The sequence below is a fragment of the Leuciscus leuciscus genome (assembly GCF_965113295.1).
Source record: "Leuciscus leuciscus genome assembly, chromosome: 16".
NCBI lineage: Eukaryota > Metazoa > Chordata > Actinopteri > Cypriniformes > Leuciscidae > Leuciscus > Leuciscus leuciscus.
This window is the reverse complement of record NC_138740.1, coordinates 27529176-27598758: the sequence shown is the minus strand read 5'-3', so window position 1 is coordinate 27598758 and position 69583 is coordinate 27529176. Positions and strand designations below refer to the sequence as shown.

General features: G+C 36.5%; 1 protein-coding gene, 1 long non-coding RNA gene and 1 pseudogene across 3 annotated transcripts; all 3 read left to right on the top strand.

Moving 5' to 3' along the window:
- The first annotated feature begins 8606 nt into the window (after positions 1 to 8606).
- LOC309477542 (macrophage mannose receptor 1-like) lies at positions 8607 to 20961 on the top strand (annotated as a pseudogene). The gene is made up of 5 exons (XR_014211685.1): positions 8607 to 8853; positions 18179 to 18482; positions 19075 to 19229; positions 19333 to 19636; positions 20235 to 20961. The product of XR_014211685.1 is annotated as a macrophage mannose receptor 1-like (transcript).
- An 11472-nt stretch (positions 20962 to 32433) lies between these two features.
- LOC309477541 (macrophage mannose receptor 1-like) lies at positions 32434 to 65867 on the top strand (the record flags this gene model as incomplete). The annotated part of the gene is made up of 16 exons (XM_082140819.1): positions 32434 to 32534; positions 32654 to 32680; positions 46061 to 46441; positions 46555 to 46896; positions 46972 to 47346; positions 47425 to 47799; positions 48241 to 48612; positions 48701 to 49045; positions 49654 to 50019; positions 55449 to 55790; positions 55863 to 56237; positions 56333 to 56707; positions 56899 to 57270; positions 57361 to 57705; positions 61238 to 61606; positions 65728 to 65867. Coding segments are annotated over exons 2-16 (4899 nt in total), but the record flags the coding sequence as incomplete, so codon positions are not given.
- An 8-nt stretch (positions 65868 to 65875) lies between these two features.
- On the top strand, positions 65876 to 66968 carry LOC309477130. The gene is made up of 3 exons (XR_014198536.1): positions 65876 to 66293; positions 66437 to 66513; positions 66626 to 66968. It is a non-coding gene; the product is annotated as an uncharacterized lncRNA (long non-coding RNA).
- Positions 66969 to 69583: the final 2615 nt, after the last annotated feature.

The window sequence follows — 69583 nt, the reverse complement described above, 5'->3', positions numbered from 1 at the left end:
ATAAAGCTCATATATTTTTAGTTACAAAAGGAGCTGATCAGACTTGGACTTCCCAACAACGCCACCATGCATTTGAGAGACTATCGTAAGATCAATCCCTGACGTAGGAGGACAGTGCTTTTTATTTTCCAATAAATACAGTTGTGTGCTCAATACTTAATCAATCATAAAATTATACTATAGTCTATAAAGACTTTTACAAATGAATGATCCAGATTTTGTTTTTCCAAAATGTTATGTCATTGGCATGTGTTGTTTAATGGACCTATTAAATCAGTGAAGGGGGTTATATAAAAATACTAACAATGTAGGCCTACTATGTAGCTTGATTTTCAGTCAGATATGGACAATTATAACACAGTACAGTACAATGTACTCATTATACTATTGTTGACACGAATGACTTATGATTTATGGAAATTATGATTTTGAAAACATGATTAAATGAAAACATGATTAAAATGGCAACTTCTTTTCCTCTTTGTTACACAAGGTTAATAGTTTGATCTAATTCTTCTGCTTTTCACATATAGCTATTTTCTAACTAAGAATTCAGATTCAGAATTAAATACATTTTTTCATAACTGGATAATCAAATATTAGGCACCTATCTGTCATTAATCTCTCATTGATTTAATCTACACCAAAGCATCAGCATCAAGAGTTATGCCTTTGGCTCTCGAGTGTCTTGTGACCGATTGCACATGCCAACTTTGATACTGCGAAATTCAAATATTTGAAATGACACTGCTTTTTGACTTCATTCACAATAAAACCGTATTTAATAACAGCCGTGACTCGAAAACTACCCCATTTTCACAGCATATTACATATGTACAGTATTTTACTAAAAACTGCATGAACAAGTAGGCCTAACCGATGTCAATCCCTTTTTTGTTCTCACAGCTGTAAACATCTTATCATTGAGACTGTGACTGAAGTAAATCAAAGATGCTGACATATCGTTAGCCTCATAGCATAATTGCCTAAGTCATATTTCAATGTTTTTGGAAAACAAGAAAAAACTAAATTTTTTGAAATCACATTGTTATTTTTTATTGATATTATAACAGTACATTCAACCAGATGTGTGAACAAGTATGCAAAAAGAAAAAGATCCATCATCAATTGCCTAACAAATAAAAGTGACTTAGGCAGAAAATGCCATGACTTAGGCATTTTTCTCTTACATATAAATACAAACATAACATAACAAAAGTTGTTTTACTTTCCTAAATATAACCAAGATGTGTAAATTGCCAACCTTAACCAAGTTGTTTCTTAATGTATAACCTTAACCACTGTTTTCCTTTTCCACCCTTAATCGAAGTTCCACTCAGGTGCTGTCACGTCTCTGTTTGAGTTTAGTTCTGATTTAGTTTTCCCTTGTCTGTTCCATTAGTTAATCTGTCTCACCTGTGCCCTGTTAATCACCCCATTTATTAGCTCGTTAATTTTGCCCCAGCTGTGTCTTATCTGCCGGATCTGTTTCCCCAGTGTATTTTAGCCATGTGTTTTCTTTGAGTCTTTGTTAACTAAAAAACGCCCCAACCTAAAAAACTAAACAGAGTAAGGGAAGTTGTCTTTGGAGGAGAATGTGGAAAAATTCCTCGTCTACTATCCCTCCTCTCAACTGATCCAGAGCCAGTCGCCTGCGCGGCTGATCCAGAGCCTGACGCCTGCGCGGCTGATCCAGAGCCTGACGCCTGCGCGGCTGATCCAGAGCCTGACGCCTGCGCGGCTGATCCAGAGCCTGACGCCTGCGCGGCTGATCCAGAGCCAGACGCCTGGGCGGCTGATCCAGAGCCTGACGCCTGCGCGGCTGATCCAGAGCCAGACGCCTGAGCGGCTGATCCAGAGCCAGACGCCTGAGCGGCTGATCCAGAGCCAGTCGCCTGCGCGGCTGATCCAGAGCCTGACGCCTGCGCGGCTGATCCAGAGCCTGACGCCTGCGCGGCTGATCCAGAGCCAGACGTCTGCGCGGCTGATCCAGAGCCTGACGCCTGCGCGGCTGATCCAGAGCCAGACGCCTGGGCGGCTGATCCAGAGCCAGACGCCTGGGCGGCTGATGCAGAGCCAGACGCCTGGGCGGCTGATCCAGAGCCAGACGCCTGGGCGGCTGAACCAGAGCCAGACGCCTGCGCGGCTGATCCAGAGCCTGACGCCTGCGCGGCTGATCCAGAGCCAGACGCCTGGGCGGCTGAACCAGAGCCAGACGCCTGCGCGGCTGATCCAGAGCCTGACGCCTGCACGGCTGATCCAGAGCCAGACGCCTGGGCGGCTGATCCAGAGCCAGACGCCTGCGCGGCTGATCCAGAGCCAGACGCCTGCGCGGCTGATCCAGAGCCAGGCCAGTCGCCTGCGCGGCTGATCCAGAGCCTGACGCCTGCGCGGCTGATCCAGAGCCAGACGCCTGCGCAGCTGATCCAGAGCCAGACGCCTGTGCGGCTGATCCAGAGTGGCTAGGCACAGAGTCTAGGCACTTGTCTAGGCACAGAGGCGCGGCCGGTAGTGCGAGGCGCAGAGGCGACAGGGCGAGGACTCCGGGTACGTCCTCCGGATTCTGGCGAGACTGACAGGTCCTCTTCCTCCTACGTCGGCGAAGGGGCGGTCCAGAGCCAGTCGCCTGCGCGGCTGATCCAGAGCCAGTCGCCTGCGCGGCTGATCCAGAGCCAGTCAAGTCACCGCTTCCTACAATGCCCCTTCGCCGACGTAGGAGGAAGAGGACCTGTCAGTCTCGCCAGAATCCGGAGGACGTACCCGGAGTCCTCGCCCTGTCGCCTCTGCGCCTCGCACTACCGGCCGCGCCTCTGTGCCTAGACAAGACAGTGTCATCGATTTCACTAAATCAGGATCTGATTCAGCTCTGGAGGCTTTACTGGCTGTTTCCTCTTCTATCTGTTGCCCCATGTCCACGTCATGACCTTCTTTCTTAGGTCTACTCTTATCTAAATCCTCTAACTCCACTACAAGGGTATCATCTTTATTTCCTGACAATAAAGCAGAAAATGCTGTTGAGTATTTTAACACAGTAAATCATGTTACATTCATAGGTTCACTGCAAAAAAATCTAAATCTTACCAAATACTTATGTCTAGTCAAAATGTCTAATTTCTAAAAAAAATCTATTTGCACTTAAAATAAAAAGTAAATGCTTAATTACTTCACTTGCCTAAAATTGCCTAAATGTCTTTTTATGGTGACGTTTCTTAAGTGTAAAGATTTGTTCTGACCAGAAATGAGGTAATATTTTGCTAGTGTTGGCTAGCTACTTCATCATATCTTCTTGCAAAAAATGTGATTTCAAGTTAAAATACAGTTTATAATCCCTTTCATTAACTGAAATTACATTTAGTATCTAGACAGTTGAAGAAATATGAACTCTTACCAGATGAAAACGAATCAAACAGAAGAGCTAACATCACTTCTGGACATCTGTCTTCCCATGTTTTCTGCCATTTTGTTTGTATCAAAACTGCCTAAGTCAAAGAGATGACTAAGGCAGATAGTGTTTTTGGATTCTAATAAGTGTTGTGATTGGCTAAGAACATAGGCAGAAAGGCAGGATGATGCAGCAGTGGTTTGACAGTAAAGGCAGATATCACAATTTGGCCAAAAAATGACTTAGGCAATTATGCTATGAGGCTAACGATATTTAACTTAAACCTGCTTTCAATTTAGTGGAGAACATGGCATTTGAGGTCTATGGCCTGAAAGGTTGACAGAAGAATCGCAGTGAAATAGCAGAAAGCAGCAATAAAGCAGGAGACGAAGTGATAAAAAAATTATCAGGATGTATATGAATGTAGGCCTATATACTGTATATGTAAATGAATGATGAATGTTTTGTAATGAATGATTTAATTATGAATTATCTGGAACATGCTTCTCTTCACAAAATTCCAGCTTTTTACAAAAGATGCATAGCTAATAATTAAAAAAAAAACATTAGTCAATCAAGTAAAAAAATATTAAAGACATTTTTAGATTGAATCTCAACGCCAGGAATATTGGATCCAGTCTCTTTACCAGATCCCGTCAGAAGACATCGGTTTTGTGTGGTATCCGAAACGATCAACATAGTTTTGTCTGATACCCAAAGCCAGTTGAGAGGAAGCCAACGAAAATATATATATATAAATAAGCAGGGTTTCAATTAATAAACTAATAGTAATTTATAGTAATTACTATACTATAGTAAACTAATAGTAATTTATATTGAAAGCTATTAGATTTATTAGATGAATATGGAAATTCAATTATTTTTTATAATATTAAGGCAGTTTCTTTGTGAAAGTGTGTGTAGTTTTAAGATAGGTAAAAACTACACACACTTTCACAAAGAAACTGCCTTAATATTATAAAAAAATAATTGAATTTCCATATTCATCTAATAAATCTAATAGCTTTCAATATAAATTACTATTAGTTTACTATAGTATAGTAATTACTATAAATTACTATTAGTTTATTAGTAATTTATTAGTATAAATTACTAATAAACAAGCTACAGTTAGTCCAAAATGCCGCCGCTAGAGTTCTTACTAGATCACCGATTTTATCATCACTGCATTGGTTACCTATAAAGTTCCGTATTAATTACAAGGTATTGCTACTGACTTATAAAGCCCTAAACGGCTTAGCTCCAGTCTATTTAACGGATCTTCTGTCGCCCTATAATCCATCGCGCTCTTTAAGATCACTAAATTCAAGGCTTTTGGTCATACCTAGGATATCCAGAACCACCAAAGGAGGGAGAGCATTTTCACATTTGGCTCCAAAACTCTGGAATAGTCTTCCTGATACTGTTCGTTGCTCAGACTCGCTCTCCCAGTTTAAAACTAGATTAAAGTCGCATCTCTTCAGCCAGGCATTCATATAATATTTTTAATCTTACAGTTCAAACTACAATCCGGCCTCTAGCTCATAAATGCCAGAGGAGAACTGGCCCCGACTGAGCCTGGGTTCTCCTAAGGTTTTTTTTTCTCCATTAGGTCACCTGATGGAGTTTTAGGACACCATTAGGTCACTTGATGGAGTTTTTCGGTTCCTTGCCACTGTTGCCTTTGGCTTGCTCAGTTGGGGATATTTTGGGGATATTTAATTTAATTTTATCAATCAATAAATTCTACTAGAAACAAACCTTGTTGTATTATTTTAATTTAATACTGTGAAGCTGCTTTGATACAATCTGTATTGTGAAAAGCGCTATACAAATATACTTGACTTGACTTGACTTGACTATATTAATAACATAGTATTCAATACAAATATTTTAAAAATTCTGCCCAAATCATGGTAATACATTACATTCACTACATTCATGGTAAATGCTTTTAAGGGTGGTGATTTGGCGATTTAAAAGTCTTCTAACTTCGTTCATGGGTGTTTCTCTTGTTTTCCTCATCAGACTTGTTGGAAATGTTGAGGCTATTTAATCCGATTTAAATCTAGTTTAACCATCGAGTGATTTGTGGTTTGTAACAGAGAGGTGTGTGTCGAATTGAAACACTTCTCACTAAATGTCATTTGAGCTTGCGTTCCGTTATCCACTGGGACGTGCTGCATAGCTCAAACTAGTGAAACAACTGAAAATGTGTTCTCTGTTTGTTCTCTGGTCTGTTTGTTTTACTGACCAAGAAATTGCTGTAGATGATTCATTGACAGAGCGGTCCGAATGAATCCGAATCATTTCAGACCATTGTTCGTGTTTGGCCATTTCACTGAAAAGAAAGAATCAACTCAAAAGAACGATTAAAGTCCCTGTGAACCGGAAATTGCAAACGACTTTTCTCCAGTGTTGTGACGTATTTCCAAGTAAAACGGAATAGATTTTCCTCCGCTTCCGGCTCATGGGACTTTATTTTGGAAAAAATATGTATGGTAGTCAATGGTGAGAGACAACTTATCTTTTTATTCCGTCTGAACTGTGCCCTGAATTACACATATGATGTTTGTCAATTTAAAAGATAATTATGAAAGTCAAGAAAGTCGCAGTTTGTCATAAAACAGAAGAGTAACATTTAGTTTTATGTGAAAATCACTCAATGAACTACATCTCTCGTCTTGCACTATGTACGTATGTGTGCAGTCTGGTACAGACGTTAGCTTCAGTAAAGTTAGCTTCATTCATTGAGAGAAAAGGTATGACGACACATGTGCGCCTTTTGGGTTTGTAGTCTTTGTAATTACGTATTTTCACAGTCTCCCAGCAAACACATTTTCAACGTCTGTGACACGTTGCATTTCTGCTATGGCAACGTCGCTGTCTACGTGCTCGCAACATTGTAACAACGTGGAATTGTAAGACGTGACAGGGCTGCACTGTAAAAAAAATTGCTGCGATTATTTATCACAACTTAAAATCCAACATTGTTTCAACTTTAAAAAGTGTGTTCATGCTTGACTTAAAATATTAAGTTTAGTTAACTTTAGTTAAGTTGGATATTTAAGTTATCTCAACAAATTTTAAGTTGTTATAACTAAATCGCAGCCACATTTTTTACAGTGTGTAGCAACGTTGTTAGGCGACATTCAGCAACTGAGAGATGACGTTCTGACAATTTTTTGTGTTTATGCTAGATAGGCCTATAGATATCCCCCATTTAGCATTTTATGTTTTGAGGTTAATTTTTAATTAGTCAGATGTTAGATAATTATATAGTTTTAAAAAAATATTGTTTATCCTTATTATTATTTAATGGGGCTATCAGTAAATTAGCCTAATTATAATCAACACCTGCAAGTGTACACTTTGAAGAGTAAATATCACAGAAGGTTATGTTAATTCAACTTTATTAAAACTAACTGCATATATGGTAATCAACTTGCACTTCCAAAAGTCATACATTTGTAAAAAAAAAAAAAAAAAAAAAAAATTATATACAAATTTATTTTAAGTATAATAAATAAAACATAAAAAGCAAAGATCAGAACATTTAATGAACAAACCCGGTTCTGTACATGGCAGACAGTAGTCGAAAGCCGGACGATAAAGTTCGGTAACCGGAATCAGTCCAGGAGACATCCACAAATCCAGAGGAGCAAAGAAACGAATGAGACTAAATAGCAGACAAATGAAATGAATAACTAAACAGTGCAAGCGAGGCTACATTAGTCACATTAGAAAATGAAGTTGTAGGTTGTGTTTGAATAATTACGAAATCTTATTTAGCTGAGGTAAATAAAACGCAATACTCACGTATCCTTGCTCGATGAAGAACGAGACAACACAATGAGCCCAACGGGCGGTTGAAATTTAAAAGGCTGATTTTCGCGCTTCAGGGCAGTGACGAGTACATATGTAGTCCAGTGGTTGTCCAGACACCCTTGGCACAACCTTAAGCAATGGCCCTGAACGGTGGTTTAATGTCAACATTGTGACTACGCTGTAACAACCTTTACCACACAACGTATTTATAGCAACCTTTTGGCCATGTTGATAAAACGTTGTAAGAAGGTTGGGTACGTTGTGCCAACGTTCTGTGTTTGCTGGGCTTATACCTCAACAGTTCTACATCAAACTGCGACTTTCTTGACTTTAAAATGTATCTTTTAAATTGACAAACATCATTATGTGTAATTCAGGGGACAATTCAAACGAGATCAAAATATTTGTTGTCTCTCGCCATTGACTACCATACAATATTTTTCTGAAATAAGGTCCCTTGGTGGTCCACCGGAAGGGGAGGGACTTAGGCTCTGTATAGGCCTTTATCTCATTTCCTGTTTTCGGAACGTTCGAAATCGCCAAGCAGTGTACTCGCACTTCCGGTGGTTACTTAGTTACCTTTAGATGAAAAAGTAGGTCAGTAAACTTAAATGAAATTGCGATATAGAACAGTGTCTGTCAATATTAAACCGCATAAAGACTATTAAAATCATGCATGTTCTGCGTGTCTCTGTGAATGAATGGCACAGACGCGCTCTTTCATTTACCACACACACACTGAGGCACGCATGACGCTCGCGATATTTTCAGCCTATATGAGATCATTAATGCACTTCATCAACACAGCCGCTCTCAGAGTCACTTCAGCAGCATTTTAGCTTAATTTGAGAAAAACTATCGTCATATCATAAAACACAGAGAGACTCAAAGGTCTACACGGCAACCCGTCAAAATAAAAGTTTGGTTTAACCTTTGAAGAAAGTTTTGCTTAAAGGGATAGTTCACTTTGAAATTAATTTTTGGTATGTTTTAGCTTACCTCAAGGGCATCCAAGATGTAGGTGTCTTTTTTTCCGCAGTAGTTTCAATTTTGATATTTTTAGGTCAAACCGTTCTTGTCTGTCAGTCATATAATGCAGGTCTATGGTCACGGTCTCAAAACACAAGCACAGAGTCCAAATTAAAACAATTCCCCGTCGTCCAAATTAAACAATTCCCCATCGTAAGTACACATTGATGGCCCAAGACACGAAACGAGCGGTTTGTACTTACGATGGGGAATCTTCCGTTTGTGAGTCAAAAGAGCCGGCTCTTTTCAGTGAGCTGAGTCAAACGAGCCGGCTCACGAAAATGCCTAAATGCCCATCGCTAATTATTAGGTGACCAGTGTCTCACTTTCCCTCCAATAATATTTTGTTTTAATATCGCGGCGACGTATGTGTGCTTACTGGGAACATAATAAAGACACCTGGACTCGGTCGAGACCAAAAGCCATATTTGGCAAGACCAGTGGCCGAGACCGAGACAAGTCCGAGTCCGAGTCCGAATACCAGCGAGTCCGAGACAAGTCCGAGACCATAGAAAAACGGTCTCGAGTCCGGACTCGAGTCCAAGACCAGACTCGAGTACTACAGCCCTACCGATCGGTGAATGACATCAAAGTACCGCGAGAGCGAATAGAAAGTAGACGGCTCCTTATGCTTTTGAATTGCTCTCACGGTAGTTTGATGTCATAAACCGATCAGTCTGTGCAGCGCCGGTTCAAGTCGAACAAGCCTTACATTGAACAGAGTCTAGATTCTGTAGCAGACTAATGGTTTGAGGGTTAAGCGTTTTCAACCCAAGCCGTCAAACTGACGTCATCAGAAAAGGAACGCCATTCCAGACCGGAAGTAACTTTTCAGATTTTGATTAAAGATTACCACGGCAAAAAAATTTTTTCTGTGTATTATTGTAATAAAAACATTATAAACTCTACGAAACGATACACAATTGTAGTTTAAGTTCGCGCTGAAACTATATTTACCTTTTTTTAAATGATCCATTAAACATGCAGAGAAACGAGGAGCGTGAACTAAAATGATCAGATCCGCGTGCAAGCCCCGGGAAGCTCATGAATATTCATGTAGGCTCCGCCCACTGCCTCTACAGATGCACAACTCACTTTTGCTCCACATTTCACATTGATAAATGGTGCAAAAGGGAGAGTGCGCAAAACTTGTCACTTGTAAGCGAAAAACAGTGTTTGAGATTCGTCGCAGCAGATTCAAGCAGTTGTAGTTATGTACTTGTGTTTGTGCTAGAAAAATATACAAGACATTTGTGAGAAAATATTCTACAAGTGTGCAACTCTCATCAGATGAATTCACATACTGATTTGCGGATGAGCAAAACACATTTTTTGATGCAGGTGTGTAAATGCGTTTTGCACCATATTCACTGCAGCAACTGTAGCAAAAATGTGTGAGCGTACGAGTTTCTTAATTTGTGATTTGTAGAATAGGATTTGTCCACCTGCAATGAATAATTTGAGAAGGTGTTACTGTTGTGTTGTGTTTGTGGAAGAGAAAAAAAAGTCTACAAGTTTGCAACTCTTAAAACATTTCTCTCTGTGACTTCAAATTTACTGACACATGTGTGGCTATTCTCTACAACTACAAATTTATAATTCATAAGTTAGGGACCCAGCTAGCACAGCCATGTGAAGCCCACGTTTGACCTGGGCTATATCTAACCGGCTTATAGCCAGTTTTGTCCCCAGTTTCCATGTAGGCCCCACATGGGTTAGCCCAGATGAAATGAACACTGCTCAGTGTGCACACTACAGGGTGTTAAATGTGACTGAATCAGTGTCGGAGTTAATGAGATGACTGAGCTGAGCATTATTGAAGATGGCTAATGATAACAAGCATAAATGGCCCTGCATACACTGTGAATGACTTTACATATTGATTTACTGACACCGCATAAATCCCCAGTTTCTCAGTGAAAGGTGCCACATGCCCAAAACCTTAAAATTATGTACACCTGCAGACAAACAGGCTGTCCTCTTTGAGTAAGAGATTGGGTTCTAAAAGTGAAATAATCTTGTGATAACATTGCAACTAACGATAATTTATTTTCCCATTGTATAGATACTTTATGGCTTGATATTCATCAAAATTCCTCTTCTTGGAATCTTCTCTTGTAGAAGGACATTGTCTGGACTTGTTATGAACAGCAACAAAGACGATTTTCTGGTTAATAACATCCTTATTCTTGGGAAAGTTATTATATACACAAATGTAAAAATGTGAAAGTGAAACCTAGGTTTTGTGTATTTCATAATGAGTTCTTTCCTATACAAATGCCCTTAAAATTATAAAAAGTAAAAATGCATAATAAAACTAAAAGTTTTGCTATAATAGAAGAATATGATTTGAAAAATCAACCAAATCAACCAAAATCAAGCTTATGTACTGGTATATTCCATTCCAATGCAATAAATGCTAGTCGAAATATTTCACTCCGAGAGTTGTCATTACTGACAACTGACATGACTGATTTATGTAATATTCCAGCATTATTTCAATTAACAAAAATGTTTTTAACAGTTTTAGTTAATTATAATAACCCTACTGTGTCTTTATGTAACAGTTTTGTGGTTTGCATTTTATTAGCATTGTTTGCAATGTAACCATTGCTTGACCTCTGTTTTGTCAGATATATCTGTGACAATCGAAACTGTCACATGCTGTTATATCTCAACTTGTTTAAAAATGTTATCTACATATGTGAAAATATATGTGGAAAATATACGTGAAAACAAATGCAAAGGAAAGTGTTGGGTATGACAGCATGTTTTGTTCAACATCATTTTCTGTATGCAAAACAAATGCAAAAAAAAAAAAGCTTCATTAATATTAATGGGCCAGATATTGCAAATAATAATAAAAATGATTAATTTCATAATGAAATCAATTTTACCGTAAAATGGTTCTTTAGGACGATATGGTAGAACTTACTATGTGTAAAGTACCTTTAAAAAGTCATCTTTTGTATATTTTATCAAGTTGAATTTAAAATCACCATTAAAAAAAGCAGAAAAAATATTTTGTATATAAAGCTAGTGTAGAACTTGAATGGAAAGCTGCTGAACATGAACACGTGAAACGCTAAACATGAATGTGAAAAATGTATTAATGTACAGCTTGTCTACTTTTAGTAAGGTTTGTTGATGTTAAGTTGTGTTTACACAACTTTCCTATCTATATTTTGTACATTTCTGTTAAACAAAATCATACTGGTATCTAATTTAGGCCACTCAGCAGGTTTCGTGACTTAAAAGAAAATAATCACACCCACATTTTGCATTTTGCTGTATATAAAGAGCTGCAATAAAACCAAACAGAAACTGGCGAGCAAGACCCGGGACTTGAAGTCTTGAGATCCTAAATATTTGACAAAACTGGCACTTAATTACTTTTTTTAACAAATGTATAAATTATTTTTTTTTCTCCACAGCAATGTTTTCACAGGCACTATTCTCGAGTGTGGAAAATTTTTGGTTATTTTTATCCTTATCTTGGTTATTAAATGTGGGAGAGGGTCCAAAAGTCAACATATATATATATTCTACAACAAAAAATATAAGTATACAAAAAGAAGATGTTTATTTGGTATTAGGTACTGGCTTTTGGCTGTTGAAAACAATAACTGAACCATCTGAAATTAACGGCAGTTAGCACATTCAATACAATTCAATATATTGCCGGTCAATCGGTGCATCCCTATATTATAATCGATTCAATTATTAATGATCAATTGATCGATCGTTGATTAATCGATAGCATCCCTACTTTGGAGCTCAACTTTCAAGGTGGACTTCAGGAACTGGTATTTCCAAGGACCAGACAATCTTGAAAGAGGACAAAGTCTGTGTGTGTATATGCACAGTGGGGTGTGGTAGCCTACATAGAACTGTACACTCTTAGAAGAGTTAGAACCTTTGGAGTTAAATAAAGAACTTCAAAGTGCAAATATGAACTTCTAAATTTCAAAGTTGAACTTACAGGTTCTATACCTTTGCTGTGGTAACAGGGTTCAATAGCCTAGTGGTCAGTGCCCTGGCGATATTTCTTTTTTAGCCTTGGGTGACCCGAGTTCAAGTCCCGGGTCGTCGAACTATCTTGATACTATACTTTCCTATCATAATAAAAGGCAAAAAAAACCCCAAAAATCTTAAAACTAATGCAAGTTAAGCTCCAATCCACACACAAAATAGAATAAGCATATTTTAAGCCGACACATCAACATCTCTCATCATTGGTGTGGGGGAACGGATTCCGACAGCTGTTTTTTTTTTTTTTTTTGTCGAATTCTGTTCCCCCCATATTTCTGACACACTGAGGTTCTAATATTTATCAAATTGCTGCTGTTTAAGCTCCATCCACACACAGAATAGAATAAGCATATTTTAAGCCATTACATCAACATCTCTCATAATGGGAGTGGGGGAACGGATTTCGACAGCTGAACTATTTGCCGTCGGATTCCGTTCCCCCTATGTTTCTTACACAATAAGGTTCTAATATTTATCAAATTGCAGCAAATTGTTAGCCTCAATAGCTCAGTGGTCAGTCCCCTGACAATTTTTTTTTTTAGCTATGGGCGACCCGAGTTCAAGTCCCGGGTCGTCGAACTTTTTTGATACTATACTTTCCTATCATAATAAAAGGCAAAAAAAAAAAAAAATCTTTAAACTGATACAAGTTAAGCTCCATCCACACACAAAATAGAATCAGCATTTTTCAAGCCATTACATCAACACCTCTCATAATGGGAGTGGGGGAACGGATTCCGACAGCTTTTTTTTGTTTATTTTTTTGGATGCTGTTCCCCCCATATTTCTGACACACTGAGGTTCTAATATTTATCAAATTGATGCTGTTTAAGCTCCATCCACACACAGAATAGAATAAGCATATTTTAAGCCGATACATCAACATGTCTCCTCATTGGGGTGGGGGAACGGATTTCGACAGCTGAACTATTTGTCGTCGGATTCTGTTCCCCCTATGTTTCTTACACAATAAGGTTCTGTTAAGGTTCGTTCATGAACCTTTTCTGTGATGATTGGATTCTACTGCGAGTTCAATTGATACAGTGTGTTTCATCTGTACCCCTGACCACCCCGCACATTTCTATAAATTGCATGATAATCTTGAAGGGCACCATGTTTTTGTCAATTTCTTGAGCACAAATTAAAGATAACAAAAAATAAAGTTCAGTTTTATGTTCATAAATGGACAAGAAGCTGGTCAATGTTAAATGGAGAGGCTAAAGTGAAATTCTTTGCCCTAGAAATAGACTGTGTTCAATACAGTATATTCAGATTAGACAACCGTACATCCTCCTTTAAATGTTCACCAATTGAAGAGGACACTGTGCATTTTAAGAGCAAAAATCATGGGTCAGTTCAGTGTGATGCACAGCCATGTTATTTTATGTTTCAGCTCTCCTTCTGTTCCAACTTTATATAGGTTTGGCCTACTCTTGTATACTATTTTGTTATTATGCCCATGTTTTACTTTTAGATAGGCTACATAGAAATGTTATTAGAAAACGTTTCTTAATTGTGTTAAGGTTTCTTCACGAAGAATTTTTTTCTTTAATTAGTTTATTATTATTATTACTAATTATTAGCTATTATGTGTTGAAATTGCTTGCCTAAACATTTTTACAAAAACGTATATTGACAAATGACTAATAGCTAGCAATTCACAAATCACAAGTACATTATTTTCACTAAAAGTAAACAAGCTGAGCGGAGCGATCCGACCCGGAAACCTAAGGTAAGACAACCTGTCAAAAAACGATGACCTTTTTGAAAAGCTTTGAAAATAACATTTATTTTATGTCATAATAATATTAATGTGTTACATAATGAATAAATGACGACGGGCCTAGCACACACGTCGTGTTAATGCGGCCACAAGATTGTCAATTTAATGGCCTGGAGTAGTGATTCTGCGTGTACCACGGTTACTAAGTTAACTTACACCTTTTCCAAATGTATTATTTCAAGATATTTTTCCGTGTTTAATCCTTACTGTAACGCTATTGTGTGCGTGTGTTTGTGAAAGAGAAAGAGAGAGGGAATGATTTTCAAAGATAATAAAAGTTAATTTTGTACAACAATTCATATTTTATAACACATTGTTTTCCAAATATCAATATTTCTCTGCATATAGATGGAAGAAACTGGAAAATCCAAGATGTGGCTGATTGGTTCATGGCAAACAGTTTCCAGGAGTTCATCACTACATTTCAAGGTTGATCTCACAAAAATGCCCACTCTCGGGTGGTATAATGCCCTTTTTACAAGATGTAAAATAAGTCTCTGATGTCCCCAGGGTGTGTATGCGAAGTTTTAGCTCAAAATACCCCACAGATATTTTTATATAGCATGTTAAAATTGTCACTTTTTGAGGGTGAGCACAAACCCACCGTTTTTGTGTCTGTCCCTTTAAATGCAAATGAGCTGCTGGCACAGAGGGCGGAGCTTCAAAAGCTTGTGTCCTTTTACCTCACACAGACATGCACTGAAAATTTTAAAAACTTTTAGCCTTTTATGTTAAAACCGGAGTCAGACAATGATGGAGAGACTCAAGTAGATGTCACAACATGTAGAATGCAACAGGACGTTTCTGAATGGTTAGTTGATGAATTTATGTAGCTTATGTGTAGTTATCTTCTAGTCATTGATTAGCATATTCTTTCATGATAATCTATCTATCTATTAAGTATTTTGATCAGTACTGTTTGTGTGTGTGTGTGTGTGTGTGTGTGTGTGTGTGTGTGTGTGTGTGTGTGTGTGTGTGTGTGTGTGTGTGTGTGTGTGTGTGTGTGTGTGTGTGTGTGTGTGTGTATGTGTGTGTGTGTGTGTGTGTGTGTGTGTGTGTTTATGTGTATGTATATATACATACGATTGATGGGAGGTGCGCGCGCAGTCTGTGGAGACTCGCGCTGGGGAGCCAGGCGAAAGTATAATCAAGGCTTTAGACAGACTAGAGAGAGATGCACATCAACTTAACTTTAATGTTCTTTGCTGACATCAAACTTGGAGAGGAGAGAACACAAGTCTTCCTGATCGCTGTGCCCGCAATTCACTCTCATGGTGTTTTTTCTCCCTCTCTTTTCGTGACCAGAAGGATAGTTCCGCCTAATTTTCTCATCGATGTTACCAGATAGAGTAATCTTCCATGAGCAAATGCTAGTTTAAATATGGCTACTTTCAGGGCTGGACTGGGACAGAAAATCGGCCCTGGCATTTTGGCCCAGACTGGCCCACTATATATGATCATAAACACCACCCATCTTTGCATGCCCTTGAATATGTTTTTGTTCAACTCCTATTCATTAAAACCACTAATGCCATGTAATGAGTGAGTATAAACGAGTGAGAGTTAACAGATGAAAAAAGTACAAAATTGTAATTTATTGCATTGGCATAGCAATACCAGTGTTTTTCACAGGAATTTTGGTAAAACTGTGGTGGGTGGACCTCAGTCTTTCTAGGGGGGTTTGGGGGCATGCTCCCCCTAAGAAAATTGTGCATTTTAATGTTAAATTCATCAATCTGGTGCAGTTTGAGGGTTCAAAATTAAAAGCTCCAACCCATATTCAGTGTGCAAATATAACAAAGAAAAAATCAAACCTCTTTTAGTAACAGTGTCTGTCTATATTACACTACTACATAATAATAGTTATAATATTAATCTCATGACAGTAGCCTAATAGCCATATATTGTAAAACAAATGCACTGAAAAATAAAGAAAACTTTCATAATTAGTTTTATACTAATTTCTAAACTTGAAAGAGATAAGCACATGATCTTTTATTTTGACGGAAACTGTATCAAGCTTTTATTTTGGCGGAAAACATGGATAAAAACGCGTCTCTTTAAACTTCTAGTAAATTTAAGTAATCGTCAACTATGCAGATGTGGAAATAATGCGTAACTGGGTAATGGGTTCCTACACTCATAGCCAAAGTGTTTTGAAAGTAGTTCTGCTTACCGCGCGCAGACTCTACACTTTCTCATCTCTCTCCTGATCCTCCTCACTATCCGCATCAGCCACTGGAGCTGATGAAGGTCTTGCTGCTGCAGAAAACATATATATTTTGACACATTTTACAGCGTCTGCTATTTCTATTACACGCTATTTATCTGCACATTCCTTGCGTTTCTTCTCCATCTCTCAGACTATTTTGACAGATACACACTTGACACTGCACGCTCACTCAAAGCCCAAAAGGGGGAGGTTTTTAAAGCTGTGATTGGGCCAGCCAAGTGTCAATCAAGAAAACAACCAATGGGGCGCTGATCTACGCGTTTCATGGGCCGGTCTGTCAGTGGAAAAAAAACTAACGCTTACTTTTTTTTTTACCAATGCATTACACTGGCACTAACCCAGCGCCGTCAATTAAACAAAACAAAACGAATGGGCCGCCGATGTACGAATTTTATGGGCCGTAAAAAAAAAAAAAAAAAAAAAAAAAAAAAAATGTATGAGATGTATCAGCCCAAAAAGCACGTCGGCCCACCGGGCATTTGCCCGGTATGCCAGATTACCAGTCCAGCCCTGGCTACTTTCCTTGAGTACTGGTTTAAGTGAGGGGTGCACCAGAAGGTGTGTGTAGCTGTTTGAAATGCATTGAAGTTAACTTGATAACTGAATGAAATGAAATAAACTCTTATTGTATAAAGTATTTTTGGTGTTCTTTTCTGTGTAATGATATTGGATCAACATGCGTCACTCACTGAACATCAAACATTTAATCACATCATTAAACATACAAAACAACGAAACTAACAACTTGAGACAATTGATGGGATGTTACAACAAATCACATTTCATTTCCAGAAAGAATTTATAAGGTGATGTCTTACCGGCAAAACAAATCACATTTAATTTCCAGAAAGAATTTATACGGTGAGGTCTTCCCGGCAACTTTATAATGCATTCCATAAAACCAGTCCATTAAGCAGGATGGACAGCATTCCTGGACGATGGTTTGGTTTTTTTTACACATTGTTTTAGTTTTTTTTGTACTATCACTAAACTTTTAAGTATTATTGACAAAGTATGTCAAGTGAATGTTGCATGTTGTTCTTTCTACGTTTTGATGAATAGGCTTGCAGTGAATTCAGGCATAGGCTCTTTTTTCACGTTCTTCGCCTTGATCAAAACATGAGTTGCAATAAATTATTTAGTCTTGAGTTTTTAGGTATTTAGACATTTAATTTAGTTGGAATGGAAGGAATGGAATGCTTTGACACTGTGTGCAGTTTTATCAAACATTAAAATATATTTCCATAGCTTAGTGTTGCAGTGCATCACAGATTTTGTTGATATATTATGTCCACAAACCAACCAAAACATCTGCACTCACAAGTTCAGAAAGATGGAACAACGGCTGTTTTCAAGCACTAGATTCATGTAACAACAACATGTGGAAGGTTCTCATAGAGACAGTACATCTATTATGGCACCTATGTGCCTCAACAGGTTTCTAAATATTAAGACAGTCGTGTAATCTAAAACAGAAGCAGCAAGAGCAAGAGAAAATAAGAGACTTCAAATCAAAAGGTAAACTGTCGTCCCGACATTCGAATCATTAAAGTAATAAATAGTGAAAATAGAACAAATGATTTGATTGATTGCTTAATTTATCACAGGTTTTATATGTGCTTAATATGTTTCCACAGCTATGTTTCCATTGTTTCTGTTATGAGGTAAGACAAAGATTTCCATAAAATATTTTAGCATCAAAATCGTAAATTTACATTTTTGTATAAGAATGTGATTTAGCATTTTTCTGGTGACTGATAATGCAGTAATTATTATTATTATTATTTTTACCATTTTGAGTTAGAGTACACTATTAGATAATAAAGTCAGAATACAGAATAGAGTATACTGACCCATTTGATCCTTGTTTTCTTAAACTGGTCTTTAACAGGTTTTATCACCTTCACCTTCAGTGTCCCTCAGTATGTCTTTGTGAATGAATCCAAGACTTGGGCAGAAGCTCAGAGATACTGTAGAGATAAATACACTGATCTGGCCTCCATTGAGAATGAACAACAAGACGATCCAGTTATTGGACACAGTGAATGACGATTCCATAGATTTGGCCTGGATTGGACTCTATGATGATCTGAACAGTTGGAAATGGACTCTAGAGGACAGTGATTTCTTCAACGAAGGAAGGAAAGACTTCAGGAACTGGTATAACCAAGCACCAAACAATTATGGAGGACAAAGTTTGTGTGTATATATGTATAGTGGGATATGGTATACAACAAGCTGCTCCAATACACGTCCTTTTATCTGCTATGATGGTGAGCAGTTTCATTAATATGTATGTTGGACAATGAAAAAATGTGATTATGTTTCATTCTGAAATAATCAGCTCTCACTAATGCTCATTGATGTACTTAAATGTTTTAGGAAGACAGAATGCCAGTGCTAGTTATGTTTGGGTTTACATGTACAAAACCTGGACTGAAGCTCAGAGTTACTGCAGAGAACATCACACAGACCTCGTCAGTATCAGGAATGAGACTGAAAACCAAAAGATCAAGTTTTTATTCCAGAATTATTATTATTATTATGATGTTTGGATTGGACTTTACAGAACCAGACTTTGGTCAGATCAGAGCAACTCTTCATTCAGTAACTGGACGACAGGACAGCCAGACACTGCAGGATCCTGCACTGTAGTCTCATTTAGTGACTCTGGGAAATGGGCAGATGAAAACTGCAATTATGTTTTTCTAATTAAGTAGAAATCTGTCCTAATGGCCAGGACTGTCAAAAAAGTTTAATGCTATAAATCTGACAATTTCTCCACAGTGTCATCTTTGACATCATCACGCCAGTATCATTTTGTGTCTGAGACTAAGACCTGGACTGAAGCTCAGAGACACTGCAGACAGAATTACACTGATCTGGCCACCATTGATAACATGGAGGAAATGAACAGTCTGATTAACACAGTCCTGTTGAAAGTTTTTAGAACAATATATTTATGAGACCATGGATATATCACATACACATATATTCCCCGCAGGAAGAGCGAATTCTAGTACAAGTTATGTGTTTGTTTACCAGTACACAAACTGGACTGAAGCTCAGCGTTACTGCAGAGAACATCACACCGACCTCGTCAGTATCAGGAACGAGACTGAAAACCTCAAACTTCAGTCTTTATTTCAGTATTATTCCTCTTTTTGGATTGGACTGTACAGGACCAGATCTTGGTCAGATCAGAGCAACTCTTCATTCAGTAACTGGAGGACAGGACAGCCAGATAATGCTGGAAACAGTGAATACTGCACTGCAGTGTCATTCAGTGACTCTGGGAGCTGGACAGATGAAAACTGCAATACTGCATTACCTTTCATTTGCTACAGTGGTGAGTATTACGTGCACCTCTGTTAAGAAATGCACAAGGTTGACTTTTAAGTGTACACCACTCTCTGGCAGACAGACTTGAATTGATTTAGAAATTATTTAGAAATGTTATTCAACATTGCCAGATTTATTTTTTCATCATATTTTTAAAAAAAAGATTCCATTTGTTAACATTAGTTAACTACATTAGTAAACTTGAACTAACTATGAAAAATACTTCTAAAGCATTTATTAATTTTAGTTAATGTTAATTTCAACATTTATTAAAACAAATATTTTTAATGAACCTGAGCTAGCATTAATGTATTCTATGTTAACGTTAGTTACATTACATATAGTTCTATATGTGACTAACATTAACAAGATCAAGACATTGATGTTAACAAATGTTAGTTAATGAAAACATGACATAACTAATGCCACTTTATTGTAAAGTGTCACCAAAGTATGTAAAAATATATATGTGGATCCTCTTATTTAGTCTACAAACATTCTACAAAAGTTCATTAATTTCAAATCCAAAATGTCCTTACAAATAATCTTAATGATTAATGTAACTTTTTAACTGTTATCCTTACCCTTTTTTCCCACCTTGCCAGCATTAGCGTCACCCCATCAGTATCACTTTGTGAATGAGTCTAAGATCTGGACTGAAGCTCAGAGACACTGCAGACAGAATTACACTGATCTGGCCACCATTGATAACATGGAGGAAATGAACAGTCTGATTAACACAGTTAATGGGAGTTACACTGGTTCAGCCTGGATTGGACTGTATGATGATGCAGGGCCGGAGTGGGGCCACTTTTCAGCCCGGGAGTTTCAGGCCCAAGACCGGCCGTCTTTTTCCATGGTGGAATTCCAAATTAGCACTTTTTCCAAATTGGATAAATGAAGCAACAGTTCAGCTCTTACTATTGTGTAGTTTTTATTAATAACATGGTTCAACAAATAATGTAAAGGTTAAATAATAATTAACATTGAGCTAATTTTTTTTGTAAATTTGGAGTGCTGTCAGTACAGAGAACAACGACAAAAATCGGTGTTGCCTACACCGTGTTATCCTCTTTTTAAAATTTGCATCCTGTTGACTTAAATGGGGCAAGTTTTAAACCTGCTTTTAGCCTCTTAACATCCTTGATGTGTCATTACAAGTGCACAGCCATGTGAGTGATTCCTTCAGAGTGAACACGGTGAATCTGACTGCAGTAGATGTGAAAGATATGAATAAAAGTGATGTTAATTCAGCCAGCGCACATACCTGTATTTACCTCCCGTTTTCGGTCGAAGTCCACAGTAGTCGATTGTTGAGTCTCCACTGTTGCTTAGTTACCTGATCACGCGCGTGAACTCGACAATCGACTTTTTCATTCCTGAAAGATCCTGAAGTATTCAGTATTTTTCTTCCACAATTTAAACCCAAAATTCGTGAGAGAAAAAGGAAACTGAAAAAGACTGTTTTTCATTCTTTGTTTATGCTAATTAGTAATGTTTTTTTGTTTTCAAAATGTATTTTCTTATATAGCTATAAATTTGACAAATAACTTGACTGATTTACATCCACTAAATTGTTTTATCTTAGGTAGAGAAAACGCCTCTCAGAATTATGTTTTGGTATATGAGGGAAGGACCTGGACTGGAGCTCAGAGCTACTGCAGAGAGAATTACACTGACCTGGCCAGTGTGAGAGATGAGACAGAGCGTCAACAGATACTGAATGTTACACGTTATTATTATGGTTCTACTGTATGGATTGGTCTGCACAGAAACAGACTGTGGTCAGATCAGAGCAACTCTTCCTTCACATATTGGCTGCCATATACTCCAGGTGATGTTGCACAACCAGATAATGGTGCAAATGTCCCAGGACAGCAGGGAGCTCAACACTGCACAGCTGTGTCTTTAAAATACTTTGGTCAGTGGACAGATGAAGGATGCTTTGCCAGTTTGCCTTTCTTCTGTTACAGTGGTAAGCAAATGTAGCTTCTGTAATGAAATAAAATAATAAGAATCAGGGGAAAAATCAAGCAAATTTATTACAATAAATTGTTGATGTTAATATGCCATTGTTATTTGTGTAATTCACAAACTTTTATGCTAATGCTGGCTCTGTCTTCTATTTGCTTTCTGGTGAACATGATGATCATCATATTGACCCATCAATTCAGATGTTTATGGTATGTTTGTGGAGATATGTGCTGTTTTCAGTCCAAAATTAGTGTTTTTCAACATACATCAACATTACCGGATTGTATTGTTTGTATTCATGCACTACTGACCAGTGTTCTTTTTTTGTTTTTTTACTGATCAGTGATGGGACTGAGAGTGAAACTTAGAAGTGCGGGAAATCTGGCAGAGTCTCAGATTAAAGAGTTTGTGATTATAAAGGTGAGGATCAGTTCAAAACACTCATAATGCTTTTAGTTTTTGTTGCACAAAAAGAAACAAAAAACACATGCAAAATAAATACATTTATTTAGAACAACTTCACAACAACAGCATAATAATAATCAAGTGTAGCGTCAGTTCTGGCAGGTCACGTTAGTCAAGCTCGCATCAGCTGATCCACGTCTACCTATAGGAATAAGAAGCCTATATATAAGATCCTTTAGTGTTATTGCGATTCTCAGGAGCGAATTACCCTCCTCTATCCCCAGCTCCTCCTCTTGTCCGGTCAGGATTTGGCATTCTGATTCCCCTTTGAATCAGACTAAATTCTCGAATTATGGGTTCTGTTCTGTTTCCCCAAAGGGGGGTTATTGCTGCTCTCCCTGCTCTTATCCATGCTCGGCTGCATGGATGCGCAGGGAGTTCTTGCCCAGAACAGAACCATACTGCCAATCCTAACTGTATGCTAATTGTCAATTTGACGACAGTGGTCCTGACAGAAATAATAATAATAATTATTATTATTATTTACAGATTTTTGTAATATATTTAGCTAAAAAATATCTCACAGAAAATAAATCCCATGTTTCAGCTCCAGGAAGAATTGATCAGACGAGGACTTCCCAGCAACTTCACAATGCATTTGAGAAACTATCTTAAAATCAAACCATGAGAGAAAACAACAGAATTTGTGCACACACGAACATGGTTTTAGGGTTTGTATTTTTGCATTTTGCATGTTCTTTGTCCTATTGATAATAGCAATTTTGAATGTCACATGATTGTCTTGTATTGTATAAAAATGTTTTTTAAACAAATATAAGATATATGTAAACTGCAGGCTTTTTTTTCTTTTTTTCTTTTTTCTTTTTTAACTAAAAAATTATTAATACAAAGTAGGTTGCTTGTACTCATACTATTAGAACTTTTTATATATATAATCAAACTAATCAAACATTTTGTGTCATTTTGTGTTGCAATGATTTGTTAATTTGGCCCGATACACTGGGATAGGCTTCAGCATCCCTGTGACCCTACAGAGAACAATCAATTTGGTGAATAGATGGTTGGATGATTTGTTAATCTGTCTAATGAAATTTACTTGGTAATTTATTAGTCATCAACCAAACATAATGACAAATCTTTTTTTATCAGGGATACAGTTGTATTTGTCTTTGTTGTCAGCACAATACAGTACAGTGGAACGATACAGTACAACAACATACAGTGGAACAACCACATGAAAACAGACATCTGACGTGACTTACACATCATATGACACAACATTTTGTATATAATTTTTGATTGCATGGTAATGTGATATTATTTGGTACTATTTACAGGTTTATTGTACACTACAATAAATAATCACACACACACAAAAAAAATTGTTTCTTTCTCTTCCACTCCAACTGCACTTCTGTAGTTATGGACCTCTAAAGTCCACTGGGGTTGATCAAGGAAAAGTTTACAGTAGTAGAAAATAAAAAAATCTTGTCAGTAAGAATTATAGCATCAGTCAGGATTATGACTTTGTGATTTACACAGAGACCAACCAAATGGAGGGCTATTAATAACCACCCACATTGCAACATTGTTTCGGCCCAGATCCGGCCCACATCTGGCACTTGTGGAATGCGGATCTGGCCCACATGTAGCGTGGAATGACGGCCCTTGGGTGGCCCACTCCTGTTTGCCAGATCTGGGCCACAAGCAGGCCATAGCAATGCCACATGTCAGCCAAGAGCAAAGAAATCAACCAGAACTGGACCTTATCTGAGTCACAAAGTCTGTGTATATTAAATATGGAGTCATTTCAGCCTAAATAAGCCTGTTAACAAGCAGAATCACTGAAGGAAAGAAGAGAACAGAAAAAGAGACGAGCAGAAACACAAGAACTACAACTGACTTCAGCCACAGTCTTAGATTAAATCAACTGAAGAGAAAAGAAGACATTAAATCTGTGAAGATCTCAGCAGAGGAGGATTAAACAACTCCACAAACAGCATTACCAGCTTCACTTATTACTAACCAGACTGACTTTATTTCTGTCAGACGTCTACAAAAGTTTTTATTGAGAATTAACAAAGGTTTAACTCTAATGTGTTTCATTTAAAGTCACCATAACAGTGATTCGTGTTTCCATTAGTTGGGCTCTTAACTCTTATTATATCTTTTGTCTGTTTTGGCCGCTGTGACGTGTGTTTGTCGAACACATTTGCATTAGCAAAGAAAGCTAAAGTGAAATGAGATCAGATGATGATGGTTACCTGTTGATGGATTTATAATCATCATGAAATAACCTTTCACTGATGTCTTTGGAATCTAACAATTGTGTTGAGCTATTAATATCTTCACATCACAAACCCTGTGTTACTAGCAATATTATAACAGTCAGTTTAAATCTTTAAACAAACATGAGATAAAAAAATTCTGCTCATGCTGACACACACAGATATCAACAATCAGCGTATGAATCTCAACAATGGTGACAATCACAAATATTTAGATAAACAGATTAATTCAGAACATCACTGAAAAGCTACTAATTCACAACAAAAAAACAGCAAAAAATAAAAGCAAATATTTAGAATCAAACAAAATAATAGGACAATTCAGCTGCATAATTTATTCATGTTGCAATGCATGCTGGGAGTTTTGTACTATGCTGGTACCCAGCATGCATTGCAGCAAGGTACTTTTGATTGTCACCATTGTTGAGATTCATACGCTGATTATTGATGTCTGTGTGTAACATATTAAACTGACTTTTTCGCGTTCATGTTTGTTAAAATCTTCTGATTGTTATAATATTTCTGGATCTCATGCTGCAGTAACACAGGGTTTGTGATATGAAAATATTAATGGATCAACACAATTGTTAGATTCCAAAGACATCAGTGAACCAATTTATTTCATGATGATTATAAACCCATCAACAGGAAACCATCATCACCTGATCTCATTTCACTTTAGCTTTCTTTGCTGCCGTAAATGTGTTTGACACACACACTGTCACAGCGGCCAAAGAAAGACTAAAGATAAACTAAGAGTTAAGAGACCAACTAATGGAAACACGAATCACTGTTATGGTGACTTTAAATGAAACACAGAGTTAAACCTCTGTTAATTCTCAATAAAAACTTGTGTAGACGTCTGACAGAAATAAAGTCAGTCTGGTTAGTAATAAGTGAAGCTGGTAATGCTGTTTGTGGAGTTGTTTAATCCTCCTCTGCTGAGATCTTCACAGATTTAATGTCTTCTTTTCTCTTCAGTTGATCATCTTAGACTGTGGCTGAAGTCAGTTGTAGTTCTTGTGTTTCTGCTCGTCTTTTTTTCTGTTCTCTTCTTTCCTTCAGTGATTCTGCTTGTTAACAGGCTTATTAAGGCTGAGATGACTCCATATTTAATATACACAGACTTTGTGTCTCAGATAAGGTCCAGTTCTGGTTGATTTCTTTTCTCTTGGCTGACATGTGGCATTGCTATGGCTTGCTTGTGGCCCAGATCTGGCAAACAGGAGTGGGCCACCCAAGTGCCGTCATTCCACGCTGCATGTGGGCCAGATCCGCATTCCACAAGTGCCAGATGTGGGCCGGATCTGGGCCGAAACAATGTTGCTATGTGGGCAGAGTCTATAGTCTGTAAGATAATACTTATTTAAATAAGTGTCCTGTAAATTATACAGCTTGCAGACGAAACGCAATAAACACGGTCTTGTTATCTCTGTTTGGGAACTCAGCCGTATAAGACAGTTCTGAGAGATAGTTAACAGAAAAACTTTGACAACACACTTTGCTCAGGCATTTCAGAATGACCAAAACAACATTTCAGATGCTGAGCAACGACATCGATCCGCGGCTGGTTGGTCCAGTTATGCCGTCCCACTGCAAAGTCACATTTATTTTTTGATGTGCATTGAGGAATTTATTCTGTAAATGTTAGGGATGCACTGAAATAATAAATAAATTATTTATTTGAAGTGTTCAATACTCAGGTTTCACTCTCACTTTAGCCGTCAGTCGCTCAAGGCCCATGTGAACGCTCCACTCATGTACTTGCTCATACTCATTGGAAAAGCAAAGTCCACTAAAACAATGTGCCAACATGAAATGTTGTAGTAATATAGTCTTGTTTCTGTTTGCAATTGCCCTACATGGTGTGGGATAGCTGGCTGTACCCTTTTGTTGAATGATCCACTCCTTGCTACGCTCAGCTCACATGCTCTGATAATACCTATAGCTTTAGCTTTAGCTTTATATTACTATGCATTGTTTGAATAATTGGTCAAAAAATAAATCTTTTAAATCTGATTCTGTTGCATAAAATTTTAATAATATATTGATATTTAATATGAATGAAGCCTATTTTCTGTCCAATTTTATTGTGTTACTTTCATTAAAAGTGTGCTTACTTTATTTTATTGGATTGTATTTTTTTTTTTATTCAGTATGTTTAAAACGACTGAATTTCATTAAAAAGTGTAATATTAATACAATTACACAAAAAAGCTAATTTTTTAAAAGCGCTTTCGGTTTGGGTTTTCGGCCAAGATTTTTCATTTCTGTGCATCCCTAGTAAATGTGTTTCTATTATAGTTTATGCGCATGTTTTCTTATCAGATAAAAAATCTATTCAACTCAGTTGAGCGCAGTTTTTTAATGCGCATTTTTACATTCAACATAATTCAGTAATGAAATATATGATTACTATTGTGAATGAGTTATTGAATCATTTACTCAACCAATTTATTCAAAAACATGAAATCGTTCAGTAGGATCTGGTGCATGTATTTCTGGACTCCCATGCGCATTTGTTAAGCTACATCCACACACAGAATAGAATAAGCATATTTTAAGCCGATACATCAACATCTCTCATCATTGGGGTGGGGGAACGGATTTCGACAGCTGAACTATTTGCCGTCGGATTCTGTTCCCCCTATGTTTCTTACATAATGAGGTTCTAATATTTATCAAATTGCCACTGGTTACTAGATCCAATAGCCTAGTGGTCAGTGCACTGACATTCATTTTTTTTCAGCTTATTGCAACCCGAGTTCAAGTCCCGGGTCTTCAAACTTTCTTGATACTATACTGTCCTATCATAATAAAAGGCAAAAAAATAAATTCTTTAAACTGATGCAAGTTAAGCTCCATCCACACACAAAATAGAATCAGCATTTTTTAAGTCCTTACATCAACACCTCTCATATGGGAGTGGGGGAACGGATTCCGACAGTTGTTTTTTGCCGTCGGATTCTGTTCTGTTCTATTTCTGACACACTGAGGTTCTAATATTTATCAAATTGCAGCAAATTACTAGCCTCAATAGCCTAGTGGTCAGCTGAACTTCAGCTGGATTTCAACAGCTGAACTATTTGCCGTTGGATTCTGTTCCCTCTATGTTGCTTACACGATGAGGTTCTGATATTTATCACATTGCAACTAAATGTTAGACCCAATAGCCTAGTGGTCAGTGCACAGACATTCATTGTTTTTCAGCTTATTGCGACCCGAGTTCAAGTCCCGAGTTGTCAAACTTTCTTGATACTATTCTGAAAAAATATATTCTTTAAACTGATGCAAGTTAACCCCTTAACCCCGAAGTGTCGGGACACGGCGGGACACACCCCCGCGAAAAAAATTAATAATCAATTTACTAAGCAACCACTGAATGGAACAGTAAAAAATAGGTATCAATAGAGACTCAAGAAGATGTCACAACCATAGACTGTAAAAAAAGATGGACGACGCCCCTTCGCTCTCTTCCATTGATGAGAACTGAAGCCGCCGGTGTCCCGATATGGCGCTGACATATTGGAACTTGAGTCTGCGCAGTAGCGATCTCGGGACCAGACCTGCGCAGTAGTGAGCAGGAAGTAAGGCCGCGAAATCAATGCTCCGCCCTCACTCTCGCAGAGTGCATTCTGCACACTTTTTAAAAAATGTATTGCAGTACGACAAGAAGCTTGTTAAAATAAAGTAAATACAGTCTCCTCAGTCCTCCGAAGATCCCGAAAAAAATGTCCGTTGGTGCTTCAGTGACTACTTCGCTCAGAGAACCTGTCAATCACAGCTGTCAATCATGAAGTTACACCACCGCATCACGTAACTAACTAAAAACCAACTTATTTTTGAAACAGACACAGCAAATGAAAGAAACCACCTTTGGAAAACAGATATTTGAAGTGTATTTAATTGTTTAGTTGGTCTCACGTCCCGTTGAATAACACGGGGAGGCGGGGCTTATGACCTATACTAGGACCAGTCACCGGGGGGCGATCGAGATGCTTTGGCTTCACTTTTCAGGGCTTGTGCGGCACGCTTGGTCACAACATGTAGAATGCAACAGGACGTTTCTGAATGGTTAGTTGATGAATTTATAGCTTATGTGTAGTTATCTTCTAGTCATTGATTAGCATATTCTTTCATGATAATCTATAAATCTCATTCCCAGGGGCGGGGTTTATGTAAATTCTAGGGTTCGTGATGTCACTAGTCCTTAAAGGACAAGTTCGGTATTTTACACTTAAAGCCCTGTTTTCAGATCGTTTCTGATGAAATAGAACAGTTAAGATTGAAATTTGGACACATGCTGTTGGCCCGAGAATTTTCAGTTTCTGTGGTAGCACCCCCCCACCTCCACAATGGCTGCATAGGTGCACTGGAACAAAACTCACCGAGTGGTCAGGGGTGTTCACTGATATGCTCACACAAAAATCGCTGCAAAAGATGCTTTCCAACAGGTTTTATCGTAGTTTTTGTCCAACTCCATTGACTTGTATTGGATTACTCCGCCGCCGGAGCACATCCAATACAAGTCAATGGAGTTTGACTCCAATACAAGTCAATGGAGATTTTTGTGTAAGCATATCAGTGAACACCCCTGACCACTCGGTGAGTTTTGTTCCAGTGCACCTATGCAGCCATTGTGGAGGTGGGGGGGTGCTACCACAGAAACCGAAAATTCTCGGGCCAGCAGCATGTGTCCAAATTTCAATCTTAACCGTTCTATTTCATCAGAAACGATCTGAAAACAGGGCTTTAAGTGTAAAATACCGAACTTGTCCTTTAAAAAGCAATTTCTTTAAAAGAAAATATCTACCTTTGCTTTGAACTTTACACACTAACTAAAGTTAGAAAAGTGAAATCATAATCAACCACCCCTTTAACTTCCCCATTGCAGCAAACAGACATTTTCACAAGTAAGCACACCATGCACACACCAATCATGAGTGAGTTTATTACATATACTCTTAATGTTTAAAAAAAAAAAAAAATGTGGACACCTCTATTAATTTTTATTAACCATTTTGATTACTTAATAGTATGTACTGAAGAACTTAGTGACTTTAACATTTTCTCACATTTATGTATTTGGTTGACATTGTTATCCAAAACAATTAAAATTGCTTTAAACGTATATTGCATTTTGGAACGGGATGCCCATCCACTCATGTAGGTGTTATGGTCAGGTTTTGTAATGATTCATGTCTGTGTTCCTCTGTCTTGTCCCGTGTTTAGCAATTCCCTGTTATGTTGATTAGTCTCTCCAGGTGTTTCTGATTAACCACGACCCCCTGTTATCTTGTTTAGATTGTTTGCCCATGTATTTAAGCCCTGTGTCTAGTCTCAGTCTTTGTGAGTTCTTGTTATTGTATGTTGGCTGTTTGGTTCCTGTGTCCTGTTTCCCGAGTCTGAGTTTGTCTAGTTTTGGATTTATTTAATAAAGTTTGCTGCATGTAGATCCTGCTTCCTCCTATCATTCAGCCAGCAACACTACAGGTTTCCACATACTTTTGTCCAAACTATACTGCTATCTTTGCAAATGACTGAGCTGTACTATGCACCTCTCTGTAGTTTTGTTTTCCTGTAGGACTTCATTTGGTATTTCACATGGATCAATCTCAACACAACACATTGCTTGAACATGGTGGCCAGCAATATATCAGCTACCAAAATTCCCAGTGGCAATACAAAAAAAGACTTGAGGAGAGCAGAGATTATTTTCCTTCGACATGCAGGGCGAAGCAAAAATAATTCAAGCTCTGTTTGTTCAGACATGCACATATACATGGTAAGTCCCACAGTGAAGTACAGGTAAGTGCATCATGTTAGAGAAAGATGGAGGTTAAAATCGTTTTTCTCTATTTTCGTGTCCAACAAGTGAACAAGGTGTGCTCAGCCCTTGTTACCAAATACAATAGAACATGGACATGTCAAAACATGTCAAAGAGCCTTGCAGTTTCATATAACCTTTTATAGTTGTTATTTAAAAAATAGTGTCCAATTCCAGGTCCAATTGTCCAACAAGTGAACAATACAACGTGGTGTGCTCAGCCCTTGTTACCAAATACAATAGAACATGAACATGTCAGAACATGTCAAAGAGCCTTGCAGTTTCATATATAACCTTTTATAGTATTTAAAAAATGGTGTGTAGAAAAAATTATTATTTTTTAAGGAGTCATGTCATGAGATGCTTAAAAACAAATTCAAGAAGAAAAGATTACATTTGACGGATGTTGAAAAAAATGAATACATTTTGTAGCAGGTTCACCAAAGTAAGGAAACAGGTTATTTCACCAAGGGCCCAACAGACTAAAACACTAAAAAGATGGCAAGCATTGAAGACGTAAGTATGCCAGATGAAGTGACACCTTTCCACATATATATATTTATATAGGCCGACATACAGTACTGGATACATTACTATTTGTAATGTTTTTGAAAGAAGTCTGTTCTGCTCATCAAGCCTGCATTAATTTGATCAAAAAAAAGTAATATTTTTAGATATATATTATAAATAATTAAAATAATGGTGTCCTATTTGAATATAATTTAAAATATAATTTATTCCTGTGATCAAAGCTGAATTTTCATCAGCCATTACTCCGGTCTTCAGTGTCACATGATCCTTCAGAAATCATTCTAATATGATGATTTGATACTCAGTTATTATCAATGTTGGAAACAGTTTTGCTGCTTAATTATTTTATTTTATTTTTGGAACCTGTGATACTTTTTTCAGGATTTATTGATGAATAAAAAGTTACAAAGAACAGCATTTATTCAAAATATATATTTTTTTCTTCTAACAATACAACTCTTTACTCTTTAAAAAAGAAAGGGAAAAAAATGACTGACCCCAAACTTTTGAATGGTAGTGTGTATTGTTACAAAAGATTACCATTTTGAATAAATGCTGTTCTATTTTAACTTTTTATTTATCAAAGCATAATCAAGGCTTTAGACAGACTAGAGAGAGATGCACATCAACTTAACTTTAATGTTCTTTGCTGACATCAAACTTGGAGAGGAGAGAACACAAGTCTTCCTGATCGCTGTCCCCGCAATTCACTCTCATGGTGTTTTTTCTCCCTCTCTTTTCGTGACCAGAAGGATAGTTCCGCCTAATTTTCTCATCGATGTTACCAGATAGAGTAATCTTCCATGAGCAAATGCTAGTTTAAATATGGCTACTTTCCTTGAGTACTGGTTTGGCAAGTGAGGGGTGCACCATGGTGTGTGTAGCTGTTTGAAATGCATTGAAGTTAACTTGATAACTGAATGAAATGAAATAAACTCTTATTGTATAAAGTATTTTTGGTGTTCTTTTCTGTGTAATGATATTGGATCAACATGCGTCACTGAACATCAAAAATGTAATCACATCATTAAACATACAAAACAATGAAACTAACAACTTGAGACGATTGATGGGCTGTTACAACAAATCACATTTCATCTCCAGAAAGAATTTATAAGGTGAGGTCTTACCGGCAAAACAAATCACATTTAATTTCCAGAAAGAATTTATACGGTTGAGGTCTTCCCGGCAACTTTACAATGCATTCCATAAAACCAGTCCATTAAGCAGGATGGACAGCATTCCTGGACGATGGTTTGGTTTTTGTTACACATTGTTTTAGGTTTTTTTTTGTACTATCACTAAACTTTTAAGTATTGTTGACAAAGTGTGTCAAGTGAATGCTGCATGTTGTCCATTCTACTGTTTGATGAATAGGCTTGCTGTGAATTCAGGCATAGGCTCTTTTTTATGTATTTAGACATATAATTTTGTTCTTTTGCTTTATGGTTTAAAAATGATAATGAGGAATGCTTTGACACTGTGTGCAGTTTTATCAAACATTAAAATATATTTCCATAGCTTAGTGTTGCAGTGCATCACAGATTTTGGTGATATATGTCCACAAACCAACCAAGACATCTGCACTCACAAGTTCAGAAAGATGGAACAACGGTTGTTTTCAAGCACGGTTAACAGTTGTTTTCAAGCACTAGTTTCATGTAACAACAACATGTGGAAGGTTCTTATAGAGTACATCTATAATGGCACCTATGTGCCTCAACAGGTTTCTTTGTGTCACATGAGTTTATAAAAGTGATCCACCCATATTTAGCCAATACTATAAATATTAAGACAGTCAGGTAATCTAAAACAGAAGCAGCAAGAGCAAGAGAAAAGAAGAGACTTCAAATCAAAAGGTAAACTGTCGTCCCGACATTTGAAACATTAAAGTAATACATATTGAAAATAGAACAAATGATTTGATTGATTGTTTAATTTATCACAGGTTTTATATGTGCTTAATATGTTTCCACAGCTATGTTTCCATTGTTTCTGTTATCAGGTAAGACAAAGATTTCCATAAAATATTTTATCATTAAAAATCGTAAATTTACATTTTTGTATAAAAATGTGATTTAGCATTTTTCTGGTGACTGATAATGCAGTAATTATTATTATTTTATTTTATTTATTTTTTACCATTTTGAGTTAGAGTACACTATTAGAGAATACAGTCAGAATACAGAATAGAGTACACTGTTAGACTTTGCCGTAATTTTACAGTTACTTACCGCAAAAAAACACAGTAAAATACCATTTATATTATCTACGGTTAACTACTGTAATATGCACTGCATTGTGGGTATTTTTATGAAATTTACAGTAACTTACTGTATATGGGAATTTGCAGTACTTTACTGTTTACGCAAAAGCAGAAGTGCTACTGTAAATGAAGAAGACAGATTTCTTGAAGTGTGTATATGCATATGTTTTAGGCATATTAAAATATCATATGATAATGTTTTATAGTTTGTTTTATCATATATATCATATATCATATATAGTTTATATGATAATGTTATATAGTCATTTTAAAAAGGATTTAAAATTAGTTCTTTGTGAGAGACCAGAGTAATTTTTATATTAGCATTTTCTCCAATAACAAAATAATAATTATATATATATATATATATATATATATATATATATATATATATATATATACACACACACAAAAATTCACAACTGGTTCCCATACAGGCAATCTTTTTTTTTTTTTATGCCAGGTAAAACAGTATGGTGATATAAATGTATTTTTATTTTATTTTAAATAATATATATATAAACTTTGCTTAGTTACACCTCACAAAATTTAAATTGTTGCTCGAGTACAAAGCCCGCGCAACAACCTGGGTTTGTGTGACGTCACGTGTCGAGTGCGCGCTCATAACGGACGTCCCTGCTGAGAGAGAGTGGATCGCTATGGCTAGACGCCAGCTGGGGTTTTTTCTGAGGTAAGTACTTTTTACTGAACAAATTTATTTTATAAGTTACTTTTACAAAGTAAACCATTACCAATATCAATTAAATATAGCTACATTTATGAAGAAAGTAAATAATAAAATCGAAATAGGCTTTTAATAACAGCTCACAGGACAGTCTAAAGGAACTTTACTTAATTTTACTTTACTTAGTTTTCCTCGAAACTGCCGCTTTCATATCCCATTAAATACCACAAAATTGACTGACTGCCTTTTCCAGTAGATGGACCCAATCTAATATTTACACAAACAATGGTTTTCCGTCTTTTTTACGACCAGTTATGGCATATTTTACTCGTCAGTTAAATGTGTGGCATTTTGAAGTAAGTTAAGTAAGTTAGGCCTAGCTCGTTTTCTCAAAGGCACTCTCTCGCGCTCTCTCTGCCCCAGGCCTGGTTCTATGGGGGTGCTATGCACCCTCAAACGCATAGACAGTATATAAGCGACCCCATAGGTTTCAACGGAGAGAAGTGAAGCAAATTAGAAGCTCTTACTTCCTGATGGCTAAGCGTACTGCGCAGACTTCTCCCTTGACTTTATCGGACTTTATGCCTCCACGTCCCACCGATTGACTGCGAGCTTCTCCTCCTGTCTATACGGTAATTTCCAGAGAGTCGCGTGGTTATGACGCAATCGTTAGCCTACTTTTACAAAAACTGTTTCTACGGGGCCATAATGTAAGATACAAGGTAATGGAGCCTTTTATACAGTGTCGTGTTTCTTTAGAAATAAACAATGGACAAATGGAGTCTTTAAACGCCTCAGATGTGAAGTTATTCGCTGTCAAAGTGACGCCAAAATGAATGGGAGTCAATGGAATGCTAACAGCAGGTGAAGGCTTGTTAGCCAATGGCGGCTCCCGGGGGTGGTACGGAATTCGAGCGCTGGATTGACCCCCTGCTCAAACGCAAGCAAGAGCAGCCTCGATTGATACTGTTTATAATATATTGGCGAAACAGATTTGTCAAACGCTCCAGTGCATATTTGTGCTTATTTGTTTTCGCGCTCTGGAGAACGCAGGAGTTTTTATTCAGTGCCGAATTATGCAGGCTCGCGAAAACTCTCATTAACAAAGTGTAGACAAGATGTAAGAGATGTGACAGCGACATACATAGATGCTGGATTCACTCTGCACAGGACCGAAATATGACATGTTAAAATAGTAATGCATTTAAAGCAATGTAAAGGCAGACTAATTAAAAAATATTCATTGCAAAATATTTTTTTAATTCTATGCCAATTATTGGTAAAACTGTCATCTGATTGTGTAATTGATCAATCTAGCATTCATCCTAGATCTGTGAATTATCATGTTCATAACATATAGGCTAGTCATTAGCCAATAATCATTGATGAAAAATAATGTTTCATCTGTTTCTCTCTTTTCCCTGTCAACAGGAGCTAACTACAGCCGAAAGGCTCTTTTAAGAGCCTCAGCACTGAGCATCTTTGGCTTTGTAACTAAGTATGTTTTAACTAACTATAAGATGCATTATGTGATTAACATATTGTAATGCATAACTTGCAGGGCTCTACACTTACATTTCTTTTTAGGAGCACTTGTGAGAATCAAGAAACATTTCTGATTATTTTCAGTTGTACACTTTTTTTCAGGATTCTTTGAATAGAAAGTTTAAAACAACAGCATTTATCTGAAATAGAAAGCACTACTGTTCAGTCAGTATTTATATTATTTTTTTTTTTTTTTTTTGGGTTGTTGAATGAAATGAATAATTTAATTCAGCAAGGATGCATTAAATTGACCTAAAGTGACAGTAAAAACATTTGTAATGTTACAAAAGCTTTCTATTTCAGATTTAAAGGGATAGTTCACTCAAAAATGAAAATTGTGTCATCACTTACTCAACCTCGTGTTGTTCTAAACCTGTATGGGTTTCTCTGTTCTGTTGAACACAAAAGAAGATATTTTGAAGAATGTCGGTAACCAAACAGTTGATGGACCCCATTGACTTCCGTAGTGGGGAAAAAAAATACTATGGAAGTCAATGGGGTCCATCAACTGTTTGGTTACCGACATTCTTCAAAATATCTTCTTTTGTGTTCAACAGAACAGAGAAACCCATACAGGTTTAGAACAACACGAGGTTGAGTAAGTGATGACACAATTTTCATTTTTGAGTGAACTATCCCTTTACGTTTGAAGGGCCATAAAGTTGCTCAGTGTACCTTTAACGTAATTGTACATTCAGGCCATTAATAGAGTTCCCTAACAAGGGATGTGCAATAAAGCTATACTATTTAAACTAACTCGACTGGTAATAACTGCTGTTGCACAAGTTGTTACCTCGTCTGTCCATGAACAAATTTAGATTAAATAAACTCATGACCATTTCTCACACATTTTCTCTGTTTTTTTTTTCTTTCTTTTTTTCAGATTAGCCATCAGTGGTTTACCGGTATGGAGGCCAGTCTAGACCAACTGGGATGCTTTTTCATGCTTCATGCTTTTTTTGCGTATTGTCATGATCCCTGCTTTGATTTGTTATGAATTCAGTTCTCTTTTTGCATCCTCCTTTTGATTCTAAACTGAACTCAAATGGCACTGCGAATTGGGTAAGAGACAAACATAAATTACTTAATAGGGGAAATTGACAGATGAAATCATGCTGATGACCTCTGTCTGTGGTGAAGTAGTGAGTTTGACGTGTAATTAAACTTGAGGTTCTGTGGGGTGCGGACTGGATCGATTCCATTCCTAGAGCTTCTGGACAAATCTTTGGGGTGCGTGATGGGGCAGTGAACCCAAGGTTACCCCGTGAGTCAGTCCTAGAGTTCCTCATGTACGATTTTAGGGAAAAATCGGGTTTGTTGGATACGTCGATTTCTTAGGCGTGCCGCAAGAACACCACAGACACAGTGTAATCACCATGGAAAAATCTCAGAGTAAAACTGGGAGTTGTGAAAAAATATGATACACCGGTGTATTGCCAGATGAGAAGTTTATCTATGTATCATCTTTTTACTCTTTTAATTAAATTCATTTTATAACTGTACTGTACATCTTTTTTAATTGTTTTTATACATGTTTTAAAGTGCCCCTATTATGCTATTTACTACAACACTTACCTACAACAGGTTTACGTGCATCAAAGGTAAAAAAAAAAAACTGTTTAATTTTCTCATAATGTATTCAGATTTTCAGAATCAGAATCAGAATCAGAAAGAGCTTTATTGCCAAGTATGCTTGCGCATACGAGGAATTTGTCTTGGTGACAGTAGCTTCCAGTACACATACAATATAAAGTGACAAGACAAGTGACAAGTAACATAAGTATAAATAAAAAATAGAAAAAAATAAAAATAAAATAGAAATAAAAGATTATAAATTATAAATATATATAAAGTTATAAGGTGCTATAATGAAATGTCTGAGGGAAGTATTGCACATGTTTGTTCCACAGTAGGGGAACATTTAAGTGTTCATGAGGTAGATGGCCTGGGGAAAGAAACTGTTCCTGTGTCTGGTGGTTTTTGTGCTCGGTGCTCTGTAGCGTCGACCAGACGGTAACAGTTCAAACAGAAAGTGTGCTGGGTGTGACGGGTCCAGAGTGATTTTGCGAGCCCTTTTACTCACTCTGGATGAGTGCAGTACTTTGAGTGTGGGAAGGGTAGTGCCAGTGATTCGCTCAGCAGTCCGAACTATCCGCTGTAGTCTACGGAGGTCGGTTTTGGTAGCAGAGCCGAACCAGACGGTGATGGAAGTGCAGAGGATGGACTGGATGACAGCTGAGTAGAACTGTACGAGCAGCTCCTGTGGCAGGTTGAATTTCCTCAGCTGACGCAGGAAGTACAGTCTCTGTTGGGCTTTCTTCACAATAGAGTCTATGTGAGTGTCCCACTTCAGATCCTGAGAGATGGTGGTGCCCAGGAACCTGAATGACTCTACTGCAGTCACAGTGCTGTCCATGATGGTGAGTGAAGGGAGTGCAGGGGGGTTTCTCCTGAAGTCCACGATCATCTCCACTGTTTTGAGCGTGTTCAGCTCCAGGTTGTTATAACTGCACCAAAGAGCCAGCTGCTCCACCTCCTGTCTGTACGCAGACTCGTCACCGTTCCGGATGAGTCCGATAACAGTAGTGTCGTCCGCAAACTTCAGGAGCTTGACAGAGGTGTCTTTAGAGGTGCAGTCATTTGTGTACAGGGAGAAGAGCAGTGGTGAGAGAACACATCCCTGTGGAGCACCGGTGCTGATGGTGCGGCTGTCGGACGTGATTTTGCCCATTCTGACTAGCTGTTGTCTGTCTGTCAGAAAGCTGGTGATCCATTGACAGATGGAGCTAGGGACAGAGAGCTGGGTCAGTTTGGTCTGGAGCAGTGATGGGACGATGGTGTTGAAGGCAGAACTAAGGTCCACGAACAGAATCCTTGCATAGGTCCCTGGTTTGTCCAGATGTTGTAGGGTGTAATGCAGTCCCATATTGACCACATCATCCACAGACCGGTTTGCTCTGTAGGCAAACTGCAGGGGGTCCAGCAAGGGTCCAGTGATGTCCTTCAGATATGCTAACACCAGTCTTTCGAATGACTTCATGGCCACAGATGTTAAGGCAACAGGTCTGTAGTCATTGAGTCCTGTGATCTTTGGTTTCTTCGGGATTGGGATGATGGTGGAGCGTTTAAAGCAGAAAGGGACTTTGCACTGCTCCAGTGATCTGTTGAAGATCAGTGAGAAGATAGAGGCCAGCTGGTCAGCGCAGGTTTTCAGACAGGCTGGTGAAACACCGTCTGGGCCTGGTGCTTTCCTTCTCTTCTGTTTCCTGAAGATCTGACGCACATTATCCTCACTGATCTGAAGTGCAGGGGGGGAGGGGAGGGGGATGGCTGGAGGTGTTGATGGCTGTGTAGAGAGATGGTCAGGGCGGGTATGGGGTGTCTGATCGGGGGTCTCAAATCTACAGTAAAAGACATTCAGCTCGTTCGCAAGATGCTTGTTGCTGTCGATGCTGGGGGATGGTGTCTTGTAGTTGGTAATGTCTTTCAGGCCTTTCCACACTGATGCAGGGTCGTTGGAGGAAAACTGGTTTTCCAGCTTTTTGGCATAGCTCTTCTTAGCCACTTCAATCTCCTTTGTCAATGTGTTCCTGGCCTGATTATACAAGATCCTATCCCCACTCCTGTAGGCATCTTCTTTGACCTGACGAAGCTGTCTGAGTTTTGGTGTGAACCATGGTTTATCATTGTTGAATGATAAGTAAGTCCTGGTAGGGATGCATAAATCCTCACAGAAACTGATGTATGATGTTACAGTCTCTGTGAGCTCGTCCAGATCGCTGGCAGCAGCTTCAAAAACACTCCAGTCAGTGCATTCAAAACAGGCTTGTAAGACCTGCTCTGTGTCGTTGGTCCATCTCTTTACAGTCCTTATTACTGGCTTAGCAGTTTTAAGTTTTTGCCTGTAAGTTGGTAGAAGATGAACCAGGCAGTGATCGGAAAGTCCTAGAGCTGCTCTGGCGACGGAGCGATATGCATCCTTTGTTGTGGTGTAGCAATGGTCCAAAATATTATTGTCTCTGGTGGGGCATGTAATGTGCTGTTTGAATTTAGGCAGTTCACGTGTGAGTTTTGCCTGATTAAAGTCTCCGAGAATGATAAGAACAGAGTCCGGGTGTTGTTGTTCTGTTTCTGTGATCAGATCAGCCAGCTGTTGCAGCGCCGTACTCACGTGTGCTTGCGGTGGAATGTAAACACTGATGAGAACGAGCGAGGAAAACTCCCGCGGCGAGTAGAACGGCTTACAGTTAATGAAAAGCACTTCCACATCAGGACAGCACATCTTCCTTAACACAGTTACATCAGTACACCACCTTCTGTTGATGTAAAAGCATGTCCCACCTCCGCGCGTTTTCTGAGGCATTAGGCAACGTCTCCGCGGTTTAATGACGAGAGAAACGCTTCTGCAAAGGGATGGATGGTCCGACGAAACGTTGTGTCGTTGTAGGAGAGGAATGTGAACAAACGTTGACACAACATATCAAAGGTTGGCTTGCTCATCCTAAAATTTCGGACCCACTGCTTCTTGTTAAAGCCCGCCACAATATGCTCCCACCAGTCCTGGGGTGCGTTTCCCGAAAGCATCGTTAGCCAACTATGGTCGCAAGTTCCGTCGTTATCAGCATAGTTCAACGATTTGGTGTTTCCCGAAACCATCGTTCAAACGAACGTTCGCAAACAGCATCGCAAACTTGTGTGGTTGGAACGACAGCTCTCGAGCTGTCGTTAGAAGCATAGTTTCTAGTTTACATTAGATGTAGACTGAATAAATCCTTATCTTTAGCAAAATAAGCAAGCTGACATTCAGTACAACCCGTGTTATTTATTTAGAATACATACAAATGTAATTTATGTCTTTTAGTTTGTCAAGAGATTTAAAGCACCGTTTTTGAAGACTGCGCATGTGCGAACGTGCTCTACTATGTAAGAACGAGCCAAATATTGAGTCTGGTAATAAAGCAAAATAACTGAGAAAAATTAGAAATGGTCTTCAGATGCCATGTCTGTAACTTATATGACAAAATCTAGCGTTAATTCGATCTCAAACAGATTAATTAAAATAAGTTATTAGTCCACCACGTGCGAGACGTCATAAACCAACGTGGTTGAGCGATACTTTGCGACAGACGGTTTCGGGAAACAGTCGTAACTAGCAAGTTGATTTCTCCAACGATGCATCGTACTATGGTAGTTAAGCAGCGAGCTATATAGTTGTACGGGAAACGCACCCCTGATCTCTCTCGCACACAATAACTGAAGCAAATGCACAGGCTGAAATGATGGCCCTTTTCATCCTCCTCCGCCTCATAATCATGGTGATGTTTGGCGAACTTTGCATATATCGCAGAGCTAGCATCAATCATATTTTGCGTTCGTCCATCTGTGCAAGATAATTGAACCCTTTAAGCATGCACGATGTTTCAGATAGTATGGCAGCAAGTGTAAACACATGAATCAGATATCATTTTTCATTTATTTCGATTTGGTCATTTACAGATCATTCAAACAAATCATTCGAAACATAAAACACAATAAATGACCAGGTGCAGGCAGAAGCTAAAGCTTATTGTGTCTGCCCTTAACTTTAGAATCATAAATGCAACACATTAATGACAACATCTGTTCATAAAATGAACACATTAGTGGACCATTGTCCACACCAGAAGCAAGCCTATTTAATTCATTTTCATTCTGTTGAATATTTTTCCATTATTATTCTCTTGTAAATATTTTTAAACTGAAAAATAGACGTGGCTTGTTTTAACTCATTACAGCAACTATTCCATAATTTAACTCCTTTATTTGATAAACAGTGTTCTCTTAATGTAGAATGTACTTGTGGTTGATTAAATATACATAGTCCTCTGAGATTATAATTACTTTCTCGCTGAGTAAACAATATTTGCAAACATTTAGGAATTTTATTATGTTTAACTTGGTAAATAAACTTTGCCGTGTACAAATCAACTAAGTCATAAAACTTCAAAATTTTTGATTGAAGAAACAATAAATTACTTGGTGAATTGTAAGGTGCATAATTAATTAATCTGATAACCTTCTTTTGTAATAGGAAAATTGGATTGGTTCTAGTTATGTATTTCCCCATATTTCGATACCATACATTAAGTATGGTGTGACAAGTGAACTATAAAGTAAATGTAATGCATTTTTGTTCAAAATATATTGCAACTTATACAAAATTGCAATCATTTTTGATACTTTCTTTTGAACATTTAAAATATGCGGTTTCCATGTCATTTTACAATCAATAATTACTCCAAGAAATGTTATATGATTTACTCTTTCTATTTCATTTTCGTTAATAGTGATCCTGATCTCATTATTTATCTCTTTATTACTAAATACCATAAATTTCGTTTTATTTAAATTTAGTGACAATTTATTCAAATCAAACCAATTCTTTAGTTTATATAATTCTCTCTCTACCACCAACACAAGCTCTATAAGATTTGGGCCAGAACAATAAATTGTTGTATCATCCGCGAAGAGAATAAAATTAAAAACATCCGATACTTTACAAATATCGTTTATATATAACAAAAATAACTTAGGGCCCAAAACGGAGCCTTGCGGAACGCCACAATTAATTCTCTGTAAGCAGGACGCAACACCATTTAAATTAACATATTGAAAACGGTCTGTTAAATAATTTTCTAACCAAGAATGTACATTTCCCCTAAATCCATATTTTTCCAGTTTATGTAATAATATTCTATGATCGATGGTATCAAAGCTTTCTGTAAATCTAAAAAAACTCCGATTGTATGTAATTTTTTATCTATTGATTGTGATATATTTTCTACCATTTTAACAACTGCCATTGTTGTTGACCTATGAGCTCTGAAACCAAACTGATATTAATTCATTATATTGTTCACTTTAACATAGCTATCTAATCTTTTAACAAATAATTTCTCTAATATTTTTGAAAATTGTGACAACAGAGAAATAGGTCGATAGTTACAAAACAAATGTTTGTCGCCACCTTTGTACAATGGGAGAACTTTTGATACTTTCATTTGATTTGGGAATATACCAGTTTTAAAGGATTGATTACAAATATATGTAAATGGATAAATAACACTTTCAATAATATTTTTAACCATAAACATATCAAACCCATCATTATCAATTGACTTTTTATTCTTGCAGTCTTTCACTATTTTCAATATTTCATCTTTATTGTTTGGGTTTAAAAATAATGAATTTGGACTTTCATATGTAACCCCAATTTCCATTACATTATTTGGAATGGGTACAATTTTCTTTGCTAAATTATAGCCTATATTTACGAAATAATCATTAAACTCTTTAACTATTTCCTCCGTACGACGTATTGTGTAGTTGTCTTTATTAAAGTAATTAACACTATCCGTATTGCTGTGTTTTTTATGTATTAAATCATTAAGTACCTTCCATGTTCCCTGAATATTTTGTCTATGTTGTGTCAACAATTTTGTGTAGTAATCTTTCTTACTATTTCTAATTATATTAACTAGTTTATTCTTATATGTTTTATATTTGCTTTCAGCATCTTGTGTTCTGGAATGTATAAATTTCCTGTATAGTAAATTTTTCTGCTTGCAGGACTTTATAATTCCTTTAGTAAACCACGGTTTCTGCATATTACATTTATATGTTATCGTTTTAAATGGGCAGCATTTGTTATAGATTTCTAGTAATCTCTCCAAAAAAAATACCATAGGCTTCATTTGGATTTTCATAACTATAAATCTCATCCCAGTTACACTTATTTAATTCCATTTACAGTGTTTCAATTGCTTCAGATGTTCTATGTCTCACTGTTCTTGAATATATAGTTGGACCTGATGGTGGTTTAAACACATTTTGAAAACATGCAAAGACAGGCAGGTGGTCACTAATATCGATCATTAAAATACCTCCATCAATTTGACCAATGTCATTTGTAAATATATTATCAATTAATGTTGCTGATACTGTTGTTATTCTTGTTGGCTTTGCTATCACTGGGAATAATGTACTATTATAAAAGGCATTAATAAATTCTGTGGTCTTCTTATATCCACCTGGATTAAGCAGGTCAACATTAAAGTCACCACAGACAATATTTGTCTTATTTCCATTTGAATTGAACATGTTTCCTACAAACTCATTAAAAATATCCAATGATAAACCAGGTGTTCTATATATACAACAAACAATTACATTCTTTTGTTTTTCCATATGAATCTCAACAGTAACACATTCCAATATATTTTCAATAGTGGTTGACATACTAGCCATTATATTACATTGCAGACTTGAGTCCACATAAAGAGCAACTCCACCTCCTCTCTTATCTTTTCTATTCATTACAAACATTTGATATCCCTCTAATTCTACATCTGCTAATTTGTCTTCGTCCAACCATGTTTCAGAAACATCTACAACACTAAATTTTGGAAGCAAGTTAAAAAAGTCTTTGATTTTTGAAAAGTTACTCCACAAACTTCTACTATTTAAATGTATTACAGAAAAGGCATGTTTCATATTCACTCCTCTCTTAAACTTTTTTTCCTTATAATAGTGACAATTTGGCTGACTACACAAATATTTGTCAGGATCAATATCTCTTTCAATGTCATACTTGCTATAATTTGTATCATCTATCTCGACACCTAGATGTAATATATTGTCATCATCAATATTACATACTGCCATTAATAAAAAATAGACTAATGTAACAAAAACAAACAAACTAAACTAAATACTCTACAAGTCCGTACGATAGTCCTCATGTCCATTAACAACAAAAGAAGTAAATCTTCATAAAGTTCATCACCCATTTTTGCAAAGAAAATTGTAATCTTCTTATCCTGAAAAATGGTCTGATCGACGGTATTGAATAGGTATCTCATGCAGTTTACAATTAGAGTTACTTGAACTGTTCCAAATCTTTTGTTTCCCTTACCGTGATCACCTTTGATTCTTCTGGCATCCCATTTGTACGGACAAGAACACGACCATTTCGACCATGTCGCCTGTATCTTCTTTTGTTTCCACAAACTCCTCGCTTGCCTCGCAATATCTGCGTTCTTTCTGGTAAGGTGTTCGTTAATGTACACGCCACTTCCCCTTAGCTTGCGTGAAAGTGAAAGTGAAAGTGATAGTGAAAGTGACACGTGACGGCCAAGTATGGTAACCCATACTTGGAATTTGACCTCTGCATTTAACCCATCCAAGTTAATGCACACACAAGTTACTGCTTGTCGCAGTAAGTCATCCTTGCGCTTTCTGTTCGCAAAGCGAACTACTATCGCCGGATTGGCAGGCTTTTGCTTACTGGGAAGCATGTGACAAGCCGATATATCCTTCGTGTCAATGGTGATGTCCTTTGTTGCAAGAAAAGTTTCCACTTGTTGCTCCAGTGTTTGTAGCTCCTCTGCCGGTGCGTTTTCCCCCTCCATAGCGCGCCCGGTGCCAGCTGCAGCTACTCGGGCGTAACTTCGGTGCTTTGTTTCCAATCCATTAATGATTACTTCATCTAATCGCATGTACTGTTCTAGGTCATCAATTCTTCTCTCTAGCCCATTTATGACCTTGTCCTTCTCCGAAAGAAGTACTTTTAGATTCTTCACTTCATCCAACAGCGTCACTATCTTAGCTTGCTGCTGCGTCAGGGTGAAGATGTCTTTAGACATAGAGTTTAGCGATCTCTTGATTTCTTCCAACTCATGGTTTACTTCCACTTGTGGATCTATTCTCTTAGGCGGCATGTTTGATCCAGTTGAACATCAATAAATGACGATTTTAGATCAGTTTGCAGTTAGATCAGTTTGCTTCTCCAGGTTCACCAGCTTGCAGCGTGCAGCGTGCTTCTGCTTCTATGGGTCACAATTGAAAAAACGTGTAAACGGACGGTCAAAAAAATCGGATATAGGCAACAAATCAGAAATGGGCATCAAGACCTGCAGTGTAAACGAGGCCCATGACAGTCGCATTGGCACATATCTGATTTATATCTGATTTATATCCACATATAAATGAGGCCTGAAACCGATCTCGAAATATCCGAATGCATGCGTTTTTTTCCTGTTTACACGTTCATAGAACACATCCGATCTGTCCGAGCAAAAAATCGGAATTGGGTTACATTTCACTTGTAAACGAGGCCTTAGAGCTGTTACACACTACATGAAAGGTCATTTTCAAAAAACCAATATAGGGGCACTTTAATTTTCCTTGCTTTTGTTTAGTGATTATTTTAATTCCTTACTGTGTAAAGCACTTTTAATTGCCAAAGTGTATGACGTGCTATATAAATAAAACTGCCTTGCCTAATGTTGCATCACAATAAATAAATAAAATGGATGTAATTGATTGTGACAGTGAATAAAGAATATGTTGATGTACATGGATTCAAGTCACTTTTTTGGAATTTATTAAGTTCAATAGCATTCATGTAAAATATAAATAATAAAATAGTGTAAAATGGGCATAATACTGTAAAATGAAATTGCGGTATGGCTATCTAACTGTAAAATTAAATTGCAGTAAGGGCATCTTACTGTAAAATGAAATTGCGGTAAGGGCATCATACTGTAAAATTAAATTGCGGTAAGGGCATCATACTGTAAAATTAAATTGCAGTAAGGGCATCATACTGTAAAATTGAATTGCAGTAAGGGCATCTTACTGTAAAATTGCGGTAAGGGCATCATACTGTAAAATTAAATTGCGGTAAGGGCATCATACCGTAAAACACATTTACATCTACTGTAAAGGGGAACTTACAGTAACTTACTGGCAATAGTGCTGCCAGTAAGTTACCGCAAAAATACAATAAAATGTCTAACAGTGTAGACTGACCCGTTTGGTCCTTGTTTTCTTAAACTGGTCTTTAACAGGTTTTATCACCTTCACCTTCAGTGTCCCTCAGTATGTCTTTGTGAATGAATCCAAGACTTGGGCAGAAGCTCAGAGATACTGTAGAGATAAATACACTGATCTGGCCTCCATTGAGAATGAACAACAGACGGTCCAGTTATTGGACACAGTGAATGACGATTCCATTGATTTGGCCTGGATTGGACTCTATGATGATCTGAACAGTTGGAAATGGACTCTAGAAGGCAGTGATTTCTTCAACGAAGGACGGAAAGACTTCAGGAACTGGTATAACCAAGGACCAAACAATTATGGAGGACAAAGTTTGTGTGTATATATGTATAGTGGGATATGGTATACAACAAGCTGCTCCAATACAAGTCCTTTTATCTGCTATGATGGTGAGCAGTTTCATTAATATGTATGTTGGACAATGAAAAAATCGTGATTATGTTTCATCATTCTGAAATAATCAGCTCTCACTAATGCTCATTGATGTACTTAAATGTTTTAGGAAGACAGAATGCCAGTGCTAGTTATGTTTGGGTTTACATGTACAAAACCTGGACTGAAGCTCAGAGTTACTGCAGAGAACATCACACAGACCTCGTCAGTATCAGGAATGAGACTGAAAACCAGAAGATCCAGTTTTTATTCCAGAATAATTATTATTCTTATGTTTGGATTGGACTGTACAGAACCAGACTTTGGTCAGATCAGAGCAACTCTTCATTCAGTAACTGGACGACAGGACAGCCAGATACTGCAGGATCCTGCACTGTAGTCTCATTTAGTGACTCTGGGAAATGGACAGATGAAAACTGCAATACTTCATTATCTTTCATTTGCTACAGCGGTGAGTAGAAATCTGTCCTAATGGCCAATACTGTCAATTTTTTTTAATGCTATAAATCTGACACTTTCTCCACAGTGTCATCTTTGACATCATCCCACCAGTATCATTTTGTGAATGAGTCCAAGACCTGGACTGAAGCTCAGAGACACTGCAGACAGAATTACACTGATCTGGCCACCATTGATAACATGGAGGAAATGAACAGTCTGATTAACACAGTTAATGGGAGTTACAATGGTTCAGCCTGGATTGGACTGTATGATGATGTGAACAGCTGGAGATGGTCATTGGAGGATAATGATTTTTATCAGGAAGGAGAGCGAGATTTCAGGAACTTCTATCATGAACCGGACAACAGTGGGGGGAACCAGATGTGTGTTTACATGAATTATGATGGCAAATGGTATGATATATCATGTGACTACACTCTGCCATTCGTTTGCTATGATGGTAAGGACATTATTATTATTTTTTTTCTGTGAGTATTTCTGTGCGTCTATGAAATGTGTTGTATATTTCAAATCACAGGTAGAGTGAATGCCACACAGAGATACGTTGGAATCTATAACAGGAAAACCTGGTCAGAGGCTCGTAGATACTGCAGAGATCATTACACAGATCTCGCCAATGTGAGAAATCAGACTGAGAACCAGAGGATCCTTGAGACAGCAGGTGGAGGAGTCTGGATTGGACTGTACAGAAACAGGGTTTGGTCAAACGGTCAGAATACCAAATATGAAGATTGGAGACCACAAATTCCATATTCTTCACAGCAACCAGATAATGGTCAATATGATTATGGCCAATGGTTTTCTCAGCAATGTACTGCAGTATCATTCAGCCATTTAGGCCGATGGACTGATGAGAACTGCTTATCCAGCATGCCTTTCGTCTGCTACAACAGTGAGTTTATTTTTTTCTCTTTTTTTTCTCTTCTTTTTACTCCAGTTAATTTAACTTTTAAACCAAAAATTTAACAGATATTACAAAAAGTGTCATTAGAAGTCAGTATATTTTATTTAAGAGTTTTTCAGAGTATATTTACTCTGAATATTTAATTTTTTAATGTATATTATTTATATTATATAAAGATTTTGAAACAACTTACCACATATAAGTTGAATATTTTAATTTGCATCATGCAAAAGCTGTTTTTCCAGTTAATATAATATAATATAATATAATATATATATATATATATATATATATATATATATATATATATATATATATATAATTACATTTGGAAAGACCTCCACAATAAAACCATTTTAATAGTTTCATGATATATTGGTGATTGTAAAGAATAATCAATGTATTTCTCTGTTTATTTTAAACTTACAGGAACCTGCACACAATCTTCATGCACCCATCAGTATCACTTTGTGAATGAATCCAAGACCTGGACTGAAGCTCAGAGACACTGCAGAGAGAAATACACTGATCTGGCCACCATTGATAACATGGAGGAAATGAACAGGCTCTTTAAAACAGTACGTGGCACTTACTATGGAAAAGCTTGGATTGGACTCTATGATGATCTGAACAGTTGGAAATGGTCTCTGGATAATGCAACATTAGGAGGATTTAAAAGCTGGTTTGTCCAGCAACCAGTGAACTCAGGTGGACAGAGTCTGTGTATGTACATGTCATATTATTGGGGAGTATGGCGTGAAATCTCTTGTTACTATACACTTCCATTTGTTTGCTATGATGGTGAGAACTCCTGTTGACTTTTTAAAGTTTTTAGAACAATATATTTATGATACCATGGATATATCACATACACATATATTCCCCGCAGGAAGAGCGAATGCTAGTACAAGTTACGTGTTTGTTTACCAGTACACAAACTGGACTGAAGCTCAGCGTTACTGCAGAGAACATCACACAGACCTCGTCAGTATCAGGAACGAGACTGAAAACCTCAAACTTCAGTCTTTATTTCAGTATTATTCCTATTTTTGGATTGGACTGTACAGAACCAGATCTTGGTCAGATCAGAGCAACTCTTCATTCAGTAACTGGAGGACAGGACAGCCAGATAATGCTGGAAACAGTGAATACTGCACTGCAGTGTCATTTAGTGACTCTGGGAGCTGGACAGATAAAAACTGCAATACTGCATTACCTTTCATTTGCTACAGTGGTGAGTATTACGTGCACCTCTGTTAAGAAATGCACAAGGCAGACAGACTTGAATTGATTTAGAAATTATTTAAAAATGTTATTCAACATTGCCAGATTTATTTTTTCATCATATTTTTCGAAAATATGTGTAACACTTTACAAAAAGATTCCATTTGTTAACATTAGTTAACTACATTGGTAAAAATTAACTAACTATGAAAAATACTTCTAAAGCATTTATTAATCTTAGTTAATGTTTATTTCAACATTTATTAAAAAAACATATAATTATAAAAAAATAATTAATGAACCTGAGCTAGCATTAATGTATTGATCTATGTTAACGTTAGTTACATATAGTTCTATATGTGACTAACGTTAACAAAGATCAATACATTGATGTTAACAGATGTTACTTACTGCAAACATGACATAACTAATGGCACTTTATTGTAAAGTGTCACCAAAGTATGTAAAAATATATATGTGTATCCTCTTATTTAGTCTACAAACATTCAACAAAAGTTCATTAATTCCAAATTCTAAATGTCCTTACAAGTAATCTTTATGATGCACTTAAAGTAACTTTTTTACTTTTATCCTTACCCTTTTTTCCCACCTTGCCAGCATTAGCGTCATCCCACCAGTATCACTTTGTAAATGAGTCTAAGACCTGGACTGAAGCTCAGAGACACTGCAGACAGAATTACACTGATCTGGCCACCATTGATAACATGGAGGAAATGAACAGTCTGATTAACACAGTTAATGGGAGTTACAATGGCTCAGCCTGGATTGGACTGTATGATGATGTGAACAGCTGGAGATGGTCATTGGAAGACAATGCTTTCTATCAGGAAGGAGAGAGAGATTTCAGGAACTTCTATCATGAACCCAACAATGGAGCGAATGAACTGTGTGTTTACATGGATTATAATGGAAACTGGTTTGATTCATCATGTGAAAATTATTTCAGATTTGTCTGCTACAATGGTAAGACATTACAAGTAAAAAATATGTGTGTGTGTGTGTTTCTTCTTTTGCTTTGAGATTTGTCAAAGAAGGGATTTTCATTCCTGAAATATCTTGAAGTGTTCAATATTTTTCTTCCACATTTAAACCCAAAATTCTTGAGAGAAATAGGAAATTCAGTTTTTCATTTGATTAGGCTAATTAGTAAGTTTTTTTGTTTTCAAAATGTATTTTATTATGTAGCTATAAATTTGACAAATAACAAATAAACTGACTGATTTACATCCACTAAATTGTTTTATCTTAGGTAGAGAAAATGCCTCTCAGAATTATGTTTTGGTATATGAGGGAAGGACCTGGACTGGAGCTCAGAGCTACTGCAGAGAGAAATACACTGACCTGGCCAGTGTGAGAGATGAGACAGAGCGTCAACAGATACTGAATGTTACACATTATTCTGGTTCTACTGTATGGGTTGGTCTGCACAGAAACAGGCTGTGGTCAGATCAGAGCAACTCTTCCTTCACATATTGGCTGCCATATACTCCAGGTGTTCTTGCACAACCAGATAATGGTGCAAATGTCCCAGGACAGCAGGGAGCTCAACACTGCACAGCTGTGTCTTTAAAATACTTTGGTCAGTGGACAGATGAAGGATGCTTTGCCAGTTTGCCTTTCTTCTGTTACAGTGGTAAGCAAATGTAGCTTCTGTAATGAAATAAAATAATAAGAATCAGGGGAAAAATCAAGCAAATTTATTACAATAAATTGTTGATGTTAATATGCCATTGTTATTTGTGTAATTCACAAACTTTTATGCTAATGCTAGCTCTGTCTTCTATTTGCTTTCTGGTGAACATGATGATCATCATATTGATCCATCAATTCAGATGCATATGGTATGTTTGTGGAGATATGTGCTGTTTTCAGTCCAAAATTAGTGTTTTTCAACATACATCAACATTACCGGATTGTATTGTTTGTATTCATGCACTACTGACCAGTGTTCTTTTTTACTGATCAGTGATGGGACTGAGAGTGGAACTTACAAGTCTGGAAAATCTGTCAGAGTCTCAGATTGAAGAGTTTGTGATTATAAAGGTGAGAAACAGTTCAAAACACTCATAATGCTTTTAGTTTTTGTTGCATAAAAAGAAACAAAAAACACATGCAAAATAAATGCATTTATTTAGAACAACTTCACAACAACAGCATAATAATAATCGAGCGTAGCGTCAGTTCTGGCAGGTCACGTTAGTCAAGCTCGCATCAGCTGATCCACGTCTACCTATAGGAATAAGAAGCCTATATATAAGATCCTTTAGTGTTATCAACAGCTATTGCGTTTCTCAGGAGCGAATTACCCTCCTCCATCTCCAGTTCCTCCTCTTGTCCGTTCAGGATTTGGTATTCTGATTCCCCTTTGAATCAGACTAAATTCTCGAATTATGGATTCTGTTCTGTTTCTCCTAAGGGGGGTTATTGCTGCTCTCCCTGCTCTTATCCATACTCGGCTGCATGGATGCACAGGGAGTTCTTGCCCAGAACAGAATCATACCGCCAATCCTAACTGTATGCTAATTGTCAATTTGACGATAGTGGTCCTGACAGAAATAATTATAATAATAATTATTATTATTATTTACAGATCTTTGTAATATATTTAGCTAAAAAATATCTCACAGAAAATAAATCCCATGTTTCAGCTCCAGGAAGAATTGATCAGACGAGGACTTCCCAGCAACTTCACAATGCATTTGAGAAACTATCTTAAAATCAAACCATGAGAGATAACAACAGAATTTGTGCACACACAAACATGGTTTTAGGGTTTGTGTTCCTGCATTTTGCATGTTCTTTGTCTTATTGATAATAGCAATTTTGAATGTCACATGATTGTCTTGTATTGTATTAACATTTTTTTTTTAACAAATATAAAATAGGCTTTATGTAAACTGCAGGCTTTTTTTTTTTTTTTTTTTTTTTTTTTACAAAAACATTATTAATACAAAGTAGGTTGCTTGTACTCATACTATCAGAACTTTATATATATAAAGTGTTTGTATACAAAATGTTTGATTAGTTTGATTATATATATATAATCAAACTAATCAAACTAATCAAACATTTTGTATACAAACACTTTATATATATATATAAAATGTTTGATTAGTTTGATTATATATATATATATATATATATATATATATATATATAATCAAACTAATCAAACATTTTGTGTCATTGTGTCATTGATGATTTGTTAATTTGGCCCGAGACACTGGGATAGGCTTCAGCATCCCTGTGACCCTACAGAGAACAATCAATTTGGAGAATAGATGGTTGGATGATTTGTTAAAGTTTACTTGGTAATTTTTTAGTCATCAACCAAACATAATGACAAATCTTTTTTATCAGGGATACAGTTGTATTTGTCTTTGTTGTCAGCACAATACAGTACAGTGGAATGATACAGTACAACAACATACAGTGGAGCAACCACTTGAAAACAGACATCTGACGTGACTTACACATCATATGACACAACATTTTGTATATATTTTTTGATTACATGGTAATGTGATATTATATGGTAATATTTACAGGTTTATTGTACACTACAATAAGAAAATAAAAAAATGGTTTCTTTCTTTAGTTATGGACCTCTAAAGTCCACTGGGTTTGATCAAGGGAAAGTTTACAGTAGTAGAAAATAAAAAAATCTTGTCAGTAAGAATAATAGCATCAGTCAGGATTATGACTTTGTGATTTACACAGAGACCAACCAAATGGAGGGCTATTAATAACCAGAGTCTATAGTGTGTAAACTATAAACAAGATAATACTTATTTACATAAGTGTCCTGTAAATTATACAGCTTGCAGACGAAACGCAATAAACACGGTCTTGTTATCTCTGTTTGGGAACTCAGCCGTATAAGACAGTTCTGAGAGATAGTTAACAGAAAAACTTTGACAACACACTTTGCTCAGGCATTTCAGAATGACCAAAACAGCATTTCAGATGCTGAGCAACGACATCGATCCGCGGCTGGTTGGTCCAGTTATGCCGTCCCACGCAAAGTCACATTTATTTTTTGATGTGCATTGAGGAATTTATTCTGTAAATGTTAGGGATGCACTGAAATAATAAATAAATTATTTATTTCAGTGTTCAATGCTCAGGTTTCACTCTCGCTTTAGCCGTCAGTCGCTCAAGGCCCATGCGAACGCTCCACTCATGTACTTGCTCATACTCATTGGAAAAGCAAAGTCCACTCAAACAATGTGCCAACATGAAATTTCTATGTAGTAATATAGTCTTGTTTCTGTTTGCAATTGCCCTACATGGTGTGGTATAGCCGTGCTGTACCCTTTTATTGAATGATCCACTCCTTGCTACGCTCAGCTCACATGCTCTGATAATACCTATAGCTTTAGCTTTATATTACTATGCATTGTTTGAATAATTGGTCAAAAAATAAATCTTTTAAATCTGATTCTGTTGCATAACATTTTAATAATATATTGATATTTAATATGAATGAAGCCTATTTTGTGTAAAATTTTATTGTGTTACTTTCATTAAAAGTGTGGTTACTTTATTTTATTGGATTGTATTTTTTTTTAATTCAGGATTTTTTAAACTACTTAATTTCATTAAAAAGTCTAATATTACTACCATTATACAAAAAAGCAAATTTTTTAAAAGCGTTTTCGGCCAAGATTTTTCATTTCTGTGCATCCCTAGTAAATGTGTTTCTATTATAGTTTATGCGCATGTTTTCTTATCAGATAATTAATCTATTTAACTCAGTTGAGCGCATTTTTACATTCAACATAATTCAGTAATGAAATATATGATTACTATTGTGAATGAGTTATTGAATCATTTACTCAACCAATTTACTCAAAAACATGAAATCGTTCAGTAGGATCTGGTGCATGTATTTCTGGACTCCCATGCGCATTTGTTAATCTGTGAATCTGGAGATTATGGTACTGTTTTCACTATGAAGGTGAGCTCAGTTAGACATTAATTCACATTAAATCAGGATCATTACACATACTGTATGCAGCTTTATCTTTGTCAAAAATGTTGGTTTTGAGTAGCTGAAAATTTGGTGCATCCTTAAAACTGTTAACTTGTATTGATTAGCACTGATGGAGTCTTATCTATTGTCTGCCGTTTATTTAATCATTGTCTGCTATCTATTCGAATATTCAAGAAGGTAAATTTTGTGCAACCACAGATGCAGAAGTTCCGAATACATGTAAATCACATAGTTTGACGTAGGCAACTGCATGGATAAAAATATAAATCCTTTTCATTACTTTAGTTTGAACCGGAACGGAACATCCACTAAGCCTCTTTAACCATTGTTACTGTAGACTCACGATGTTCTGATGGAGTACATTTGATAGGGCAGCTTTGTGATCCAAGTTTCATGATGTCATGAGTGTTCAAAGAAATGATCCGCCCCTTCTTTGCAAACCATTATAAATGTTAAGACGGTGACATAATCTGGCCAGAAAACGGACAGAAACCAAGAAAATCAAAAGGTAAGCTTGGCAAAATATAATTAATTTTATTATTATATAAAATAATATAAAATAATATTTATTATTATTATTGTACTTTTAAATGTATCCATCTACTAGATGCTTTATACAAACCTACATACACATGAGGAATGCTATATAAAAATGTAAAAAAGTACTATAATATGTATATTGTATAATACGTATATAAATCTTACTTCACAGCTATGTTTCCACTGATTATATTATCTGGTAAGCCAAACATTTTCATAAAGTGTTTCATCATCACAGCTTGCTACTCTAAAATCATGATATGGCTTTTGTTGGGCTTCTGCTGGTAAAATTGTTTATTTCCATAGTCTAAAAAATACAGTCTAACACATTCATTATGTTAAATAACATGTTAAATGTGCCTGTTAAACAGGTTTTATCACCTTTACCTTAAGTGTCCCACGTCAGTATGTCTTTGTGAATGAATCCAAGACTTGGGCAGAAGCTCAGAGATACTGTAGAGATAAATACACTGATCTGGCCTCCATTGAGAATGAACAACAGTCGGTCCAGTTATTGGACACAGTGAATGACGATTCCATTGATTTGGCCTGGATTGGACTCTATGATGATCTGAACAGTTGGAAATGGACTCTAGAGGACAGTGATTTCTTCAACGAAGGACGGAAAGACTTCAGGAACTGGTATAACCACGAATCAAATAATTATGGAGGACAAAGTGTGTGTGTGATTATGTACATGGGGATATGGTATACAACAGGTTGCACCAGTTCATATTATCCTGTTGTCTGCTATGATGGTAAGCTGTTCCAATAGAATGTCTAAGACAGTAACCAAAAATGTAAAACAACCAAACCATACTCTCTCTAAACTTAATATGATATTAATATCTTTCAGGAAGAGAAAACGCCAGTGATACTTATGTTAACATTTACCAGTACAAAACCTGGCCTGAAGCTCAGAGTTACTGCAGAGAACATCACACAGACCTCATCAGTATCAGGAATGAGACTGAAAACCAGAAGATCCAGTATTTATTACAGAATTATTATAATTATTATGTTTGGATTGGACTGTACAGAACCAGACTTTGGTCAGATCAGAGCAACTCTTCATTTACTTACTGGAGCACGTGGCAGCCAGATCCTGCAGGATCCTGCACTGTAGTCTCATTTAGTGACTCTGGGAAATGGACAGATGAAAACTGCAATACTTCGTTATCTTTCATTTGCTACAGTGGTGAGTAGAAGTCTGTCCTAATGGCCAATACAGTCAAAAAAGTAGTGCTAAAATCTGACATTTTCTCTACAGTTTTATCTTTGACATCATCACGCCAGTATCATTTTGTGTCTGAGTCTAAAACCTGGACTGAAGCTCAGAGACACTGCAGACAGAATTACACTGATCTGGCCACCATTGATAACATGGAGGAAATGAACAGTCTGATTAACACAGTTAATGGGAGTTACAATGGTTCAGCCTGGATTGGACTGTATGATGACGTAAACAGCTGGAGATGGTCATTGGAAAACAATGATTTCTATCAGGAAGGAGAGAGAGATTTCAGGAACTTCTATCATCAACCGGACAACAGTGGTGGGAATGAACTGTGTGTTTACATGAATTATGATGGCAAATGGTATGATATATCATGTGACTACACCCTGCCATTCGTTTGCTATGATGGTAAGTATGTTTAATTTTTTTTTTTTTTTTTTATGATTTTTCTGTAAGTAATTCTGTGCATATATTCTGGATGAGTTGTATTGTTCATATTTCAGGTAGAGAAAATCCAGCACAGAATTACATCAGAATCACTGATGGGAAAAACTGGCCAGAGGCTCGTAGATACTGCAGAGATCATTACACAGATCTCGCCAATGTGAGAAATCAGACTGAGAACCAGAGGATCCTTGAGACAGCAGGTGGAAGAGTCTGGATCGGCCTGTATAGAAAGAGAACTTGGTCTGACCATGAGATTACCAGTTATGAAAACTGGATAGCAGCAGTTCCCACTTTACCACAGCAACCAGATAATGGTCAATATGATTATAGCCAGTGGGGTTTTCAGCAATGTATTGCCGTATCATTCAACCATTCAGGACGATGGACTGATGAGAACTGCTTATCCAGCATACCATTCATCTGCTACAACAGTGAGCTAATTTTTATATATTTTTTTGTCACTTTAAATTTTTGACCTCATTGTATTGATTCTGAATATATGTTACATTTGATTAATTTTGGTGATATACATTAGATTTTATGATTAAGTGGGTTAAAATTTACCCATGTTGTGACCCCTTATGACAAATCGCATGTTTTCTTTGTGATTTTCAACATAAAGGAACATGTACACATTCTTCATGCACCCGTCAGTATCACTTTGTGTCTAAGATGAAGACCTGGACTGAAGCTCAGAGACACTGCAGACAGAAATACACTGATCTGGCCACCATTGATAACATGGAGGAAATGAACAGTCTCTTTAAAACAGTACGTGGCACTTACTATGGCTCAGCTTGGATTGGACTCTATGATGATCTGAACAGTTGGAAATGGTCTCTGGATAATGCAACATTAGGAGGATTTAAAAGCTGGTTTGTCCAGCAACCAGTGAACTCAGGTGGACAGAGTCTGTGTGTGTACATGTCATATTATCACGGAACATGGAATGAAGCCTTTTGCTACTATAGTCTTCCATTTGTTTGCTATGATGGTGAGAACTGCTGTTGGACTGTTAAACAATTATACTGTATCAAAATATTTAAGATACCATGATATATGTGTTTAAATTTCTTCACCACAGGAATAGCAAATGCTAGTGCAAGTTATGTGTTGGTTTCCCAGTCTAAAACCTGGACTGAAGCACAGAGTTACTGCAGAGAACATCACACAGACCTCGTCAGTATCAGGAACGAGATTGAAAACTACAGGGTTCAGTCATTAGTTTCATATTATTCAGTTGCTTGGATTGGACTGTACAGGACCAGATCTTGGTCAGATCAGAGCAACTCTTCATTCAGCAACTGGAGGACAGGACAGCCAGATAATGCTGGAAACAGTGAATACTGCACTGCAGTGTCATTCAGTGACTCTGGGAGCTGGATAGATGAAAACTGCAATACTGCATTACCTTTCATTTGCTACAGTGGTGAGTAGATCATTCAGACCCCAGCAGAGTCTCGCCACAGATATTTACTCACATATCATATGTACCTCTGGTAGGAACCTGAAATATGTTCATTTATCCGCAGGGGTGTCAAACTCAGTTCCTGGAGGGCCACAGCCCTGCAGAGTTTAGCTTCAACCCTAATTAAACACACCTGATCAGCTAATCAAGTCCTTCAGGCTTATTTGAAAACGAAGGTGTGTGTGTGTTAAAACAGGGTTGGAACAAAGCTCTGTAGGGTGTGGCCCTCCAGGAACTGAGTTTGACACCTGTGATCTATGGCATGGGTTAGGGTTAGGGTGGGTCATTATGATTACCACAGATAATAATCTGGAATCCTTCCTTAGTTTGTAAAAAAAAAAAAAAAAAAAGAGATAAACTTATCTGACTCCATTTTATCACGACCTCGAATTTAGGTTAGAATGCCAATTGGTTATTTGTCATTTGATTATTCTTTTTAACTCTTTACTTATATTTTACCCCATATAAAGAAGCAATGTCGCTTTGAGGTCCTCGCGCATTCTGTTTAACGTGGGTCTCACGATTACAAACTCATCAGTTTTCGGTCACTAAAGAGAGGTAATTGGCTATATACCTGAGATGGTCGCATTCACACGGTTTTTGTATAAACTTGAATTTAAAGTAACTTTTACTGCAGGCAGAGCAGAGGTATGGCGACTACTATACTGTAAAAAAATTCTAACCTCTCCAAGTCAAAATTTTTAAATTGGCCCAACTGCAATTCTTGTTGCAATAGTCTGTTAACATTGGCTCAATGAGAAATAATACGTCAGACTAATGAAAAAATTTAGATGTTATCAGTCACTAGAAATTTTTGATTTTTTTTTTACAGTGTACAGATATAAGTCGACCAACATTACTTCTCTTATAATAGCTTTGGATTGGCCATGGTTTCCCACGTACACTTATCTAAAGTAACATTACTGTAAATTAAAACAGAGGTAAGACACACGCAAATTTAGGTTGGTCAAGCAGCATTCTGCTGTCCTAAACGGAAATTCACTTCTTGACTTTACAAAACCAAGTAGGGGAGAGGCGGGACGATTGAAACGCGGGACGGATGAAACACTGAGATTTTCTTGAAAGCCACTCACGTCATGTACGTCAAATTTCGTCAGCACGTACAGCACGCAATGCCTAACATACTCGCGAAAACATTTCTTCTTTACGTCGTGTCGTTTTGGAGTTAAAGCCGCAAAGCTGTTTTTGAATGCGGTGAGTGAATTCTTTCGTGCGGTACTTTTTTTTGACTGACAAGTTGGATTTATTGTTTCATGTGCCATTGTAATGATAATACAGCAGGTGTATTAGTACTGCAACACACCCTTAAGTGGGCAATATCAGAGTTTTTTAGTTTAAGAGCAAAAGAGGTTTAAATGACAGGATGCGCTGTCGGGACGGTTGAAACAGTGTTTCAACCGTCCCGACCGCGCGTCCTGCCCGTTAAACCTGGTCATAGCCTATACTGTTCATAGATTCATATACTGTTTCTAGACTTGTGTTTCTTTTAATGCAAATTAATTTTCAATTACGCAACACATGCTATCTCTGTAATTATCATCAATTGTCCAATCTTCAATATTCACTAAATTTCATTTATCGTCGTCTGGTTGACCTCGTTTCCTTCATAATAACAGGTTATTCAACTAGCAAACACTCAATATGACTCAAGGAAGAAATGTAAGAAAATTCATTGTAAACTGATTTGTCTGTCTTCGTCAAAATAGCCTGTTAGAAAGATTACAAAATGCGCATAGGCTTATCGCCTATTGTTTATTGGGCGACAGAACAAAAATGGTTAATATGAACCTTTAAATGAAAATAAATTACAAAATATGTTTGAAACAATATGTACATAAGTTACTTGTCAGGTGTTGTTCACAAAAAAAAAAAAGCATTAGATGAATAGTTGCCATTTAAACTGTCATGTTTCATCCGTCCCACCCCTGTGTTTCAACCGTCTCGCACAGGCGGGACGATTGAAACAAAGCACAACTCCCGTTCAAAGTCATATTTTACTTAAATCATTCTATATTTGTACCGAATAACACATGTTACTAAGAGAACACATATGTGAGTTGTTAATCACCAAAAAATTAAAAATCTATCTGTAACCTTATCTTAGAAAACGAAATTTATCTGAAAAGTGTTTCAACTGTCCCGGCTCTCCCCTACACTTGAATTACTGGCAAATATTAGTGCTGTAACATACAAATCCATTTAATCTATTTGGGAAAATAATTTCAGAGCAAGTCAGAATAAAATCAAATGTTTACAATTTTATAATTTCAGGTAAATGTATCATGCCAATTTCATAATCAGTTCAAAATAATCAATACGATAACATCAAAATGCTCAGAGATAAAGAGTAAAAGATGTAGACAAAACCCGATATTTAGAAAAATACATAATGCTGAAGTCTTTGAGGTCCTTCAACATTATGGGCTGATCTAAGTTACAGATTCGTGCCCTGAGCCCTCTTCAGCATCTCCCTAAATCCTCAGACCAAGGCAGTAACCTCTTTTCAAATGTAAAAATTAGTTCACAGTGGGAATTTGCATTAATCACCGTCCCAGACTTAATGGGGACAGAAGTTGATTTACATGGGGGCACACCCACAGCTGTTAACAATTTATCTCTAAACTCTCCACACCTTATTACCTTTTTGGTTTACTTCTGTGGGAATGAGACATTTGTACCAGTCGCACTGAGACATTTCAAATGATACCTAACATGTTTAGTGTTGTATGATAATTGTTCACATTTAAACCATATAGATTTTTGGTAGATTTTTGGTGAATTTCAGGTGATCTCAGCATGAGAGAGAGAAGGAATGGGGGACTGGGGGGGTCAAGGGAAAGAGATGTAGATTAGGATGATGCTTAGGTGAGGCTTGTGTCTCGAATGGTGATGCAAATTTTACAAGAGAGAGTTCAAATGTTAATTTCCAGTAAGGTCCGTTGTCTTCTCAGGGAGTGATTGTTCCTCAATCAGACAGCCTGGCATTTTCTAATTTCTCAAGTCTTACAACACAAAACATAATACTGTTGGTAACCAAATGTACCTGCTTTTTTATTATTATTATTATTATACAATTTACAATTTTATTATGTCAGGTAAATGTATCATGCCAATTTCATAATCCGTTCAAAAATAATCAATACGATAACATCAAAATGCTCAGAGATAAAGAGTAAAAGATGTAGGCAAAACCTGATATTGATAAAAAATACATAATGCTGAGTCTTTGAGGTCCTTCAACATTATGGGCTGATCTAAGTTGAATCGTGCCCTGAGCCCTCTTCAGCATCTCCCTAAATACTCAGACCAAATACTTTTTTGTGGTTAGAAAATAATGCTTTACTTGAATTAAAAAACATGTAGAACATCTGTTCATATTATGATTCTGTCTTGTTTAGTTCACAAACTGCTTGATCATTACTCTCAGATCATTGATCACTTTTGTACATTTCCATTTCCCCCACCTGGCCAGCATTAGCATCATCACACCAGTATCATTTTGTGAATGACTCTAAGACCTGGACTGAAGCTCAGAGACACTGCAGACAGAATTACACTGATCTGGCCACCATTGATAACATGGAGGAAATGAACAGTCTGATTAACACAGTTAATGGGAGTTACAATGGTTCAGCCTGGATTGGACAGTATGATGATGTGAACAGCTGGAGATGGTCATTGGAAGACAATGATTTCTATCAGGAAGGAGAACGAGATTTCAGAAACTTTTATCATGAACCAAACAACAACGATGGGAACGAACTGTGTGTTTCCATAGATCCTAATGGAAACTGGTTTGATTCATCATGTGGCAATACTTTTAGTTTTGTTTGCTATGATGGTAAGACATTTCATTTATATTCTAAATAATTTTTTGGTAACACTTTAGAATACTGTATCTTACTTATTGCATAACTAATAAGGAATTATTGAGGAACTAATAGGTAATTCTTTATTAACACTTAAAGGAACACTCCACCGTTTTTTGAAATAGGGCTTATTCACCTTCTTTCCTACATTTAGATAGGTGGGCAAATGCATTTTTGTCTCAGTGCATGCATTGTTTTAGTTTGACAGGGTCGGCGCTAGCTTAGCTTAGCATAATGAATGGAATCCTTTGTTGCCAGTTAGCATGTCCTGGGTAAAAGTGATATAAAAAAATTTAAAAACCCACCTAATTACTTCTTGTGGCCTGCATATTCACAACAAGTACAAATAGCGATGCAGATTAACACTAGACGATTTCCTATGCAGATATTGACTTGGGACTATATTAGGGGGAAGCACAGGTGAAGCACTGCTACTTGGGCGCAGAGATATCACGCCCAAGTAGCAGTGCTTCGCCTGTGCTTCCCCCTAATATAGTCCTTAATATATAAGTCAATATCTGCCTAGGAAATCGCCTAGTGTTAATCTGCATCACTATTTGTACTTGTTGTGAATACGCAGGCCACAAGAAGTAATTAGGTGGGTTTTAAAAAAAAATTATATCACTTTTACTCAGGACATGCTAGCTGGCAACAAAGGATTCCATTCATTGTGCTAAGCTAAGCTAGCGCCGACCCTGTCAAACTAAAACAATGCATACACTGAGACAAAAATGCATTTGCCCACCTATCTAAATGTAGGAAAGAAAGTGAATAAGCCCTATTTAAAAAAACGGTGGAGTGTTCCTTTAAGTCACTACTGTTAACTACTAAGGAAGATGTGTTAACTAATTAGTAGCCTATGTAATAGAATTGTATGATTGTGTTAAGTTTCAGTTAGTTAATCAATAACTGATGAATTGTCATAACTCTTGAAGAACTATTATTAATTATCTATAATTAATGTTCAAGAAAAATAACTAAGAAGTATCTACTAATGAACAGTCATACACAGTAGTCACTACAATAAACCGTTTTATTTTAGCAGTGGAGTGGTGGATGAAGTACACAAATCAAGTACTTGAGTAAAAGTACAGATAACCCAATAAAATATTACTCCAGTAAAATGATAAACTATTGGCCTATTCATTTTCAAAATTACCTTAGTAAAAGTACAAAGGTAATTACTTGAAAAGTAAAAAGCACTGATCAATGTTTTTTATTTGATTTTCTAGCCAGTTTTAGTCATTCTTCAGCACTAATAAGAAAGATAAGTGCAGACATTTACTAGGCTATATATTGATCTGCAAATAAGCAAACTTTTTATTTAATTAGCAAAATGTATCATAATGTATGATAACTTATCTATTTTACAAAGGTTTAGATAATACCGTTAATAATGTGTTTTTTTACAGTAAGTTTGATTTGAGTCAGAAGTATGTGGTAATTCTGTATTAATTACTAATGAGTTCCCTATATTCTCACTTTAGAATACTGTTCCAGGTTCCAAGTAATTCCTGAAGAATTATCTAATAATTATTTGTTAATTACCAATTAATTTCCTTATATGTTCACTTTAGAATACTGTTTCAGGTTATAAGCATAGACTGTAAAAAATATGGACAAAGCGTCTGTGACGTCACCCATAGACTTCTGAAGAACGGTTTTGAGGCCGTTTATGGGGGGTATGGGCGGCGCCATATTTCAATACAAATGTTCAGAAAGTATAACTTACAGGTATGATGTGTTGTGTCAGATCATGGCCGAGACGTCAAATTTCAGGAATTCCACTCGGCGCAGCCTATGCTCGTTGTCAGCTGTCAATCAAGCTGTCAATCGCGCCCTTATTTGTCATACATTTTATATCTAAATACGATCTAAACTAACGAGTTAGAAAAAAATTCACCCCCCTCACAGTTGTCAGGCACTCGGATCCTATCGAAAAATACAATAAAAGTCCATGGGACCAACCTGTAAAAACATGAATTTATGCTGTGAAAACGGACATTTTAACATGGGGGTGTATGGACATTTGCTCCCTTTTGGGACCTGCCCCTAGCGGATTTCCGATGTATTGCAGTTTTTCGCACTTCCGGGTAGGCTTCATTTTTCAGATCAGAATGTTGCCGCTTGGTTATAAGTAGCCTAATTCCTGGATAATTATTTGATAATTATTTATTAATTACTAATGAGTTCCCTATATTCTCACTTTAGAATACTGTTCCAGGTTCTAAGTAATTCCTGCAGAATTATTTGATAATTATTTATGAATTACTAATAAGTTCCCTATATTTTCAGTTTCCCTCATTCATTGCCTCAAACATGAATTTAACGGTACTCAATGGCATTCTATGCTGAGGAATACACACACACACACAGTACTGTATATAAAATATAAAAACTAATCTGAGGTTAGTTTTGTATGACTGTTCATTCTTGAACCTTAATTAGTAGATAATTAGTAGTTCTTCTTCAAGAGTTATGACAGAATTAATTATTTATTGATTAACTAACTGTTACTTAACACAATCATAAAAATATATTACATACTGATTAGTTAACACATCTTCCTTAGTAGTTAACAGTAGTGACGAAGTAGTTAATGAATAATTACCTATTAGTTCTTCAACAATTACTTATTAGTTATGCAGTAAGTAAGATACAGTATTCTAAAGTGTTACCAATTTTTTTATATATACATAAATCCCTCCCATCACTTTACTATAAGAGTGCAGTAATATGCAATAATTCATTCTTAACTAATGCACAAATAATCTTTAGTTATGTATGATTTGCTATTAATAAAATCATAGATTAATTACTCTTATATAAAAAAAAAAAGGTTCAGTTGGGTTCTACTGTATATGAAACTCTTGGGTTCTTGACTCAGTTTTAAAGAACCCTTTATGCCAAGAAGTTTCTTTAAATTTGTATTTTATTGTATCTAGTGATAAAGTAGGTTTAAGAGCTGTTTATTCATAAAATGTAATTAAAATGAACAGTGAATTAAAAATAAATCCATAAAATTATCCTGTCTGGGAACCCATAAAAGGTTATATATATATGAAGACAGACAGAACCATAGAACCTTTTCTTGTATGGGTTGTATAAACATCTAGTATTACCTCATTGTGTAAATGAATGTGTCAATTACCACAATGGTTCAAAGCCATGTATTTCAACCTCCAGCCGTCTGTTTTAATGAATTATTAGCTAATGATTTGCAAAGATAATATTCTGTTCCGACTTGACTTGTTGAGGCACATGAATATTAACTCATTATAACATAATATGTCATTATGGTTATAGGTTTTGGTGGTGCCTGACAGGCTAGACACCCACTCTGTTTGAGGTTGTGAGACAGTTGCACAGTGAATGTAATGTCAGAGAATGTGTCTGAAGGATGGGTAAATTAGGCTGCACACAAATATCAGTGCACCAGAATCTTAACTACTACAGCTGTTATTAAATAGCAGTGCCCTGCCGCATGTTCTCAGTGTCCCGCCTTTAAATCCTAGACATCAAGCTTCAACTAGAAATATTCTTGTGCCACAATGGGTCGAAGTCATATATTTCAACTTCCAGCTACCTGCAACTGACTCGTTGCTGATGCGGCAATCATTTATGAATGGCTTCGTTCTTATTGAGTCTTAACACAAAATCATCTGTGCATTAGTTAAGCATGAATTAATGCATATTAGTGCACCTGTATTGTAAAGTGTTAACATCCAAGTGGTAGGTGAGACAGATTTGAAAGGTGAGTTGTTTTGCTTATACTGTGTGCACCCGTACTCTCTCATAGTAAGCTACAATACTCTAAATCATGAAAGGAATAGCTGTTTTTTGTTTTAGACTAAATCATAGTATCTGGTTTTGGAGATTTATTGGAGGAAACAAAGTATATGACATGGAATCATCATTTCTAATTATCAGCTGTGTAAAAAAGCAGAAACTGATGCTAAATTGGTTCATATATAAAATACTATTCATGTTTGTTTTATTCTTTATATCTCTAATATTGCATCTATAAATTTGATAGATTAACAAATCAAATGTCTGATTTATAAGCTATTCATTCAGTTTTGTTTTACATTAGGTAAAGAAAACTCTTCTGAGAACTATATCTGCGTACCTGAGGGAAGGACCTGGGCTGGAGCTCAGAGCTACTGCAGAGAGAAATACACTGACCTGGCCAGTGTGAGAGATGAGATAGAGCGTCAACAGATACTGAGCATTACACGTTATTATTATCATGATGTTTATTTTTATGGTTATACTGTATGGATTGGTCTGCACAGAAACAGACTGTGGTCAGATCAGAGCAGCTCTTCCTTCACATATTGGCTGCCATATACTCCAGCTGTTCTTGCACAACCAGATAATGGTGCAAGTGTCCCAGGACAGCAGGGAGCTCAACACTGCACAGCTGTGTCTTTAAAATACTTTGGTCAGTGGACGGATGAAGGATGCTTTGCCAGTTTGCCTTTCTTTTGTTACAGTGGTAAGCTATTATACCTTATTTAATGAAATAAATAAATAAACATCAAGTTACACACAAAACAAGTAAATTGTAAATTCAATATCCTTTTATGCTTCGTCTTCTGTTTGCTTTCTGGTGAGCGTGATGATCATCATATTGACCCACCATTTCAGATGAGTATGGTAGGTTTGTGTAAAGTTATCAATCCAAAATGAACATTATTCAAATTATTACCTTAATGCATTCAAATTATTATCTTGATAAAAATATTTTCCATTTTCACAGTACTGACCCGTTTTGTTTTGCTTTGTTTTTTCCTGAACAGTAATGGGACTGAGAGTGACACTAACAAGTGCAGAATATTTATCAAAGTCTCAGATTGAAGAGCTAGTAATTATACAGGTAAAAAAAATCTAATAAAAAACAATGTCACAATGTGAAAAAATATCATGAAAGTTTAATTAATTAACACCATGTTAAATAGCTCAAAATATCTTACAAAACACATTTTCAGCTCCAGGAAGAATTTCTGAGACGGGGGCTTCCCAACAACTTCACCATGCATTTGAGGAACTATCGTAAAACCAGTCCATGATATCCGAGGACAGTGTTCCTCACACAAAGAAAATGGTTTTAGGGTTCTTTTTTTCCCCTTCAAACTATCAATCCACTGTTTACACATTTTGCAATTCTTATAATAAATCTGTCTTTAAATCCGAGCCATAAGTTAAACACTTTTAACAAATATATACAGCTCTTGGTTAGAAACAATCCAAATACAATTCATCCTTTTTGTGTTTTTTTTTTTCTTTTTTTTTTCTTTTATATTTTCTTTCAGAAATAGAAACTATGCCGTAATGTGCTTTTTTATTTGTTGTATATGTATAATCTAATAAATAATGTTTAAAATAAAAAAAGAGATGTAGATTGTTCAGTATGAGTACAGTATGTTTCATGTCTGCATGTTTAAACTCACAGCAAACTTCATAAGCTTGATTTGGCTGTTTGACTACATGGACTCTGATGTCACCAGCTGAACATATACAAACATTTAAAAAAAAATAAAACTGCATGAAATATTAAGACTTATTTTCAGAGTGTAACAATGCATGCAGGGAAGCTGAAGACAGAAGACTCAGGTTCTCACAAAACACTAAGTTTAATTCTTACTAAAATAGCCAGCAAACTGGCAGTGCAAAGACATCTCAACATAACAGAGACTGGACAAAGAGTGAAGGAAAGGGTGAGGCTTAAATAACAAACTGTAACGAGCTAATAAATGACACACAGCGTAAATAAATGAACTAATAATGACGGTAACCACAGAAACTGAACAAAGGCAGGAAACTGAACAAAAAAACGTGCAATTGTTACAACTGTTTGCTGGAACATCAGAACTCTATTGCATGTCTGCAAAATGTACTGTAACTCACTCAAAACATTTAATACATGCTTCAAAACCTAGTCTTTGTGTCAGTAAATTGGCCAAAGCCACCAAAATAAAAAGTATTTTTGTCATTGTGAGCCATACTGGTCAAAATGTTTAGATGATTTTTCACCATGGAAATATTTGCTAAATACATATTTAATATGCTTTCTACTTTTTATTTGACAAGTCTGCTTTACACTATACAAGAATGTCAGTTTAGTCTAGCTGAATGCTCTTGTGTATCACACTAAGCTTTTTAGATATAGATTTCAGCAGTAAGTAAAAATTTACTTGGAAAAGTCAACACTGTAGCACTCAAAAAGAACATTTGGTCACACTTTATATTTATGTTACTACTTAAAAAAAATAAAAAAATGGGTGGGTTAATGGGTAAGGGAGTAGTCAACAGTGTAATTCTAGATTTATTATTTGTAATTACATGCAGGTTTTTAAAAAATATATAAGTACAACATAAAAACATGTACACAATAAGTGCATTGTATCAAATTATTAATTTACTGTAAATGTTAGTGCATAGTGTGATAGAAATATTTTATGTAATGGGTATTTTCAACATTAAATGTACAGAGAAACGCAGACTAAGGATGCTCAGGTCAAAGGCCATATATACTTAACCAAAAAGTGCTTAACACAGTCATATGACTAGCTCAGATCATTACAAACCAATCACCAGAACAAATCACAGTGAAGAGGACTTGAGTGACATTGATTTTTACTCAACTGTATGATATAAATGTACATATATATTTCTATTCAGGAGACTCACTTGGTTGTTGTGACCAGTGATCTCCCGGCCGTGAATAAAACTTCATTTCTACAAAGAGCAACTTGGGAGTCGTGTCAGGTGTATGCTGCGCAGCTGAGAAACAGATTCTACGCTCAAAAGAAAACAAAAGAACATCAAAGTGTGATTGAGGTAGTAATAGAAGTAGGCCTACTAAAGATTCTACGCTCAAAAGAAAACAAAAGAACATCAAAGTGTGATTGAGGTAGTAATAGAAGTACTAAATATTCTACGCTTAAAAGAAAACAGAAGAACATCAAAGTGTGATTGAGGTAGTGATAGTAGCTTCATCGACGGGACGCCGTCACCTTACTTCAGGGAAGTATTGTATTGTATTTTTAACAACTGCAAGTTGTTAAAAATTGTCTGTGGTAAAGAAGTCAGATTAAGTAGGTTGTATTCATATTAAGAATTTCCACGACAACATAGTTAAAAACACCTAATATAAAGTGGGACTGAACATTTATATTTATACAGAGTAGAAATGTGGTACATGTAAACTGAAAATTTACAGTTGCTCTTTCATTTATACATATTATATTACACTATGTCTTCCCCTAACACCAGACATTCTTACATATATTCCTATTGCTCTTCCACGACAAGCAACTGTGTATTTTTTTTTTTATTTGTAACACATTTCTACAAAAATAAACTGCTGTTGCTTTTTAGGGTTTTAGATGTTCCTGCATGTTCAAAAATGCCAGTGATTGTGCTGGGCAAACTCCATATAGCCTACTGTTTGCTTCCAAACTTGATTGGTTGATTGGTTAGATTGTGATTCCTATTTCACAACAATGGCAGACATTACAAATATTCCATGTCAGGTATTTATGGAATATACATGCATGTCTGACAGATTTTGATAACTGAATGGATCATTTTGCATGTGGAGGCTCATAATACGATAAAAGAATGTTTAGAAGTTGTGAAGAGTTTGACAGTTTTACTGAGAATCAACTCATCAGTTTTGATCAACAAGCTGTGTGCATTTAGATATTGTGCAAATTGTAGATAATTGTACTCACTCTTTTGCACACACATGCCAAAACACATGAAAATTGCTTAAATCAATAAGAAATCCAAATCTGATGTGAACAAGAAACTAATTGTTCAGAGACCTGAACTTGTTGTTTTGAGAAAAAAAAAAAAGTCTAATTCGAGAATTGAGCCAAAGCGATTGAGAAAAACTGTAATAGATGAGTAGAACAACTGAAAAATGAAATAAAAGAGCTGGA